This window comes from Zalophus californianus, chromosome 1, assembly GCF_009762305.2.
Source record: "Zalophus californianus isolate mZalCal1 chromosome 1, mZalCal1.pri.v2, whole genome shotgun sequence".
Lineage (NCBI taxonomy): Eukaryota > Metazoa > Chordata > Mammalia > Carnivora > Otariidae > Zalophus > Zalophus californianus.
Genome location: NC_045595.1, coordinates 145,746,914 through 145,819,002, shown reverse-complemented (window position 1 = coordinate 145,819,002; position 72,089 = coordinate 145,746,914). Strand labels below are relative to the sequence as shown.

General features: G+C 40.5%; 1 protein-coding gene across 3 annotated transcripts; it reads right to left on the bottom strand.

The window, feature by feature from the left end:
* Positions 1 to 27,426: 27,426 nt before the first annotated feature.
* RNF168 (ring finger protein 168) lies at positions 27,427 to 65,815 on the bottom strand. Of its 3 annotated transcripts, none has more exons than XM_027585517.2 (7): positions 65,420 to 65,804; positions 64,866 to 65,202; positions 48,186 to 48,262; positions 43,011 to 43,190; positions 40,714 to 40,835; positions 32,911 to 32,992; positions 27,427 to 30,369 (listed from the first exon to the last, which is right to left on the bottom strand). In XM_027585517.2, the coding sequence occupies exons 2-7, from the start codon at positions 65,164 to 65,166 to the stop codon at positions 29,419 to 29,421; spliced, it is 1,713 nt and encodes a 570-aa protein (XP_027441318.1). In that variant the 5' UTR covers positions 65,167 to 65,202; positions 65,420 to 65,804; the 3' UTR covers positions 27,427 to 29,418. The 3 variants fall into 3 exon arrangements, with proteins under 3 accessions (XP_027441318.1, XP_027441319.1, XP_027441320.1); XM_027585518.2 differs by having other exon boundaries at positions 65,544 to 65,803; XM_027585519.2 differs by lacking the exon at positions 43,011 to 43,190 and having other exon boundaries at positions 64,866 to 65,815.
* Between the last annotated feature and the right edge of the window lie 6,274 nt (positions 65,816 to 72,089).

Genomic DNA, 72,089 nt, shown 5'->3' with positions numbered 1-72,089 from the left:
CTAAAAGAAAATGAGGCGGAAATTAATAATACAACTTTGAAAAGCCTTTTTGAATTATTAACAAATATGAAAGATCTTTAGAATCATAAGAAAATCTATTTATTTATTTTTAAAGATTTTATTTATTTGACAGAGCCACAGCAAGAGAGCAAACACACGTAGGGGGAGTGGGAGAGGGAGAAACAGGGAGCCCAAAGCGGGGCTTGATCCTGGGACTTCGGGATCATGACCTGAGCTGAAGGCAGACACTTAACGGCTGAGCCACCGAGGCCCCCAAGAAAATATATTTAAATACATTCTTCAAATCATGGAAAATATGTTTAAAAAAAAAAAACAAGGACTAGTCTCAAAAAAAACCTGCAAAAATATTACTATTGAATAATAAAAAATTTAAAAATTTTTTTAATTTTATTTATTTGAGAGAAAGAGATAGAGATAGCGAGAGAGAGCGTGAGCAGGGACGAGAGGGAGAAGCAGGCTCCCTGTTGAGCGGGGAACCCGGTGTCGAGCTTGATCCCAAGACCCCAGGACTATGACCCCAGGCAGACAATCAACCGATTGAGCCACCCAGGCACCCCGAAAAATTAAAATTTTTAATAACAAAGAGCAAATGTCCCAAAGCTCAACATCAGTTACTATTTGAATTATTTCACCAAATTACACTAGGATTTTGTTTTTAATTTTAGGTCTGGTTTTAAGACTCCCTGTCTCAAAACAATCTGTAGCATGTTACTGTAATTTAATGGAATGACAGAGTAATTGAGCTAGGAGGCATACTCAAGATAATCTGATTCAGGGCGCCTGGGTGGCTCAGTTGGTTAAGTGACAGCCTTCGGCTCAGGTCATGATCCTGGGATCCCGGGATCGAGTCCCGCATCGGGCTCCCTACTCGGTGGTGAGTCTGCTTCTCCCTCTGACCCTCCCCCCTCTTATGCTCTCTCTCTCTCATTCTCTCTCTCTCAAATAAATAAATAAAATCTTTAAAAAAAAAGATAATCTGATTCAACACTAACATTTTATCATGACTCTCCTGAGACTCAGAATTTGAGAGAGTTGTTCAAGGTTACAAAATGGTAGGGTAGAGCCTAGAATCCAAATCCCTTAAGTCCTAGACAAATGTACTATACTTTGATTGTAAATGACAATATTTCTTTTGTCTAAAAAATGGAGAACTATATTAGATAGCTTTTAAAAATCCAACTGTTGACACAAGACATAGCTAAAACATAAGGATAAAGGTTGAAGGGAAAAGTAAAAAAGATATACAGAGGTAGTTTTAAGGAAACGAAAAGCTGGAGTAGCTATATTAATTTCAGACAAGATAGATTTTTTCTTTTTTTATTTTTTATTTCAGACAAGATAGATTTTAAAGCAAAATGTATGATTAGAGATAAAGAGGATCACTATATAATGACTAAAAGAACAAATAACCAGAAAGATAAATTAGTTCTAAACCTGTATGCACCCACTAATATGGTCTCAAGAGTATATAAAGAAAAATTAATGTTTAAAGAAGAAATTTGACATATGCAATTATAGAACACCCTTCTCTCAGGCAAAAGTAGTAAAGATACAGAAAATACTTATTCTATTCAAGCGTATGTGGAACAAAATAAAAATTGACAGCAAGCAAGTCTCAACAAATGTCAAAGAATCATTATAATATAGAACATGTTCTCGTAATACATATCCGTAAATTAGAACTTACTTTAAAAGAATAACTTAAAAAGAAACTCATATACCTGGAAAGTTAAAAACAAACTTCTAAATAACTCTTGGACCAAAGACAAAATAAAAATGGTGTATTGTCCAGAGTACCAACAGATAATAGATGTCATTCAAATGATTTATAAAGGAACACATTTTAAAGGTGTAGGTGGTATATGTGGGAATCAAGGGACAGTGGAGGATCTGGGACCTGCAACAGCAGAATAGTAATAATCTGTAGGTCCAAAGGGATGAGAGAGGTCTTACCAGAATCCCAAAGGACAGAGAATCATATTTGTAGAGCAGGCCACATTTTATCAAGCATGACCTCTCAAGGGATTGCCTGAGGCAATCTCAGAGAAGAGACCAAAGAAACAAAAATTCTGACCTTGCTCGCCTCCTCTTTCATCTCCTGCCAGGAATCCCCACTGGCAGAACCCAGCCAGAAGACAGAGGGCATAGCAGCCCACTGATGTCTATATAGGCAATCTGTGGGCCAGAGAGCAGGGTAAAGAAGGGAGGAAGTGAGTAGATGCGGAGGGGCAAAGGGAAGTTGATAGGCATTAATGGAAAATGGAAAATATTTAAAACTGAATGACCATGGCAAAATTTGTGGGATACAGTTTTCACAGTACCTAAAGGAAAAATATGTAAACATAAAAGTTTATATTAGAGAAGATTAGAAAATGAGTAGCTCAACATCCAATGAAGTAGTTAATAAAGGATGGAGCACCTGTGTAGCTCTAGTTGGTTAGGGTCCAACTCTTGATTCTGGCTCAGGTCACATTCTCAGGGTTGTGGGATTGAGCCCTACCTCCGGCTCCGCACTCAGGGTGGAGTGAGCTTGTCCTCCCTTTGCTCCTCCCCCCACTCACATTCTCGCTCTCTCTCAAATAAATAAATGAATAAAATCTTTAAAAGAAAAAGAAGCTAATAAGGAAACAACAGAGTAAACCTAGGGAAATTTGAAGGGAAAAATGCAAGAATCAATAAAGAAAAGAAAAAACAAGAGGATCCACACACCAAAATCTGGTTCTCTGAAGTTACAAGTAAAATTTAAATCCTTTGGCAAATTATATTAAGAAAAAAAGAAAAAGACAAACAATATTAAGAATGAAAAAAAGGGACATAGCAGATATAGCAGTAATTTTAAAAATAAAGGAATATTATGAACAATTTTATGCCAATGAATTAGGAAATGAATAAATGGCAGCTTCCTAGAAAAATATAATTTATCAAAACTGACTCAACTATGAGTAGACTTATGACAATGAATAAAGTTGAATCTACCATACAAATAAACAGCCAGACCCAGATGATTTTACAGGTGATTTCTATCAAAAAAATTAAGAGACAGATAATCCCAATATGCAATTATTATGCATAAATAATATGCAAATTATTTCAGAGAGAGAAACAAAGGGGATAAATAGTTCCTTCTATGAGGCTATGATAACTGTAATATCAAAACCAAACAAAGCAGCAATTGAAAACCTCACTTAAGGTTACCAAAACAAAAATATTAAACAAAAATTTAGAAAGCCAGTTACACACACACACACACACACACACACACACACACATGCATGTATATATTTATTTTTTAACTGGATTTATCTCAGGAATGCAAGCATAACTTTATAGTAAAGAGATCTTTCAATGTAATTCATGATGGTAGAATAAATAAAAGAAGCTATTTGATCCATTTGATCAGATACAGAAAAATCAATGATATAAATCAACATACCTTCACAAAACAACAACAAAAAATAATCTAGGTAGAGAAGAAACTTCTTCAACCCAATAAAGTATATTTACCAAAAGCACAGAGTAAATAGCATCATACTTAATAATAAAACATTTAAAGTATGCACTCTATCACTATTTCTAGTCAACCAATATACTGGAAATTCTAGCCTTAGCAGTAAGACAAGAAAGAATATGGGGTGCCTGGGTGGCCCAGTCGGTTAAGTGTCTGTCTTTGGCTCAGGTCATGATCCCATGTTGGGCTCCCTGCTCAGCAGGAAGTCTGCTTCTCCCTCTCCGTCTGCCCCACCCCCCTGCTTGTGCTCTCTCTCGCCCCCCCAAATAAATAAATAAATAAGATCTTTAAAAAGAGAAAAAGAGGGTGCCTGGGTGGCTCAGATAGTTGAGTGTCTGCCTTCGGCTCAGGTCATGATCCCAGGGTCCTGGGATCAAGTCCCACATCAGGATCCCTGCTCCTTGGGGAGGCTGATTCACTCTCTGCCTCTCTCGCTCTCTGTCTGTCTCTCATGAATAAATAAATAAAATCTTCTAAAAAAAGAGAGAGAAAGAATATGTAAAAGAATTTTAAAAGAAATTAAAAAGTATTATTATAGATTATATGGTTACATAGAAAATCTAAGAGAACCAACAGACAAGTTTTAGGATGAATAAAAGAGTTCAGGTGTATTTCTGGATATATAACCAATATACATATTTTATTTTATTTTATTTTATTTTATTTTATCTTATCTTATTTTATTTTATTTTTAAGTAGGCTCCATGACCAATGTGGGGCTTGAAATCACGACCCTGAAATCAAGAGTCACATGCTCCACTGACTGAGCCAGCCAGGCACCTTCCTCCCCAGTATACATATTTTAAAACTGTATTCCTAAACATGAGCAGCAAATAGTTTGAAGCTATAATTTTTTTTAAAAACCCATCCATAGTAGCAACTAAGAATGTTTACCTGAAGCATGTACCTAAGCATAGATTTAAAAAAAATGTACTGTTTTATGAAGAAAATTATAAAATTTTATTGATAAACATTAAATGAAGAAATCTATATTCATGTATGGGAAGACTCAATATTATAAAGATGTCAATTTTGTATATATCAATCAATAAATTCAATGTAATTCCAATTAAAATACCACAGAGTTTCTCAAGTATTTTAATAAGGTGATTTTAAAAGTCAAGAACAAAAGATCGACAATGGTCAAGACACTTTTGAAGTAGAAGAACAAGAGGGAGATTTACCCTACTAGATCCCAAGAATTATTACAAAGGTATAGTAACTGAATATGTGAGGGATTGGTGGGAGACAGACGAATAGAACACAGAGTCTGGACATAGACACAAACATCTGTGACAGAAGTGACCACAGATCAGTGAAGGAAAGGATAGACTAACAGATCTATGACCCCGGGACCAAATAAAATTGGCTCACCACTCCATATAAGATACAAGAATAAAAAGATTTAAGTGAGAAGAGCGAAACTCTACAACCTGCAGAAGAGAATATAGGGGCATATGGGAAAGACTTGAAGTAGAACTGCTTCGCACAACTTAAGGAGATGATGCCATGCACAATTGGTGCTCCAGGGGGCGCCATTCTCGTGGAACAGAAAGTGATTGCAGGAAAGCCGTCAAGTGGATCACAGAAATACCAATTAAGGAAGGGAAAGATTTTTTCAAAAAGATAAAAAATCACAAATTATAAAGGGAAAAAGTGATCAATTTGACGACATTAAAATTATAAATGTCTGTAATGTAAGCGGTGAGGCTGGAATTTAAACCCAAACAAAAAGGAGCTGACGAAAAGGCTGAGAAGTGGTGTGCACAGTAACTATAAAAAGAAAATCCAAAGAATAAAAATATTTTGGTTATTTTTTTCAGTGTCTTTCAGGTGGACCCAATATTACTGCTATCAAAAAGGTGTATTATCGTGAGACAGGCATTAAGTCATGTAGGGTACTATGTATTCTATCAGGAAACCCCAACTCAGCTGGCTTAAATAATAAGAAAAGTTAGGGCAGGGTCTCTGTCCAGTACCACAGGGCCCCAGCTCTGCTTCTGTCTTGACTTCCCCTCATCTGGCTGAGCTTTGTCCTATGCTGGAAGCAAGATAGCAACAGGAGTTCCAAGCATCACATTTAGAGGCAATAACATCCAGAGAAGGAACTACTTACTTAATCTCTTCTTTTTTTTTCTCAAAGATTTTATTTATTTATTTGAGAGAGAGAGAATGAGAGATAGAGAGCACGAGAGGGAAGAGGGTCCGAGGGAGAAGCAGACTCCCTGCTGAGCAAGGAGCCCGATGCGGGACTCGATCCCAGGACTCCAGGATCATGACCTGAGCCGAAGGCAGTCGCTTAACCAACTGAGCCACCCAGGCGCCCTTACTTAATCTCTTCTAACAGGTTTTTTTTTTTTTTTTTAATTGAGAAACATTTTCTAGAAGTCCCTTGGGAGACTTTCCTTCAAAATGTATCAGTCTGAATTGAGTCACAATTTTGTTCCTAAAGCCATCCCTGCCAAGGGATGTGAGAGAAACATAACTGGTTTAGTAAAGCATATGGCATTGTGGAGGAAGGTGGATGCCTCCTTAAAGTCTGATGCTTTTAGGAAGGAAGAAGGAAGGGAATGGATGTTAATGAGGCAATCAGAATCTGTCCCATTCATAAAGCTTCACTCTGAGCACAATGAAATATTCCTCTACTTCCCCCTTGTTCTGATTCTACCTCTACTCAGAACCATCTGAGTGATAATTGACCTGTCTCCAGGCTTCTTGATACCAGGAAAGTGGTGTCAGAGTATGTTGGTCACTGGAAACTTCTACTTCTAATATGAAACTTAAAAACTGGTATTTTGGTGTAGGGTTGGGAATTTTCCGTTCCTGTGATTTTTACTATTTCCAGAATGTTCTATAAATGAAATTATACAGGATATACCCTTTTGAGTCCGGCTTCTTGCCCTTAGCATAATGTATTTAAGAGTCAAGCATGTTGCTGCTATGTCAGTATTTCATTCCTTTTTATTGCTGAGTAAAATTTCATAGTGAGGATGTATCCAAGTCTGTTTATCCACCCATCAGTTGAAGGTCTTTGGGGTTGTTTCCAGTTAGGGGCAGTTATGAATAAAGCTGCTACAAACTCATGTGGAAGTTGTGTGAACATAAATTTTCACGTCTCTTGGGAAAATACCTAAGTATAGAATTGCTGGGTCATATGGTGAATGTATGTTTGACGTTACAAGCGTCTGATAAATTGTCCAGGGATTTTTAAATTTCAACTTGAGGATGGTCTGGCAATCATCACCTTAACCAAATGATCATACTTAATATGAACTAAGAATGAGACAACTTCATATTTTGTATTCCTATTGTAATGTGTTAGGAAATACACAGCATCCCCTATGACATATTCTTGGCAAAATTATTACCCTGAATCTAATCAAGTTTCTAGACCTACATGTCCTCACAGACAGCCCCCACTCTCCATTACCCATCTCCCAGGCAAGTTTCCCTGGAGCCCCATGGTGATGGGAGGCAGAAAGGGTATTTATTTCTGGTTCTCTCTCTCTTACCAGAGGGGGCCTAGTGTTATGGGGAATGTTTCATATTATGCTCCTTTTATGGACCAAATTATGTCCACCTCCCTGCCCAATTCACATGTTGAAGTTCTGACTCTTAGTACCTCAGAATGTGACTGCATTTGGAGACAGGGACTTTAAAGAGGCGATTAAATTAAATGAGACTGTTAGAGTGGGTCATAATCCAATCTGACTGGTTTTCTATATGAAGAGGAAATGTGGACACAGAAGGATACACCAGGGATGCCCATGCACAGAGGAAAGACCATGTGAGGGCACAGGGAAAAGGCAGCCCCATCTGCAAGCCAAGGAGAGAAGCCTCAGAATTAAACCAAACATGCCAACATCTTGACCTTTGATTTCCAGTCTCCGGGACTGTAAGACAATAAATTTCTGTTGTTTAAGCTCCCCAGTCTGGGGTACTTGGTTATGGTAGTCCTAGCAAACGAATGCAACTTCCCACCTTGCATGGCCCTGGCCTTTGACTTCTTTATTCCACACCCCAAGGGAATGTGAAAGTTGTAGCTCAAATGGGCCAGATTTGGCATATGCTCTCAAAGAAAGGACACTTCATTGTTCCTGTTCCTTTCTGAGATTCTACATTCTCTTTGACTTTAGCCCAACAATTCCTTACTATCTTTTGTCAGCTCTTCAGTGGTTTTAAGAAGTTTTGTTTCAAGGGCTCCTGGGTGGCTCAGTTGGTTGGGCGACTGCCTTCGGCTCAGGTCATGATCCTGGAGTCCTGGGATCGAGTCCCGCATCGGGCTCCCTGCTTGGCGGGGAGTCTGCTTCTCCCTCTGACCCTATTCCCTCTCATGTGCTCAATCTCTCTCTCTCAAATAAATAAATAAATTTTTTTAAAAAAAGAAGTTTTGTTTTAAAACAGTATCCAGGATTTATCCAAATACCTCTCTCCACAGACCAGCTTTGCGGGAACGGCAACTCCTTCGTCGTGGTGAGGAGTTAATGTAAAGACATCCACAGTCCCAGTACTGGAAGACTTCAAGAAGGAAGGAGGAAGGGAAGAGAGGGAGACAGGTGGAGAAAGAAGGAGGGGAGAGAGCAGAAAAGAGGGAGGAGGAGAGAGAGGGAGAGAGAGCTGGGCAGGTGGAGAGAAAGGAGAGAAGCCAAGACAGAGCAGATCAAACATGAGATATGAAGAACAGAGAAAAGCAAAGGACAACTTCCAAACTTCAAGCCCAGGAGAAGAAAGAATGGTGGTTTCCATCAAGAAGTCTAGAAGAAAAGTGAATTTTCAGAGAAAATGACCACGAGTCCTGTTTAGAGTGATAGTAAGACATCAAAGGGTAAGACAGGAATAACATTTTTAGTTAAATGAGAGCCACCATATAGTAAGTATAAATCTTAGTGCACAAACTTACAGAACAAAATATAGAATTTTATTTTCCCATAATTCCATTTAATTTTTATTATTTCCAGACCAGGGGATCTTTCTGTAGTCCAGAGGTGGAGTAGCCTGGTAACTAATCATCAGTCGATCTCCCAGATCTATAGTCCATGCCCTGAGAGTTTTCTTATTTTTTTTTAAAGATTTTATTTATTTATTTGAGAGAGAGAGCACAAGCAGGGGGAGTGGCAGGCAGAGGGAGAAGCAGGCTCCCCACTGAGCAGGGAGCCCCATGTGGGTCTCCATCTCAGACCCTGGGATCATGACCTGAGCTGAAGGCAGCCACTTAGCCGACTGAGCCACCGAAGCGCCCCTTATTTTTGCTTTTATTTACCACCCTGAGGCCTAGGTTTTATTTTATTTTATTTTTTTTTTTAAAGATTTTATTTATTTATTTGAGAGAGAGAGAATGGGAGATAGAGAGCATGAGAGGGAAGAGGGTCAGAGGGAGAAGCAGACTCCCTGCTGAGCAGGGAGTCCGATGTGGGACTCGATCCTGGGACTCCAGGATCATGACCTGAGCCGAAGGCAGTCGCTTAACCAACTGAGCCACCCAGGCGCCCTGAGGCCTAGGTTTTAAAATTCAGAAGCCAAGCATTGACTCCTTTTTTTTTCCTGCTTCCTACTTTGTCTCGGTGTTAATTAGGAATGGTTTTGGCTGTTCATAGCAGAAAACTTGAATACTGGTGGCTTGAGTACTAGGGAGTTGTTTCTCTTACACAACAAGATGTCCAGAAGCAGGCAGGCTGGTACTGGTTTGGTGGAGACAGGGCTGATAACCCTTGGCCTTTTTCGCATACTCGCAAGATACCTTTTGCTGCTCCAGACATCACATCTATGTTTGAGGCAGGAGGAAAGGGAAAGGCAAAGCAAAAACTTTCCCAGAAACCCCGAGCAGATGTTGGTGTTTTTCTCATTGGCCATGATTATGTTATAGGGCACAATTGCAGAAAATGACTTCTCATCAAAAGTCCCTGACCTTCATGATGATGGGACCTGAGTATTTGTCCCAAATTAGATTCCACAACGTAAGAACTCCCTCTTTTAGGGACGCCTGAATGGCTCAGTTGGTTAAGTGTCTGCCCTTGCCCCCTGCTCATGTGTGTGCGTGCTCTCTCTCTCTCTCAAGTAAATAAAATCTTTAAAAAAAAAATAGAACGCCTTTAAAAAAAGAAAGGAACTCCCTCTTATAAAGCAGCTCGGTGCTGTGTTCATGATACTACTTGTGGTGGTTTAAGAAAATATCTAAAAATTCTTTGACATGCCTCCCTTCAAAAAATGGCGACTAATTACTCTCCTCTTTAGTGTGGGCCAGATCTAATGACTCGCTTCTAATGAAAAGAACATGACAGAAGCGGCAGCATGAGACTTCTGAGCCAAAGTCATGAAAGGCACTGCACCTTGCTCCACCTTGCTCCCTCTTGGATCACTTGCTTGGTGAAAACCAGCTGCCATGTCATGAGAACACCCAAGCAGCTCTGTGGAGAGACTTACTTGGCAAAGAACTGAGGCCTCCTGCCAATAGCCAGCACTGACTGACCTGCAAGCCGCAGTCAAGGCTTTATTATTTCAGTCGAGCCATTATTATTACTTTTTAAGATTTTATTTATTTATTTGAGAGAGAGAGAGAGACAAAGATAGCGAGAGAGAGCGCGAGCTGGGAGGAGAGGGAGAAGCAGGCTCCCTGCACTGAGCAGGAATCCCGCTGCGGGGCTCCATCCCAGGCCCCTGGGATCATGACCTGAGCCGAAGGCAGATGCTTAACCAACTGAACCACCCAGGTGCCCCTCAGTCAAATCTTTAGATGACTGAAGCCCCGACAGCCATCTTGATGAGAGCCCTAGACGGAACCACCCAGCTAAGCCACTCCAGAATTTCTGACCCACAGAAACTATGTGAGATAATAAATGTTTACTGTCATTTTAAGTCACTAAGTTTCAGGTAGTTTGTTACACAGCAATCGATAACGAATATATTGCTTCTGGGCTCCTCAGAATTCTTAGGTAAGCCTGGATCCAAGGAGATTTACTCCCCTGCAACCATTTGAATGATACCTCTTTGTTATCCCCTAAATAGCCTTCCCACTGGAATTTTGGTTCCATTCCTTGCACTCCCCAAAGATGTGGACTTCCTCCGAGCTGGGTGAGTCCGCTGATGGGCCTCGTACCCCTAGAAGGAAGAGTGGGGCCATTGATCCCATTCAATGGCCACAGAAGCCTGATGTTTCAGCCATGCCATTTGCCTTCTTCCTTCTCACACTGCATAGGCCAGTCTCAGGGCCTAGGCTATCTACCTAAGAGTGAAGATGTGTACCAACCAAACTGGGAGACTCTCTGGTTATTTTCTGGCTTCTGAGACAGTGTCTTCTCCAAGGCCTGACTTAGTTTCTGCATTAATAGTTGTTTGGGAATTTAGGAATTGTCCATTTTAACCACTAAGTAGTAGAGAGGCAGAAAGAGAGAGAGAGAGAGAGAGGTGTTTGCACTTCCCTAAACTTATAGCAGCAATCCTAAGGTCCTAAATAATTCCTCATAATTCCACCCCTGGGTTCTGGGAGCTAGACAGTGCTGTAGAGACTAGCCTCATCCTCCAAAACTCAGTTCTCCCCACACATCCAGGCCACCATTTTTATAGCAGATTAAGAGGTGTGCCAGTTTGGGAAAGGTTTTTTTGGGCTTCTCTATTCTGGCAGCTGGGGTAGGTGCCATTGAAATTTCCCTTCTTTTCCTAAAAAGAGGCTCAATATTTTAGAAATTCACCCTGACGCAAGGGTATTATGGTGGCTGTATTAGATTCCTAGAGCTGCTGTAACAAAATGCCACAAGCCGGGTGGCTTTAAAGAACAGAAATTTATTTTCTTACAGTTCTGGAGGCTTAGAAGTCCAAAATCAGGGTGTCAGCAAGATCACACTTTCTTGAAGGTTCTAGGGAAGAATGTATTCCATGCCTTATTTTAGCTTTTAGTGTTAGTCATGTCAATGCCAGTCATTGGCATTTCTTGGCTTACAGCTCTATAACTCCAATCTCTACCTCTGTCGTTACATGGCATTCTTCCTGTGTGTCTTTGTGTATTCACATGGCCTTCTTCTTATAAGGACATCCATCATATTAGATTAGGGGTCCACCATAATCCAATCTGACTTCATATTAACTAATTACATATGCAATGACCCTAGTTCCACCTAAGGTCACATTCTGAGGGACTGGGGGTTAGGACTTGAATATATCCTTTTTTTAGGGGAGACACAGTTCAACCCATAACAATGACCTTACTTATCTTTGATTTAGGATATTTATTTATTTATTTATTTATTTATTTATTTATTTAAGATTGTATTTATTTTTTGACTGAGAGAGACACATGAGAGAGGGAACACAAGCAGGGGGAGTGGGAGAGGGAGAAGCAGGCTTCCCGCTGAGCAGGGAGCCCGATGCGGGGCTCGATCCCAGGACACTGGGATCATGACCTGAGTAGAAGGCAGTGGCTTAACGACTGAGCCACCCAGGCGCCCTTGATTTAGGAAATTTAATCATGAAGGCGAATTCTAACATGGGAGCCTTCACCCTCCCTTATCGATCATTCTGTGTCTGTCTAGGGAATCTCATCATTCTCTAGGACTCTTTCATGCTCCTTCTCATCACTCTCCACTGGTATTTCTGAATCGGCAAAGGCTGCTGAGGGGTTGCCTCAGCTCTACACACCAAATTTCCAAACAGATCACAGCCTTTGTCTCAGGATGACTTGGCTCTAATCCTGGTCTAGGGTTAATATTCAGTCTTCGAGCAGATATAGGCTACCCCAGAATTCTAAGACTTCCTGGATGAGCCCCACAAATAGCCAATACCGATCATGAACCAGAAAGGTTGTACACTAGCATTACTCCTCTATAATTCAATTCAGTTTCTACCAGGAGTTCCTGTCTTCTGGGGTGGCACAATTCAGTTTCACTTAAGTTATTAAGTTGATTTCCTCATGCTTTACCTAAATTGTGTCTAAGTTCTACGGGGTCTTGCATTGAGCCCCTGGGGGGATGCATGTGGTCCTTGCTTGTCATCTCTTCACACCAGCATCTCTGAGATATTGGCACAGCCTTGTTTAGTGTTCCCCCAGACACCATGGGGTTCTCCCTTGTTCCCATCTGCAGGATGTCTTTGGGTCCAAAGACCATCTGGGCTACATGTCTGCATCACCTTTGAGCACCCGGGAAGTGTTTTCCTGCTCCCATCCCGCAAATGGAGCAAGGGAAGCTCTAAGGTTGTCTCTTCTATTTCCATGTTTTTTGAAACATGTTTCTGAGACATGTAGGGGTCTGGGGCAAAGGGTCTCTCTCTCTAAGGACACATATTACCTGCACTTGTAATACTTCTCCTTATCCCCCTCTACCAGCCCAGAGATTCCTTATTTAGTCCTAGAACAGGGAATCCTATCTTATTCATGTTGGGGGGGGGATTTATTCCCCTCTATCCTCTTAGTTCTTGTACTAGGACCATGTAAATTAAACAGACAAAAAAACAGATTAATGAGAGGGGAAAAATAGTTTATTTACATATGCAACACACATACATGCTAGAGAACTTAGTGATGAGTAACTCATATGAGGGGTTAGAATTTACGGCTTATATACCGTCTTAATAGGTAAAGAAGAGTGGGAAGAGAGGCACTTAAAGGAAGTTAAATGACTTTTTAGAAAGATTAAAAAATGGGGCACCTGAGTGGCTCAGTCGGTTAAATGTCTGCCTTCAGCTCAGGTCATGATCCCGGGGTCTTGGGATTGAGCCTCGCATCAGGCTCCCTTCTTAGCAGGGAGTCTGCTTCTCCCTCTCCCACTGCCCCTCTCTTTTTTCTCTTTCTCTCTCTCAAATAAATAAATAAATAATCTTTTAAAAAATAAGTAATTAAAAAAAGAAAGATAAAAAATGAACAATGTTTGGGTTTGGGGCACCTGGGTGACTTAGTTGGTTAAGCATCTGCCTTCAGCTCAGGTCATGATCTCAGGGTCCTGGGATTGAGCCCCACATCGGGCTCCCTGCTCAGTGGGGAGTCTGCTTCTCTCTCTGCCGCTTCCCCTGCTTGTGCTCTGTTTCCCTCTCTCTCTCAAATAAATAAAATCTTTAAAAAAAATGTTTGGGTTTCCAGGGGAACAAATAGGAGATAAGAAAGTTGTAATAATGCTTGTCTATAGCATTATGAGTGGTCTTTCTGTTTCTTTCAGGGCCATAAAATTTCCCTGAAAAGGAATTTGGGGTAGGTTTTGTTCTTATTCTCCCTTTTGGGAGTAAATCTTCCCTGAAGAGGTATTTATGGTGGCCTTAGTTCCCAGATGTTGTTGCTTTTAGTCACATAAGAAGCTCTGAGAAGGCTATTTTTCTGCAGTTGTTGAATCTCAAATGTCTTCAGCTTAAAATAATATTTATATTAAGTGGCATATTTTGGGGTGGCATATCCTGATCTCCCTCACTCAGCATTAGGTATTCTTACAAATTTATTGTTCTCGTGTTGAGTTCTCTCTGGGGGCTAGATTTTTAGACTTGAAAGCCTAAAACTAACTTCTTTTTCCTCTATTATTTCCTAGGTGAACTTTTCCTGAAGAAATGAATGTCAAGGGGCGCCTAGGTGGCTCAGTCGTCAAGCATCTGCCTTCAACTCGGGTCATGATCTCAGGGTCTTGGGATCGAGCCCTGCGTTGGGCTCCCTGCTCCGCGGGAAGCCTGCTTCTCCCTCTCCCGCTCTCCCTGCTTGTGTTCCCTCTCTCGCTGTGTCTCTCTGTCAAATAAATAAAATCTTAAAAAAAAAAAGAAATGAATGTCAAATAGCCTCGATGACTCCATGTGACCAAATAATTCAAGGACAAAATAAAATATTGGTTCCTACCTCAAAAACTGATCCTGCCATACATACGCTGTATCACTGCACCTTCTCAGCAATTCTGTGAGGAAGGGTTTATTGTCTGTTTCACAGCTGAGGAAACACTCCAAGAAGTTAGGGCTTCACAGCTAGAAAGTAAATTTGAATCCACATCTATCTGATTCTAGAACTCTATTCTTGTCACTTCACCATAAACTATGTATCGGCATTCGGAAGTGTAACCTGAAGGCTCCAGGCCTTATCAGCCGGGAGGTGCAAATGGGGTTACATTAGCACTTACCCAGGTCAGTTGCTCACACAGGATCTCAGCCCCTTCCAAATGTCTCCCGAGGAGATTCTAGTAGGTGTACAAGAACAAGTTTACGAAGTATGGCTGCTATCTTGGCTCCTCTCCGTGGCCCGGAGAACTAACACAGAACTGATGCTCCTGCTGCCTGCTGTACCAGGAATAACGACCCAGCAGTCTCGGGGCTTCTGCCAGCATCCGTGAGACCAGTAATAGGCTCACTTTTGAGCTTGTAAGTAGGGTCAAATCACATCACAGACCGGACCCCAGGCACAGGCTGGTGGCCAGGTGCGACGTGGTCGCAGCCACATGGAGCAGCTGGGAGCCCAGGTTGAACCAGTTGCAGCAGTGGCTGGAATAAGAGGCAGGTAAAGCCAAGGGAATCCAGAGATGATGACATGTCCCTACTACGTTTCTCTCTCCCCAGATCTTGGGCAGCCGCCCTCCCTGCTCACTCTCAACTGAGAACGTGAAAACTGGAGCCATTAGGCAAGAACTCCATTGACCTGGAGCCACTCCACGCACAGATATGGCTGTGTCACTTGACTCATCCTGTCTCCTCGCATGACAGAAAAGCCAGCTCTCCTCCTGCTCAAGATCTGTCCCTTCTTTTGCCTATGCGTGTAGAGCACAACGTTCCTTCTCAACGGGACCCTCTCCACTGGCACTTAAATGTGCCCAGGCGCCCACCCTTCCCACCATAGCTACACACTAATCACTCCCCACCTCCTTTCAGAACAAAACTTCCCTACGTTGTTGTCCATACAACCACCTCCGTTTTTCTACCCTCCTACTCCCTTCAGAACCACTCCGCTTGGAATTCTGCTCACATTGCACCCAGTCTGCTGTTACTAGGGTCACCCAAGACCTCAAAGTTGCTAATTCCTATAGATGTTTATCAGTTTTTGTCTCAACTGAATTTTCGGTAGAATTTAGCATTTGTTTACTCCTCCTTCTTAGAACAGTCTCACTCTTAGCCTCCGAGGTACCACGCCTGCTGATTTTCCTCCTATCTCTCTGGCCCTCCTGCCCTCTCTCTCCTCTGGGTGTGTTCTTCCCTGGTAGCCATTCACTGTGTCCTCAGGCCTGCCCAGGCCCATCCCCGTTTTCCTTTGTACCACAGGAAATCTTACCATCGCCGGAGCTTTAAGCACCAGAAATAAATGTGACTTACACATTTCAGGTGTTATATAAATATATTAAATCCTTTTATTTATTTTATATAATTTATATTTAGCAAGGCAGCACATTTTGCGCCTCCTGGGTGGCTTGGGTGGCTAAGTCTGTTGAGCATCTGACTCTTGATCTCAGCTCAGGTCCTGATGTCAGGTTGTGAGTTCAAGCCCCACATTGTGCTCTGTGCTGAGCGTGGAGCCTACTTAAAACACACACACACACACACACACACACACACACACACACACACACACACACACACACACCAAAAAAACAAGGCAGCACATTTTACTTGAAAGAACTGGGCTTTAGACTCTGATCTGGATATAAGTTCTGACTTTTTCCACTTACTGTCAGAATCCCCTTGGGAAGTGTCAACCGCCTGGGTCTCAGGTTCTTCCTCTATAAAATGGGGCATACCATCCCCCTTACCAGGTGTCTAGAACAGCACACAATCCTTTCCTTTTTTTTCCTTCGAAACTGAATCTTCACTTACTCCCTTTCTGAACAGAAGAGAGTCAAAAGTCCAATCTGTAGATTCAAGCAGTCCTCCGTTCAAATCTTTACTCTGCCTCATTCTTTCTGACTTTGGGCAAATTACTCAATCTCTGTAACTTTCCTTCATCTGTAAAATAGGCACAATAATAGTATCTACCTCACAGAATTGTTGAAAGGATTAGATGAGATGTTAGGCACGTAGCACAGTACCTAGCCCTTGGCTAGTTTTCAATAAATGTTAACTCTTAGAGATATTATCTCATACGTTTAGGCAGTCATATTTCAGTTTTGAGTGCCTGAAACTCTAGAATTGTCCCCAAACAAGATGTAATTTAGAAGTGATGAATGAATGATTAACTTGAGGAAGTTGGCACATGTTTTACCAAGGATAATAATAGAATAAGTTAGACTCCTGGGTATGACTCATAGGAGTATCATAATCCAAAACTCAAACATTTGAGGCCTGTAATTGGGGCTTTTTTTTTTACATATGAAAATTTAATTTTTTAATTTTATTTATTTATTTTAAGTAAGCTCTATGCCCAGTGTGAGGCTCAAACCCATGGCCCCTAGATCAAGAGTCAAATGCTCTACCAACTGAGCCAGGAAGCCACCCCAATAAGCTATTTTTTTATAGTGAGGGTGGAGGAAGCTAATAGCTTCTGAATTTAACATTTTTACCTTTATAACCCAAAGTATGTGCTATTAGTAGTGCTGTCCTTGACTAATGTCCAAGTTATAATAAAGACCAATACACCCAAAAAGATCACATGATGTCTCTCTTCCTTGATACTGCTCCTGCATCCCTCCTCACCCAGAGCCCCAATACCATAAGGGGCATAAATGGGAAAGGTGTTTTGAAAAGCAAAGACAATTCTGGAGAGAGTGACTTGAGGGGGAGAATGGATGCTGGCATCATCCCAGGCAAAGTCTCTCTTCAACAGCATTTCCAGAAAAGCTCTGAATTTTTTTTTCTTTAAGTAGGCTCCGTGCCCAGCATGGAGGCCAAGGTGGGGCTTGAACTCACACCCCTGATATCAAAATCTGCGTTGAGAGCAAGAGTAGGACGCTTAACCGACTGAGCCACCCAGGCACCCTTATTCTGAATTTTAATTTGCCTTTAAATACCTGAAAATTTGTCATTGAAATGAACAAAAAATATTTTGGACACAATAAGTCGTCACATAATTGTACAGGTGACTAGGGGTGCCTGGGTGGCTCAGTCAGTTAAGCATCCAACTCTTGGTATGGCACAAGTTGTGATCTCAGGGTCGTGAGATGGGCTCCTAGTAGGGCTCCGAGGGGGTCAGCTTGAGATTCTCTCCCTTTGCCCCTCCCCCACTCACGGGCACGCGCTCTCTTTTTCTCTCTCCCCATCTCTAAAATAAACAAATCTTAAAAAAAAAAACAATAGTACATGTGAATAGGTGCCCTCTCCTCCTCACTACTGGTTAAAAATAGCTAAAATGAGGGATGGCAGAGAGAGCAGAAGAAATAGATGACAGTCTCCAAATGTAAAATGAAACTGTCATTTACTAAGATCTGCAGACAGGATGGAGAAACAGGTGAGGTTCAGTTCTCTTAATTATTACCTTAAAATTACAAGCTTTAAAAAAATGTCCTTTATTAAGAACAAATATGTGGAATGAGTATAATAACTTCAGGAAGTCATAAAGATTTTATTTTCCTGGGATACCTGCGTGGCTCAGTCAGTTAAGCACTTGCCTTCGGCTCAGGTCATATAATCCAAGGGTCCTGGGATAGAGTCCTGCATTGGGCTCCCTGCTCAGCGGGTAGCCTGCTTCTCCCTCTCCCTCTGCCTGCCACTCCCCCTGCTTGTGCTCTCCCTCTCTCTCTCTCTCTCTCTGACAAATAAATAAATAAAATCTTTCCAAAAAAAAAGATTTTTTTTTTCCTCCCTGTTAACTATTTTCCTCTGTGGTTCAGGGATCTCTTGAGACACAGGGGAGCATATGGGAACTATGCTAAGGGTCGAGTGACCCATAGGAACCAATGGGCATGGGTTACAGATTTCATGGACTAATTTTTTTTAAATTGGGATATTAATTAATTAATTAAAATTGAGATATAGGAACGCCTGGGTGGCTCAGTTAGGCATCTGCCTTCAGCTCAGGTCATGGTCTGGGGTCCTGGGATGGAGTCCCACATCTGGCTCCTTGCTCAACGGGGAGCCTGCTTCTCCCTCTCCCTCTGCCCCTCCCCCTTGCTCAGGCTGTCTTTCTCTCTCTCTCAAATAAATGAATTTTAAAAAATAAAAATAGGGGCACACGGGTGGCTCAGTCGGTTGAGCATCTTTCTTCAGCTCAGGTCATGAACTCAGGGTCCTGGGATGGAGTCCCATGTCGGGCTCTCTGCTCAGTAGGGAGTCTGCCTCTCCCTCTCTCTCTGATCCTCCTCTGCTTGTGCTCTCCATCTCTGTCTCAATAAACAAAATCTTAAAAAATATGAAAATAAAAATAATAAAATAAAGATATAATTTACATGCAGTAAAATACATACATTTTAAGGGCACTGTTCAATGAGTTTGCAAGATATGGAACATTTCCATGATTTTCAGTAGCTGGTGTGCTTCCTAGTCTAGTTAACAGTACCACTCAGGGACCTGGCAAGAGATAGATGGCTCAGTTAAAACTAGATAATTTGAGAAGAGGGATTATTTATAAAGGCGTGGGCATGGTGTGGGGAAAGCACAAGATGGTTCCTTGTAGCAATGCCAGAGAGCTGTTACCACTCCTAGATCAGAAGGGTGGAGAGGAGGAAGCAGTTACCAGACTCAGGAAAGAGAGGCTGTGTAGTGAGCACTTCCTTACAGGAGCTATGACTCAGGGGAGGGGTGCAGCCAGCCAGACCAGCGTGATCCTGCAAAGGGGTGAGGGAGATAACTACTCCAATCATGCCCTCCTCTCCCTCTTATTTTCTGCTAAATACAATTCAACTAGAAGTCAGAGGGTAAGCAAGGCCCCTTACAGGTGATGATCTTCTTGGGGCATTCCTAGGACAAGAGTGAAAACAGGAATCTGGAAGGGTCATCAGAAAATGTGTTACAATGATAAGTGAGTTTAAGGAAAAAGGAGCAAGACCTCTTGAGGGAAAGTTTTTTTGGGGAGTGGCAAATGGGAAGGAAAGGCCATTTCAAACTCCGCAGTTTCTCGGGTCATATGATCCATGTGGGTTAACTACTGACGCATAACAATGTAATCACAGTGTCTTCAAACAACAGCACATAGATTATTACACAGTCAGAAGCTGGGCACTGCTTAGTTACATTTTCTGCCTGGGGTCTCACAAGCTGCAATCGAGGTGTTGGTGGGGGCTGGGTTCTCATCTGGAGGCTCCACTGGGGGCAGGATCTGCTTCCCTGCTTGTGTGGTTGTTGGCAGCATACTTCTCTGTAGTACAGAGAACTTCAGTCTTTGCGGGCTGTTGGTTTGAGACTGTCCTCAGCACCTAGAGGCCACTCACACTTCCTTGCTATGTGAGCTTCCCCAGTATGGTTTCAAACCCTCTTTGCTACGACAGCCAACCTGGGGAGCTAAACAGGTGTAGTGGATCTGGAGAGTGTCATTGGGCAAGAAGGGGAAACGCCAAGGGGTCCTAGAGGTGGCAGATCTCAGAGAAACATCAGCAAGCATTCATTTTTAGGTGAGGGCCCCTGTGGGCCGAGGAACTCCTGTGTGCAGGTCTGGGAACAAACAGGGCCAGGCATAAGCATTGTAGGGGGAGGCAGGGGGAGGCAGGGAGAGGTAGGGGGAGGCAAGTAGAGAGGAAAGTTGAGAAAATTAGTCTAGTGGTGGCGAATTTGAGAGGGAATCCCTTTAGAAAGCAGAGGCAGTATCCTTGGTAGCAGCTACTGTGATTGCAGGAAAGGAAGCAGTCAGAGACAAGAGACTGCCAGAAACAGACTGGGATTCTAGTTTGTATGGGAAAATAACAAGAATAGCCAGGATATTGTGAGAAAAAAAGAGCAATGAGGGGTGACTTGCTGTATCATAAAACTTCAGTAGTTAAAACAGTGTGCTATCAACACACGGATGGATAGCATGACAATGAAACAGAATAGGAAATCCAGATATAGACCCTAATATGTTTAGCATATGGTAAGTAGGCATCTCAGATTAGTGGCAATAATAGGCTTTTTAAAAAAACGTGATGGGAGGGTGCCTGGCGGCTCAGTCAGAAGAGCCTGCAACTCTTGATCTCAGGGTCATGTGTTTTAGCCCCACACTGGGTGTAGAGATTAATAAACAAACAAACATTAAAAAATAGTGATGGGAAAACTGAATAAACAATGGGGGGGGGGAGTTGGACCATACTTACTCCCTACACCAGGTTAAACATCCAATGAGTCAAAAATTGAAATGTAAAACACACACACACACACACTTAATTGGGCGGGGGGGGGGAGGAAGGGTAACACCTTTATAGGTGTGGAGAAATCCTTTTTACAGGAGAAAATCCTTTTAACAAAAAGGAGAACATCCTTTTAACAAAAAAAAAAATCAGTATTTGTTTTTATAAATGATTTTATAAATGACTGAAAAATCAAATTATATAAAGATAAATTTCAGCATGGCAAAAAGAAAGCTTACTAAACTCAAATGACAAATTGGTGTCAAAATATAAGATTAACACTCAATAACTAAGACCTCAAGTCTGAGTTTGTTACTTTAGAAATGGACAGGTATGTTGGTGGTCAGGTGATCAGCATTTCACAAAGCAAAGTGTCAATCACATACAGGGGAGTGTGATAGTATTGATTATGTTAGAAAGTGTTTACTGGCAGGAGACCACCGATGATTAGTTGACTCTCAAAGCGTAAGGCTGTCATTGATTGGTTGGTTTTCAGAGGTGTGTTCAATGACCAAGTTGTCATGGATTGATTAGACAGGCTTATAACCTGTTCTGGTAAGGTTACTTGTTACCACGGCTATAGAACAATCCATCTTTCTCTCAGAGAGTGGGGACTCTTTTATTCCCATTGGGAAATTTTTTTGTAACTTATTACAAAGAAAGGGCCAATCTTCCCAATACATAAAAAGCCCCTAGAAATCGAGAAGCCCAATAACGCAATAGAAAAATAAGAGTGCAAACAGAAAAAATAAATACTATTCTCAGGGCATTTTAAGTGCCTAAAATAAAAAAACTCACTTCAACCTCATTCAAAATAAGTGTTTTCTATAGTAACTGCTCTTAAGACTCTGGAGAAAAACACAAACCACATTCCATAAAATTAAGGTAAAATGACAAAATAATTGTTTTTCTCTTCCCCCACCAAAATAACTTTTTGACATTTAAAAACAATTTAATGGGGTGCCTGGGTGGCTCAGTTAAGCATCTGCCTTTGGCTCAGGTCATGATCCCAGCGTCCTGGGATCAAGCCCCACATCTGGTTCCCGGCTCAGTGGGGAGTCTGCTTCTCCCTCTACCTACGTCCCTCTGCCCCCCTCTCGTGCTCTCTCTCTCTCAAATAAATAAAATCTTTTAAAAAGATAAAAAAAAAGGGGGGGCGCCTGGGTGGCTCAGTCGTTAAGCATCTGCCTTCGGCTCGGGTCATGATCCCAGGGTCCTGGGATCGAGCCCCGCATCGGGTTCCCTGCTCTGCGGGAAGCCTGCTTCTCCCTCTCCCACTCCCCCTGCTTGTGTTCCCTCTCTCACTGTCTCTCTCTGTCAAATAAATAAATAAAATTTTTTAAAAAAAGATAAAAAAATAAACAATTTAATGCAAAAGCCACCAAACTTAGAATCAAGGTTTCAGAAAAATACATGATACTCAAAGATTTTTTTAAGCCAAAGAAAAGTTGGGTTCAGTTTTTTTTTTTTGTATCTTTTGCTATTATGCAGCATTAAAATTGCTACTTCTCCCCCTCCCCTAAAGACTTAGGTAATTAGGCCACTTACCTCTTTTTTGGTTTGTGACCTGTTCTTATCAGCAACCCCCCAAAATCTCTTTTTCTAAAAGAGATTAAAGTTAAAGAGTTAGAGTTAATATAATTTTTAGCTTTATGCACATAAAAGTTTAGGCAGTTTGCTAGGCATTTGCCATATAGAAGGAATCAAGTAAATTTTTGTTTTCAAGATGCATTTGCAAATGGGCAATCATTCTTGAAATGCTGAGGTTTTGAACAGTTTTTAATTCAGTAAATTTAGAATACGGTTGTATAAATTACAGCACTTCTAGCTCTTTCGAACAATTCTCTCACACGTTAAAACCAAATTGATCTAGTATTCTCTTAGTGCCTCTTGCTAAAATTATACAATTTCTCTGCCATCTGATTTTTTTTGTAATCTAGGTTTACTCTGGAGAATTACTTCATTATGATCTACTTCAATTGCTCTAATGCCCTCCTTTAAATTTTATCCAGGTGTTTTAACTCTAGTATCTCGGAGATGTACCTAGAAATACACTCCTAGGAGCTCTGGGAATTTAGTGATCATGCTGGAGGCCTTAATTTTTGAAAAAGAAATTTTAAGAGAGGGGTTCTTGGTGTCCCCGTAGGTAAGGAACTGGGAAGCTGGTAGGGAGTCAGGACAACGGTGGCTTTAGGTGATGGTAGTCTGTGTGGTATGACGCACACAAAACTTACTCTGAATGATCAACTCTAATCGAGATGGGGACACTTAGATATGATGAAGGCAATAGAAACTGACCAGTTGGGAAGGTTCTCCAGTTTACTTCCATAGATCCTTAACAAAGTTTTACTTCTGCACGTTTGTGTTTAAGCATTTTCCCACACATATCATTCCATTTTGTCAGGGTAAGAGCTTTCTGTGGTTTTGCCTTAGAAATTTCAAGACACCTTAGTCCCAGAATCCACTGAAGGAAATCAATGTGAGGGGAACCACACTCTTTTCTCTCTCAGTTCGGAGCCTGCCATCCCAAACTCTGTAGTGCTATGAAAGACACTTTCCCAGACTCTCCCAGCCTCCTCCATCAGCAAGCTTCCTGCTCAGTTCTATTATAAGTAGTATGAGGAGGGGAGACTTGTTTTTTACTGTTCCTACCAGTGTTACCCCAGCAGTGGCACTTGACTCCAATTTCCAAATTCAACTTTTCTAGAACTAGACTCACTGGACCCTTTCAGAGTACCAGTAGCACTTAAGAGGTTTCTTTCTCAAAGGTCTGAACGCCAACTCCGCAGTCCCCCTCCCCCACCTCCTAAGTGCCTCATTCTAGTAACCCAAACTCTTGTTTTCCCAGCTTTGAAGGCAGTAGACACTTCCTGCAGTTATCATCTTTGGGGTATCTCAGCGTTCCCTCCTTTTTGTTCTAACACCTGTCTAACCAATTCCCCCACACTCCATATCCTCTGTTGAAATACTGTGGTTTTTGTTTTCTTAACTGGACCTTGATCAATACACATTTGTCTAGTATAAACCTGAGCAAGGAGTGTGATTCTCCTCCTCGTCCTGGTACTCAGGAAAATCTGTGGTCAGTGTAACCTGGAGTAAAAGGCGGACACCCAAACTTCTTATGGGACTTAACAGATGGAGAGGACTGATACAAAAATGGAGACTCAGTGTATGATCCTCTGCTGACAGAAAGCATTCTGAATTGAACTAGTTCCAGGTACAGAGCCTGATGGTGGCAAGTTGAAGAGAAATGTAAAGTAAGTAAAATGTAGAGTCCCCTCAGCTGAACTCAAGGTTGCAACAAGTCCTGCCAAGACAAGGCAAAATATTCTAGGGGGGGAAAAAATCAGACTCAAAATTTGAAGTCATAATTGTTTATTAATTAAGATCTTCATGCAGGAATAAGAAATGGGTATACAGTAGTGGCTCAACTCCCATCTTTTTAATCTCAAAAGTTTTTAGTGTTTCACACACCTTTATGCATGCCAACTGTGTACTACTACAGGAATTTGCAGAAGCCACTTAGGATTTCTGAGAATTCGTTTCCTTTGGGGCCAAGGACTCTTATGACCTGGGGGACTTATAGGCAGCGGTCTCTTGCGATGCAGGGAGCTGCAGACACGCCTGACAGAGGTGAGTGGAGTCTTCATCAGTAGACAGAAGGTAACTGCAGCTTATTGGATGCCACATTTGGGGATTTATGGGAGCACGAAGTCACTGGATGAAGTGAGACTCTTTCAAAAGTGGGACTGGTGGAGCAGTGAGGTCAGAAAGAGCCAGGGGGAAGGAACCATCACTTACTCTGGTTCTTTTTTTGAATCAAGGCCTGTGCCAGGTGCTTACCTCTTGATAGCAACTAGGTAGGTTACATTAGGATTCCCATTTACAAATTAAGAAAGTGAGGTAATGAAAGGTAAGCAGTTCACCTAAGCAGCTAATACAGGTAGAGACCAAATTAAGAAGGGAATTCTAGGGGCACCTGGGTGGTTTGGTCCATTAAGTGTCCAACTCTTGATCTCAGCTCAGGTTCGGGGTCGTGAGTTCAAGCCCCGCGCTGGGCTCCACACTGGGTGTGGAGCCTACTTAAGAACCAAACAAAAACCATTCTTAGTCCAGGAGCCCTAAAACAGGCAACATGCAAATTTGGCCCCTGGGATGTACTTTACAGACCCCTGTGCTGGGCTTCCACTTGAGGTCCTGGTGTGCTCAACACGCTCCCTTCCCTCAGTAGGTCATGAATGCTTTTGTCTCATCAGCAGCGTGAGCCTGATGACAACTCTCTGCTTTTCAGAGGTTTTCAGTCTTTGAGCCTCTGCCCTGAGCAATTTCAAAACTCTGCAATTACCTTGATGGGAAAATTGGCCTTGTGTCTGATGACCCTCAAGTCTCCAGTATTGTTATTCCAGCTTCATCAGAAGGCCAAGAGCTCTGCCAGTTTCTGTTCACTAGCAGCAGCCCTGATTCTTGTCCTGCATTCACAACAGGCACATGCTACAGCAAAACCACTTTTTGGTTGCAAATATCAGTTCACGTCTTATTAAGTCTCCCTTCTCTCGAATCTTAACCCTGAATTCAGTCCTCATTGTTTCAGTAGCTCTCTGATGCTTTTCAGTAGGCAATTTTACATTTCTTTTTTTTTTTTTTTAAGATTTTATGTATTTATTTAATCAACAGAGAGACAGCGAGAGAGGTAACACAGGCAGGGGGAGTGGGAGAGGGAGAAGCAGGCTTCCCGCCGAGCCTGGAGCCGGATGCGGGGCTCGATCCCAGGACCTTGGGATCATGACCCCAGCTGAAGGCAGTCGCTTAACCAACTGAGCCAAAGCAAGAGAGATCACAGAGAGAGAGAGAGAAGCAGACTCGATGCTGAGCAGAAAGCCTGATGTGGGACTCAATCCCAGGACCCTGAGATCATGACCTGAACCCAAGGCAGAAGCTTAACGGTCTGAGCCACCCAGGTGCCCTGGCAATTTTACATTTCTATCTGGCTCTTCTCATTGCCCTCAGCAGGAATGTAGGCCTGCTGCAAGGCTACCTGGAAAGCATAAGTCTTGCTTTTCAAATAAGTTAAAAATAGTACCTTAAAGCTAAATACATTCAAATCAACTCACAATGCTCTATTTTTTTCCACTGAAAAAATCTTCCTGAATTATTTTTAAAATGTAAAGGCCAAAAATACCCTTCAGAGTGGTGCAGGCTAAGATTAATAACCTCCCTTTATCTTGCAATATATATTTTTAAGTTAATTTTTTTAGTAATCCCTAATATTCAACACGGTGCTCAAACTCAAGACCCTGAGATCGAGTCCCAGATACTCTTCCAACTGAGCCAGCCAGGTGCTCCTATCTTGCAACATTTTTTTTTTTTTAAAGATTTTATTCATCCATTTGACAGAGAGAGACAGTGAGAGCAGGAACACAAGCAGGGGGAGTGGGAGAGGGAGAAGCAGGCCTCCTGCCGAGCAGGGAGCCCGATGCGGGACTCGATCCCAGGACTCCAGGATCATGACCTGAGCTGAAGGCAGTCGCTTAACCGACTGAGCCACCCAGGCGCCCTTGCAACATTTTTTAAAAAAGATTTATTGATTGATTTGAGAGAGAGAGAGTACGCACACATGCAAGCGGGAAAGGGGCAGAGGGAGAGCCCCAAGCAGACTCCCTGCTGAGCACAGAGCTGGATGCGGGGCTCAATTCCAGGACCCTGAGATCATGACCCCAGCCGAAATCAAGAGTCCGTCACTCAACCAACTGAGCCACCCAGGCACTCCTACCTTGCAACACTTAAAAAACATTTAAATTTTGACTAGATGATATACTCAGTATGACTGAAAATTCAAAAAGTAGAAAAGAACACAGACTGAAAAGTCATTCTTCCCCTCATCTCCCAGCCCCAAGGTTTCTCTCCCTGATGGCAACGTTTATTGCTTCTCTTTCTAGACATTTTATGCAAATATATGTATATATCTTTTCGTATCAGTAAAGTGGTTTTGCTGTTGTTAACTGCTACATAGTATTTCATTGTACCACCATTTATTATCTACTGATGTGACATTAAGGTTGTTACTAAGCTTATTATTATAAACAGTGCCATACAAAAATATTTTATACATGTCATTCTACACACATGTAAAAACAGCTTTAGGAAATTCCTAGAGATAGAACTGCCAAATTCAGAATTGGGATTTTAAATTTTCTACTGATACCAACCAACAGATAACAGTGCCTATTTCCCCACCCTCTTGCCAAGATTTAAACACACATACATACACAAAAGCAAAACAAAAAAACACCATTATCTTAATTAATGTGAAGGGTAGAAAAATGTATAAACATTAGTATAAGAGACATTATGCATCTTTTCACATATTTAAGAGACATTTGTATTTCCTTTCCTGGGAACTATGTTTCTTGGGAACATTTCTAATTTTCCTCTCGAGTTATTAGTCGTTTTCATAATGTATCAGTAGATACTTTGCATAAAGGAAATGAGCTCTTTGTGATGAACTGCATCTGCTCCCCACCAACCCTCCTGTCATTTGCCATGTCTTCCAATTTTCCATTACGGTAGTAGTTTTTGTTATGCAGAACTTTTTATTTTTATTATTTTTTATTTTTTAATTTTTTTTAAAGATTTATTTATTTGAGAGAACGAGAATGAGAGAGAGAGAGAGAGAGAGAGCACATGAGAGGGGGGAGGGTCAGAGGGAGAAGCAGGCTCCTCGCTGAGCAGGGAGCCCGATGCGGGAACTCGATCCCCAGACTCCAGGATCATGACCTGAGCCGAAGGCAGTCACTTAACGAACTGAGCCACCCAGGCGCCCAGTAATTTTTATTGTTTAATTGTGGTAAAACACATGTAATAGACCATTTTAATTTTTATTATTTTAATTTTCAGATTCTCAACCTCTGCACTGTTCTAGTGCTCCCTGAGAAGTTAAACACTCTCCTATCCCTTCACAAAAATGAGAGGAAAAAGCTGCAATACACTCTAATGACTGACACAAAACATTTATTAGTTTCTAACGAAAAGGCATATAAGGTAGGGCTATCAGAAAAACTAAGAGTAATTAAAATTTAAGGTCAGGAAGACTTCTTCACAGACAAGTAAGTGGTTAAATGTATAAATCCTATATATGTCACACTATTTTTTCCCCTTTTTGGTCATGGACTATTCCAGGAAAATTTAATTATACAACTTTTGAGGAGTTCTAACAGTGTCCACCCTAAAATGTTAAGTGAAATTGCTCCTAGAAAAATACTGGTTTGATGAGAAGACAGATTTTAGTGTATTTTGGAGAAATTTGGTTAGTTTCTGACTAGACTTCATTCCAGCACAATCATTACTCAGAGGGCAATCACTTTTTTCTTTTTTGAGAAAGGGCAAACTAAATTTTAAATTAGCATCAGAATTCTACCCATAATTACCCAATCAATATCGAAATAGATGCCATTAAGTATGCAAAGATTAACAGAATTTCAGTTACAAAATTTGGAGGAAAAAAAATCTTAATAATGTACAAAAATATTGACAAATTTAAGCTAGAATTAGCTCTAGAACATTTTATTTTTACTTTAAAAGGATGGACAACTAGAGATCAGCAGAAATGCTGTTAAAACTGCTATTTGCTTAAAGTTGTTTATATTAATGAAAAAAAGATTAATAGTCTCCAAGTTAAATTTCACAAAATGAAATCACTGCCTTCTGATTTAACTTTCAGAGTAAGACGGCAAAACCCAAGCATCAGACTCTCTTTTTCTGTCCATAAACACATATAAAAGTCAGCATCAATACAAATGATAATATAAGGAAATAAACACATGGTTATGTCTCAGGTCCCACAACAAAAGATATTATGATATTTAACTCTCCTACAGTAAAGTCCCATTTTTTTTTCCTGGAATAGCAGATTAATAGAAATGTGAAATCCCTAAATTTCAGGCAATTTAGTAATTGATTTTGATTTTGACACCAGATACTATGGTGTGAAAAGCTATATAAAACCCAAATGTTTTCCATGTCATTTAGCAAAGAAAGGAGGAGGGAGAACCTTCTACCAAACTTCACCAGCTACTCCATCCCAGGCCCAGTTTCTGATCACTCACTCAGTTCTAACGCTTCCAAATGGTCAACCTGCCCCACAGAGCTGCACCCCAACTCTTAACTCCTTTCGCATCAAGAGCCTAGTTTCCTTTCTGTCAACTGATTCCTAATTTTCCAGGAAACTCTGATTTTTCTGATTTCACATTGATCATAAACCATTTTAAATGGAAGAAAATGCTATAATGATTAAAATAATTAAAGTGGAGATGAAAACTAGATTACTTTAGTGTTATGGAACATGCATTTCAAGTGCTCTGCAAATATATGGGAAAGTAGCAAGAACACTCACCCTGCCTGGGTTCCTAACTACTCGGTATAGTACCATCTTGCTTTGATTACTAGTTAGGACAAGAAGGGAAGCAAAGGCTGTAAAACACGCATTTTGGGGAAACAGAATGGCACTTGAAGATTTCTTGGGAGTTCACCAAGGCGTTTTTATATCCATAAGGATTGTCAAACTTAGTACATCACAGTTATTAAAAAAGCAAAGGATTGGGACTCCTGCTTACCACGGAGTTTGGCAGAAACACATTTATATAGTCCTCCCTTGTAATCACACAGTCCTTTATAGACGATGAGTGTAACTATTATAAAGAGTCTATGACAGAAAAAAGAGCTTCATAATCCAGTTTTACTAGATTATAAAACACTCCTTCTCCCGATGCATTACTTTGTATATCTCTGAAACATCTGAAAAATACTTTTCTGTGACTTACTAGGCTGTAGGGAACTTTTAGATACATTACAATTATCTCTAGAAGAATTTGGCATCTTTCTCCCATTAACATTAACTGAATGTTTCACCTGGATCTTAAAGGACGGCTGCCAATTTTCATTTTTTGAGCCTCTCCGAGATTTTGAATGCTCTCTATCAGTCTGTTTTTTGAAGTTCCTATCTTTGGAATTCTTTCTCTGTCCATTTAACAATTTGTCTGGAGGTGAAGATGTAGGACGTAAATGATACTCATCTGGGGATCCTTTTTGCCGGTTTGGCTTCTTTTGTTCCTTATCTACTTCTTTCTGAAGCTGTAACGCTAGTAACCTATCCTGTTCTTCTTGTTTATGTCTCTCAAAAAGTAAGCGTTCCAAATCTATCAGTTTTTGGGTAAAGTTGATTTCTGTTTCCTCTTGGTCTGAGGAAGCTTCAGGGAACATTTTCCTTCTTTTTGCAGAAACGCATGGATCCCTGACCACTTCAGACAGAGATTCCGGATTTTTTCTTTTGGAAATATCTTTACTGATCGATAGACAAGACTCTTCATTTTCTGTCTCAACTGTATTACTTCCAATTATCTGTGTCATACCTGATATAGTGCACCCACTCTCTGTTTTGCCATAAGGCTTAACTGCAGCTTCCCCAGAGCAGGGAACTCTGCCTTCAGGTCCCTCATGATTTAGGACACTTAACTCTTTATCATGATTCGTTGGTCTCACTCTGACTTTCCCTTCAAGGCACCATTCACTACCATTGGCACATAACTGAGGCATAGGTGACTCTAAAGACTTTTCACCCTGTTCTTGAATTTCCATGCATATTTGCTGAGAAAGTGTTGGCATGTCTTCCTCAATTTCTGTATCTTGCCATGTAGGGCTCTTTACAACACTACTGTCAGTTTCCTGTAGAAAACAGAAAAAGACTGAGTGAACCACAGGAAAAACATCAAGTCATAATACAGAAGTCTAATATCGTGATACTCTAGCTGAGTTTTCACTACAGGATAGCATCACTACTAATAATGCATATTAATTCGTAATAGTATTTTTATTCTGGGTGCCAATTTAGATTAAGGCATTCCTTCATTTTCATTCCCATGAAAACCTACAAATTAAAACCCACAAACTAGATTCTGTGTATGGTCAATAAGCTTTCACCGGGACCTGACCTCTCTTTCACCTTATAAACTTCCTTTAGCCCAGAGGTTTTTAGTCCCTTTTTGTGCCACGGACTCTCCACCTTTCAGCATTTTGGTGAAACTTAAGAGACCTCTTCTGAATACTTTAAAATATAAAAATAAATACATGGGATTATAAAAGTAATAATTTATATTGTAACACAATTATATCATTCCTAATGTAATGTGCATCTATTAATACATTAAATACTAAGATCTATTGGGGCAAGTCTAATAACTTGTAATGCTGAAGTAGAATGAGTAACAATGGTATTTCAAGAAACCTGCCACAAACATAACATGATAAAAACCTGTGCTTTCCACTGATGACCAAAGGCACAGCTTTTGCTAACAGTATTATGGTTTGATGTCTACATTCGTAATTAAAGAACGAGAGGTTAGGTGAAAGTAAAGATAAACCTTTTCCTCCATTTAAGTTCATATGTACTCTCTGGATTCTAACCATAGTCCAGACCGTAGGTTAAGAACACTTTCTTTAAAAAAAAAGAGAAAGAAAGAAGAAAGAAAAAAAGAAAGAAAGAAGGAAAGGAAAAGGAAAGGAAAATGAAAAAAAAAAAAAAAAAGCCTTGCTTTTGCCAGTATGTTTTTCTTTTCACTTATAGGTCTTAGGTAAGTAAAGACCTAGGATTCGTTCTGACCATAGAAAAAAGCGTTAAGGCTTTGGTGAAAATCTGACTCAGAACAAAAATTACTCCTTGTTGTTAGAGACCTTAAATCTGTTTTGTGTGTGTTTTTTTTTAAGATTTTATTTATTTGTGAGAGAGAGAATGAGAGACAGAGAGCATGAGAGGGAGGAGGGTCAGAAGGAGAAGCAGACTCCCCGCCAAGCAGGGAGCCTGATGTGGGACTTGATCCCGGGACTCCAGGATCATGACCTGAGCCGAAGGCAGTCGCTTAACCAACTGAGCCACCCAGGCGCCCTTAAATCTGTTCTTTTACCTACTTTGCTTTGTCTTTATCATTCCTTATAGCATTTCTTATGAACCAGTCCAGTTTGGACTGGATCAATTCCAGGTTGCTTATGGAGTTTTGCTGTGAATATGAACACGAGGGTAGGACAAATACCCCCACCCTACAAAGCCTCTTCCATCCTCAGTTCTAGTATGAGCCAGACCATCTGGACTTGAATCCTCCTTCCAGCATTTCTACTTAAGGGACTCTGCACAAGTCTCTTATCTGCATGTGCCTTAGTTAATTCTTAACTGTAAAATGGGCACAAGAATGAATACCTTACCTTACAGAGTTGGTGCTTGGAGACTGAAGAAAATCATACATACATTATCTGGCACATGGTAAATGCCAATTAAATGATAGGTTTTAAACTACCTAGCTGAGTTTCTAAAAAATTTAGGAACCTCTTCGTAAAGGGTTAACAAAACTTCTCTGTAGGAAATCAACCTTGGTGTCAGCTCACATTTCCTAGTTCTATTCTCCTGGAAACCTGATAAAAAACCTCGTAACCTGTGTTACTAAGCCACATAGCTTATGGTAAAAATGATCTTACCGGTGAATTGCATCTATACTAGGAGAACTATGAGTGATCTATAAGTACCCAATGGGAAACCAAATCTTCGGGCTTCTGTGACTTATAACTCTTCTGACCTGCTGTGTTCCTTCCCAGGACCCCTGGAAACTACACCCAGGGGCTGTTACAATAAATAACTGACTCTTATGGAGCACAGGGCTTCTAAGCCAGGGTGCTTACCACATTCTCTGCATTGTCTCATTTCCAGGCTGTCACTTAGGAGCTCTACAGTGAAGACTGGCTGCACAGATATGCCTGATGCTACCCTACTAGCATGCTTTGTTTCTCATCCTCTAATTTTCCCTTAAACTGAAGTTGGTACCAGGGGTAGCCTATTTGGTTTTGTGAGTTTGATTGTCTAAGCCAGGGATCCACAAACCATGGCCCATGAACCAAATTTAGCCTGCTGCTTTGCTTTTATAAATAGTTTTACTTGATCAAAGAGAAGTCTATTAGTTTATGTATTGTCTACAGATGCTTTCAGACGAAAACAGCAGAGTTGAATAGTTGTGACAGAGACCACAGGGCCACAAAATATTTAATATCTGGCCCTTTAGAGAAGAAGTTTGTTGACTCCTAGTCTAGGTGAGCCTAAGATGACTAAGAAAGGGTATTCCATATACTAGAGTGACCAAAAAAAAAAAAAAGAAACTACAAGTATTAGCAATCTATAGCATTAGTAAACTTGCCAAACTAAGAACATCTTTAGCATCCACATACCTTAGACGTGGAGTCCTTCCTCCTTTCTTGTACAACTTCATACTGTGATGCTGACCCAAACTGAGATTTAGGTGACAAATACCTTACCCCAAAAAAAAAAAAAAAAAAAAGGTTTGCCAAAGTTTGAATGGTTTGACAGACAAGTGGCATGTAACCAACATAATAAGCCAGATTACCTATTTATGTAAAGGTTGTCTGGTCTGCTGTTTGGCTGATTGATCAGAAAGAGTGTATTTTATCTCGTCTCAGGTATTTTGGCCTAATTCCCAAGCAAAACTTAAAAGGCTGAGTACTATATTTTAGTGAAAAACAGCAGAAAAGGAAGTAAAAGTCAAATCTAAATATTTCTTAATTCTCAAAAAAAAAAATGCAAAAGGTAGATTAGCATCGAAACAACGCAAGACTATAAAGTCTGTCCAAAAGTAATGGAAATGACATTTTAAATCAGGAGAAAGGAGATGTTTCTTTTTAATGCCAGGAATTCTGGCTGTTTACTACATTTTTAATGTCTACCATTGGGAAAGCACTCATAATTAGATTCTCTACCACTCTGGTATATAGATTTTCTTAGATATATATTTTATATCAACTATTTGCCTAGAGAAATACAGATACATCAATACATCAGTGTAAGGGCATCTCTAAACTTCTAAGCATCTCTAATAGGCTGTTTGCCACTGAAAACATGGAAGTTTGTAATATGATGAAAAATGCTGTAAAAAAATGGGAATAAAGGACAGGTTATGAGATGGTAGTAGGTATATTTAAAAAACTGTAAAAAATCTAAACACATATATAACTATGCTTAAAAATGGCAGAAATGTCCTAAAATATTGGATGTCTTCAAGTGGTGGTAACTTTGGGTGATTTTCAAGGAGTATCTAGCTGTTGTTTTTATAATTAAAGAGAACAACAGAAAAATGTCTGATTGCAAATAATATGTAAAACTGTAAGTTCCACTGTGTCCAAAGTACCAACGAGTAGTATGTGGAAAAATAAAAATCTAGACAAAGATATCATATAAAGAGCAAAGAACAATATTCCTTATAGATTAGAGTATCTAAACCACATATTTAGTTGATTCAATCTTAAATACTTACTCTGCAAACTTGTAAGTACATGAACTACCTTTTCAATTGATAACAGAAAACAGGAGCCCAGGGTTAGTCTCTTTTATTTATTTGTTTTTGAGCACGCACGCACGCACATGTGTACACATGAGGGGAAGGGCAGAGACGGAGGGAGAGAGAAAATCTTAAGCAGGCTCCATGCCCAACACAGAGCCCAACCTGTGGGACATGTGGCTCGATTCCACGACTCTGAGACCATGACCTGAGTCAAATCAAGAGCTGGATGCTTAACCGACTGAGCCACCTAGGCGCACCTAGTCTCATTTTAATTTTGTTTCCCAAAGCTGAAGAATCCCTTCTGCCAAAGTTGGATATTAGTTACCAAAAAAGAATTACTATAGCATAATAGTTTTTTTTGAAATCCATAAGCAGAGAAAACGTGACTAGATACTTATTCAACATAATCAGGAAAGATTTATGAACTATCCTGAATATTCTTTATAACTGGGTAATGTATGAATACATGCTCATCCTAAAAAAGGAAACAGAAATATAGGACATATATACCATCATCCCTTTCCATTCCAATTTGCTTCCTCATACGTAACCAATTTTTTAAAAAATATGATTTCTATATAGTACACACTATCTCTTTTTTAAAACAATCATATTCTGTGACTTCCTTTTTTCACTTAAGTCTTAAAGATCTAAGAGAGTATATATCGGTCTACATCATGAAAACAAATAGTTTACAAGAGAAGAGTTACAAAACATATTTAAGAATCACAATACATTGTGGTTCAGGGAGAGGGATACTGACTGGGAAAGGGCACCAGTGAACCTTTTGAAAATATTCTGTAGCTTAATCTGGAGGATAGTTTATACATAGGTAAAAATTCACCAAAACTACACTTAAGATTAGTGCACTTTAATATAGGTATGTTACCATTTTTAAAAGTTTTAAATCTTTATATTACCATAAAAACCCAAAACTTATCAATGGTTTAAGTGGGGGGGATCACTGATTTTAAAATCCTTTATGGGGCCTCCTCTTTGTCCCCCACCTCAGAGACAATGACTATCCTGAGTTTTTTCTTACTTTTAAAATAGTTTTACCACACATTTGAATCTCTAAACATGAATTGCTTAGTCCTGCATGATTTTGACCTTTACATACACAGAATCATACATGTATTCTACCAACTTTTTTCATCACCCATTTTCATGATTCATGCATGTTGTCCTCAGCTAGATTCATTTTGACTGTTGGAGAGTATTCGATTCTACTTGATAGAGGACATCTGGGTGCTTTGGTTCTTTGCTATTATGAATAGCACTGCTGGGAACATTCCTGTCCATACCTTCTAGGGTTTCTTTGGCATCTACACCCTAGAGTCCTAGAGTATCAACCTTTTACATTTCCAACAAATTTGTAAGTGCTCCTTATCGTCTATGACACTTAATATTGCCAGAAAGCTTAATTTTTCCAATAGGATGATTTTGAAATGCTACCTCACTGTGATTTTAATTTGTGTTTCCTTAATTACTAATAAGGTTCAATATCTTTTCAAATATATATTAACTTTCAGGTTTCGTTTTCTATGAAGTCAAAATTTTTTACCTATTTTTCTACTGATTTTTTTCTTACTCAGAGGTGGGCATTTCTTTAATAGTACATTACCTTTTTTCAGTTAAATACGTTAAAATTTCTTTTTCTTCTTCTTTTTTTTTTTTTTTTTGTAAGTAGGTTCCATACCCATCGTGGAGCCCAACATGGGCCTGAACTCACTCATGAGATCAAGACCTGAGCTGAAATCAAGAGTCAGATGCTTAACCTAGTGAATCACCAAGGCGCCCCAAGTTAAAGTATCTTCTTATACATCATTTTATCCTCTAAAGGTATTTTGATAAAAACATTCTTAACCTTATAATCTAATTATTTTTTTTGCTCTTTAAAATATCCTTCCCCAGGACACCTGGGTGGCTCAGTCGGTTAAGTGTCTGCCTTCGGCTCAGGTCATGAGCCCAGGGTCCTGGGATCCAGCCCCGCATCGGGCTCCCTGCTCCGCGGGAAGCCTGCTTCTCCCTCTGCCTGCCACTCCCCCTGCCTGTGCACGCGCTCGTGCTCTGGCAAATAAATAAAATCTTCCAAAAACAAAATATCCTTCCCCAAAGATAATTTCCTTCATTAACTTTCTAAAGTTTTATAGTTTGTCTTTTTAGTAAGATCTTTCATTCGCCGTAATTGTTATACATAGTACGAGTGGAGACCCGAGCGCATTCTTTCGGCATACAGTCCACCGTCGCAGCATTTGACAAACTCATCCTTTCCCCATCGCTCCCAACATGAGCACTGACAACTACTGTACTGGTTACTCAAAGTACCCCAAAACTTAGCGGCTTAAAACAACAAACATTATCTCACTGCTACTGAGGGTCAGGAATCCAAGAGCAGCTTAGCTGGGTGGTTCTAGCTCAGGATCTCTCATTAGGGCCTAGTGAAAATGTTGGTCAGTCACCTAAAGGCTTGACTGGGGCTAGAGGATCACCTTCCAAGAAAGCACACTCACAAAGGTTATTCTGGAGGTCCCACGTCTTTCCTGGCTGTTGGCAGAAGGCCCCAGTTCCTTACCATGCGGGCCTCTCCCCAGAGCTGCTCACAACACAGGGCAGCTAAAATTCTCCACAGCAAGTAATCCAAAGAGGAAAGTCACAGTGCCTTTTAGAACTTAGTCCCCAACGTACAATGTCTCTTTGGGTAATTCTATTTGTATACTTAAGTCCAGCCCACGTTCAAGGGGTGGAGAATTGGACTCTGTCTTTTTAAGGGAGGAGTAGCAAAGAATTTGTGGACATATTTTATGAACACCAAAGCCCTCACGGAGGCTGCATAAATTGCTGTATTTCTAAACTATTACATTGCCTCAATTATTTTGTTTATCCATCCCTGTGCAAATACCACATATATTTACTTGTACATTTTAAAACATCCAACTCTCCACCGCACATTTTCTCTCTCTTTGGCAGTATCTGAAAGCCCTTTCTCTTCCATATAAATTTTTAATTCAGTATGTTAAGTTTGAAAAAAGGTTAGGATTGTGGTTTCAATTGCACAGAATCTGTTGCTCAGTTTTGGGAGCTCTGACATTTAGCATTACTGTAATATTAGATTATCTTCCAATCCACGAATCCTGCATATTTCTTTAATATAAAATTTTTTAATTTTATATAATTTTATATATTAAATTATATTTAATATAATCTATAAGACCTTATAGATTTTGCAGTAAATTTATTTCTAAGCACTTTTTATTTTCTAATGCTATATATAAACTGAATCTTGTTAATTTCCAACAGACTTTTTGTAGATTTTGCATCCACTAAACTTGCTAAACTCTTAATGGATTTTAAAAATGTATCTCTGACCTCTCAGATTTTCAATGTATTTGCTATATTCCACCTCTAATAACAATGGTTTCTTTTCCAAGCTCATTATCTCATTTCCTTTTATCGTCTTACTGTGCAGACTGAAATCTCTAGTACAACACTGAACAGAAGTGGTAAATAGCAGGCCACCTTTGTCTTTTCCTTAACAGGAATGATTTCAATTTACTACCGTAAAGTATGATATCTGATATAAATTTCCTAGTAGATATCCTTTAACAGGTAAGTTTCTTCCTATTCCCACTTTATTAAGAATTCTCATTCTCATGCTTTTGATATTTAAATGGTTAATAGTTAATAGGTTAACATTAAATCATCATCTAATATTAAGCCAGCAATGTATTCCTGGAATTGTCATTTTAAATATATTCTTTTTTTTTAATGTTTTATTTATTTATTCATGAGAGCCAGAGACAGAGAGAGAGAGGCAGAGGCAGAGGGAGAAGCCTCGATCCCAGGACCCCGGGATCATGACCCAAGCCGAAGGCAGACGCTCAACTACCTGAGCCACCCAGGCACCCCATTTTAAATATATTCTTGGGGCACCTGAATGGCTTAGTCAGTTAAGTGTCTGACTCTTGGTTTAGGCTCAGGTCATGATCTCAGGGTCATGAGACAGAGCCTTGCACTGGGCTTTGCACTCAGCTCAGAGTCAGCTTGAGATTCTTTCCCCTCCCTCTCCCTCCCCCTCTGGTTCCTCCCTCTGCTTGTGCACTTGCGCTGTCTCCGTCTGTCTCTAAAATAAATAAATAAATAAAGGAAGGAAGAAATAAATAATTTATTTTCAGCCTTTCTCCCTTTTTCTTTTTTTTTTTTTTTAAATATTTTATTTATTGTCAGAGAGAGAGAGTACAAGCAGGGGGAGCGTCAGGCAGAGGGAGAAGCAGGCCCCCCCGCCGCTGAGCAAGGAGCCTGATGCGGGACTGGATCCCAAGACCCTGGGATCATGACCCAAACCGAAGGCAGACACTTAACTGACTGAGCCACCCAGGTGTCCTGTTTCTCCCTTTTTCTGATATGTCATTTAAGGTTTTCTAAATACCACTTCAGCTACCTTCCAAAAGTTTTGATGTATAATACTTTCAGTTCTATTATTTCCATCAAGATTTCTTTAACCAATGAGTTACTTAGCAGTTTTTCTTAATTTTCAAACACTTGAGTGGTCTTTTTGTTAATCATTTTAAATTTGAGATGAAATCCTATGACACAAAATTAACCATTTTAAAATGTACAATTCAGGGGCGCCTGGGTGGCTCAGTTGTTAAGTGTCTGCCTTCGGCTCAGGTCGTGATCCTAGGTGGGATCGAGCCCCATGTCGGGCTCCCTGCTCAGCGGGAAGCCTGCTTCTCCCTCTCCCACTCCCCCTGCTTGTGTTCCCTCTCTCGCTGTGTCTCTGTCAAATAAATAAATAAAATCTTTAAAAAAAAAAAATGTACAATTCAGTGGCATCTTAGTATGTTTATGAAGTTGTAAAACCCCATCACCTCTACTCAGTTCCAAAATGTTTTTATCATCCCCAAAGGAAACCATGCATATGTTAAGCAGTAACTCCCCATTCCCACCACTCCCCAGCCACTGGCAACTACAAACCTGCTTTCTGTCTTTATACATGTACCTACTTTTAAATTCATCTGTCCATTTTTGTATTTCTAGTAAATTTTTATCTTTATATATTTCAAAGTATATATTTAGGTACGTGAAGATTCATGACAGTTACATCCTTTAAGCAGAACAATATTACATCAATATGAAATATCTCTCCTTTTCTCTTAATGGTTTTTGATTTCTACTTTGCATAACATCAGCATTAACAATACTGATACTGAGACATCTATTTTTCTCTTTTAATAGCAATCTCCTCATTTAACTGCCCCAACAAATCTCCATCTCCCTGCTCCAAAATGAAAATTTCTATGAGTTTTGGAAGGAGGCAAATTACCTGCACATATTTATTCAACGGAGCCAAAACCCCTTACATATTTTTATTAATTCATTTTTAAAATAGGCTCCACACCCAATGTGGGACTTGAACTCATGACCCTGAGATTAAGAGTTGCATGACCTACCAACTGAGCCAGCCAGCTGCCCCTATTTTTAAACTCTAGATTGTGGTTCTTAAACTTTTCCAACTGTTAATTACTATGGGAAAGCATATAACCTAATAAAATCATCAACTCTACCTGCTCCTGGAGGGGCGTTGTGAGGAGACTAAATTCAAACCACTACTAAATCACTACTGACTACCTGACTCATGTTTTTTGTATAGTAGAGAAGAAATATAGTGCATAAACTGAGAAAAAAAGGGTGGGGGAATGACCTAGATGCCAAGTTATAAACTCTTTCAGTGAGGATGACCTTGTATGGGACTAGCTTTTCTCATGTGAATCTAAACCAAGAGAAAAAGGAATCCAAATGGTTAATTCTGAGAAAATGGGAACGTGAAAATCCTGAGGCATCAAGATAAAAAAAGACTTCAGGGACACCTAGGTGGTTCAGTTGGCTAAGCATCTGATTCCTGATTTTGGCTCAGGTCACGATCTCAGGGTTGTGAGACTGAGCCCTGCGTGAGGCTCCACGCTGGGCACTGGTGCCTGCTTGGGATTCTCTCCCTCTCCCCCTGCCTCCCCTTCCCCACTCTTTCCCCCCCCTCTTTTTTTTTTTTTTAAGATTTTATTTATTTATTTGAGAGACAGAGAGAATGAGAGAGAAAGCACATGAGATAGGGGGAGGGTCAGAGGGAGCAGCAGACTCCCTGCTGAGCAGGGAGCCCGATGCGGGACTCGATCCCGGGACTCCAGGATCATGACCTGAGCCGAAAGGCAGTCGCTTAACCAACTGAGCCACCCAGGCGCCCTCCCCCTCTCTCTTAAAACAAGACTTCATATCTCTCTTCAGGATAACCAAGCATCTAAGCTAGCATCCTTATTTTCACTTTACATCAATCTGAGACCATCTTAGACCATCTGGAGAGTTTTCATGCAAAGTTCATGGACCAAATTTTAACAATCAGTGGACTAGATAAGCAAAAACACCAGCATACAGTAAGTGATCAATAAATAACCTAGGTGGCTCAGTCAGTTAAGCATCTGACTCTTGATTTTGGCTCAGGTCATGATCTCAGGGTTGTGAGATCAAGCCGCACATTGGGCTGCATTCTGGGCATGGAGTCTGCTTAAGATTCTTTCTCTCCCTCTCCCACTGGCCCCCTCCCCAACCCCCTATCTGTGCACACGCTCGTTCTCTCTCTCCCTCTAAATACATACATACCTAAATATTCATGTTCACTTACTTATGAATATCTCCAGTGTTTGTTTGTTTGTTCTTACTTTTCTTCTGAGACTTGGTTGTGACTGTATCAGATTTTCTGGAATTCAAGGGAGAAGCCAAGACACTTCCATCACAGAAATTGTTCTTCAACAGAAAAAGCATAACAGACATTTAAAAAAATTATAATAAAATAGGTTATTATTTTGACTAATTCAGAATCCACAACGGAATTTTTCAGGAATTATGCTCACAATGAAATTCTACACATCCTTTGAATAACACTGACCATGCAAAAATTAGTATAAATAGGATTATGTCCATCCAAGTTGGTCTACATTAATATATTTTTACTTTGCATTATAAAGCACAAAGGGCATGATGATACTAATAATTTTTCTAATGAATGGCTTCATAAAATTATAACTACCTTAATCTATAGGGGAAAATTCAAAGAGTGGTGGATATACCTGGAATAAAAGGTAATTTTCTGTAAAAATAATTTAATTTAGGGATTTAAGAGCATACCAATATCATAAATATTTACTTGCTATCCCAGTCTCACAAGCTTCTCACTACACTACTGGAAAAATTAATATACTTAGTGATGGTAGACATTTGGCCCTGGACCACCAAACTTTCAAGTAAACCCAGAATTCTTCTAAAATATCAATAGATCTACTCTTTTAATCCCTGTTAAAAACAAGAAGGTTTGGAACAAGACTCTTGACAGGTAAAGATGACCCCAAATTCTCCTCTTTGATGTCTTTTCTTACCTATGTCATTTGTTCTTCTATTGATCAATGTCTTTTATTTGATTTCCTGATTGTGTACCTTTTCAAAACTATTCTACTAAAATTTTAAAAAGATATATATATATATATTTAAGAGGGCAGGGGTGCCTGGGTGGCTCAGTTGGTTAAGCTTCTGACTTGACTTTGGCTGAGGTCATGATCTCCAGGCCCATGTTAGGCTCTGTGCTGGGCATGGAGCCTGCCTGGGATTCTCTCTCTCTTTCCCTCTCCCTCTGACCAACCTCTCCCTCTAAAAAAAAGGGGGGGCATATAATCTAAAACTTAGGTATACTATTATGAATAGTAGGCCTCTCAAAAAAAAAAAAAATCCCAATTCTGGATATACTTTGTTTGGGTAAGTATATTTTAAGGTATTTGTTGTTTAAAAGCAGAGGAATTGTTTTTAGAGGCTCTCAAACCTCAATGTACACCAGGCTTCCCTAGATGCCTCTGGGAATGGTATTCCCTAAATCCCATCCCCGAGAATCTGATGCAGATTTAGAACAGGTATGGGGATTTGTATTTTAAAAGAACCCCAGGTGATTCTGCCAGGTTCTTCCAAATCACTGGGTCCCATTGTACTCTCAAGTCTTAAAGTATGGTTTTATCATCCTTTCTTCTATTCATGTAGTAATTTAACTACAGCAAGATAACAAAATCCAAGTCTAGTGTATTACTTAAAAATTTAATGTGCTTCACTTCCAAAAAGTGATTTGCATCCATACAATGGAATATTATGCCATTCTTCAAAAGAATTAGATAAGACTATATGTATTTACAGGAACAATCTCTAAGATATATCAAGTTTAAAAAGGCAAGGAAAAAACAGTGTGATTGATACATTCCTTTTAGGTGAGTAAGAAAATATAAAATTAGCACTGTTAATAGTGCCAACTTTTGGGGAAAGAGACTAATGTAATGGAACAGGAATGAGAATACAGAAGTGGAAGGGGAGAGAGGAAGCTTTCACTTTGAATAGCTTTCCTACATACTCTGAATTTACTAACATAGAGCAAATATGTAACATGCAAAAATTTTAACAATATGCAAAAAAAAATTTGTTTTAAGTAGAGCAAATATGTCAGAAATTGCTTCTAGTCATGGTGAACACTTCCTCAGATCTTTGAAAACCACAGAGTCGGGAAGCGCAGCTGGGTTAAGTGGCTGACTTGGTTTCAAGCTCAGGTTGTGATCTCCGTGCTCGGGGTGGGGTCTGTTTGAGATTCTCTCTCCCTCTCCCTCTGCCCCTCCCTCTCATGCTCTCTCTTTAAAATAAGTAAATCCAGAAAGAAAAGAAAGAAAAGAAAGAAAAGAAAGAAAAGAAAGAAAAGAAAGAAAGAAGGAAGGAAGGAAGGAAGGAAGGAAGGAAGGAAGGAAGGAAGGAAGGAAGGAAAGAAAGAAAGAAAGAAAGAAAGAAAGAAAGAAAGAAAGAAAGAAAGAAAGAAAGAAAGAAAGAAAGAAAGAAAGAAAACCACATAGTCTAAAGCAATAGAACATTAATACTTCAAAGTTCTCTCCTAAAACTTACAATATTAATGCTTAGCTTCCTTGCTATTTCTTCATCACTTTTCAGTTGTTCTTCCATCTCTCTTCGCCTTTTTTCTGCCTGTTGTTTTTCCTCCTCTTCCTCCTCTGCTAATAATCTCTGTATGTATTCTTCACTGGCTTTGTTTTCTTCTTCCTCACTGGCTCGTCGCTCTGCCTCCACCTTAAAAATGATTAATAAAGAACACTTCTCTGAACTTTTTTAATATACTTGTAATATATATATATATTTTTTTAAAGTAGGCCCTATGTCCAGTGTGGATCCCAACACAGGGCTTAAACTCATGACCCTGACGCCAAGGCCTGAGCTGAGATCAAGAGTCAGACACTTACCCAACTGAGCCTCCCAGGTGACCCTATCTTGCAATATTTTTTTTTTAAGTTTATTTACTTATTTGAGAGAGAGAACAAGCAGTAGGGAGAGGCAAAGGGAGAGAGAGAGAGAGAGAAGCAGATGCTCTGCTGATCAGGACCCCGAGACAGGGCTCGATCCCAGGATGTGGAGATCATGACCTGAGCCGAAGGCAGACGCTTCACCGACTGAGCCACCCAGGCACCCCTACTTGCAATATTTCTCAAGAAGAATGGTAAAAGTAATAAAAAAGAACAAATTGGCAAGAATTAAAATGTTTCAAATGGAGTACAAATCTGAAGGCAAATTCCTGCCAAACAGTTCAAGATGTCTCTTCAAGGAAGCCTTCCCTAATCAGCCCAATGAAATCTTGATCAAACCACCATCCCTCTTCACCGCAGTCCTACCACACTTTCAACTACACTGTTACAACATTTGTGGAAATGTCTCTAGGTAATATTTTTCCCTGGTTAACTCAATGCTACGTGCTTACTAACTTAGGCCCAGATTTCTGAACCAAACGCTAACAAAGGGGATGGAATGATAAAAACTGAGACTAATCAGGGTTTAACCCTGCAGTTAGGAAGAATCCCTCACACCTAGTTGGCAGGAGTGGAGTGGCTGCTGAAGCAGCAACCACGATGGTGATTACGTGATTTACAGATGAGGAAACAGACGCAGAAAAGCAAGTAACTTTCTTAGATCATTAAGTGGCAGAGTGGAGACTCAAACTCAAATTCTAAGACTTGAGGCCATGCTCGTGGTCATTTAAACTATACTTCCTGAAAGAAATAATACAAGAACTATTTCAGAAATCCAAAGGATTTGACTCAAGAATTAAGTCCTTGATCCAGTTCAAGTGTAGGAGACATAAGGGAAAGTTTGTTAAAGACAAAGTTTTCTTGCTCATAAAAGAAAGTCATAGGAAAAGACTGCTGTTCCCTCCTCTGCCTGTTGTATATGCACCTGAGGTTCAAAACTATGCAGCCATTTTGCTATTAGCCTGAACTTAAAGTACCTGATAGAAGTTAGCAAAGAAATGGAGCTAGAGCTCTGAATGAACCCAACCCTGAAGCCCCTACTACCTTTGGAATTCCAGTTAATTACAATGTTCTTATTTAAGGTAGTTTAAGTTGGGTTTTCTTTTACTTCTAGCCAAAAGCATCTTTATAGAACCTGTTCTCACTACACTGTTTTAAGGACTAGATCATTCCTTCAAAACCCTTACTTAAGGGACGCCCTGGGTGGCTCAGTCGGTTGGGCGTCTGCCTTCGACTCAGGTCATGATCCCAGGGTCCTGGGATGGAGTCCTGCATGGCTCCTTGCTAGACAAAGGAGCCCGCTTCTCCCTCTGCCTGCAGCTCCCCCTGCTTGTGCTCTCTCACTCTCTCTGACAAATAATTAATCTTAAAAAAAACCCTTACTTAAGGGGGCACCTGGGTGGTGCAGTCAGTTAAGCATCCAACTCTTGGTTTCAGCTCAGGTTGTGATCTCAGGGTTGTGAGCTTGAGCCCCATGTCAGGCTCCAAGCTCAGTGTGGACTCTGCTTGAGATTCTTTCTCCCTCTCCCTCTGCTCCTCCTGCCCATGCTCTCTCTCTCTCAAATAAATAAATCTTTAAAAAAATAAAATAAAACCCTTACTTAAGGACACTGCTTAGACCATATGTTGACAATTAAGTTAACCATCATAACTATTTTTTAAGATTTTATTTATTAGAGAGAGAGAGAGAGAGAGCACAGCGGGGCGAAGAGTAGAGGGAGAGGGAGAAGCAGACTCCCCACTGATCAGGGAGCCCGATGCGGGACTTGATCCCAATACTCCGGGATCATGACCTGAACCAAAGGCAGACGCTTAACCAACTGAGCCACCAGGTGCCCCAGCCATCAGAATTATTATTTTAGGTCTTCTGGAACTTGCATGGTCCAATACAGTAGCCATTAGTAGCTACACTAGCAACAGGTAGCTATTGAGTAGTTGAAATGTGACTAGTCCAAATTTATGTAGTGTAAGTACAAGATACACAAAAGGTTTTAAAAACCAAGTAAGAAAAAATAATGTAAAACCTTTAGATGTTTATACTTTAGACGCTCTTCTGTAAACATCACTCCTCTCTTTTCCCATTAGGTCCTTCACAATTAGCCCTTCATGCTCTCCTCATCTACACTCATTATTTGTGTCCCCCAAAATTCATATGCTGGAGCCCTAATCCCCGATGTGACAGTATGTGGAGGTAAGGGCCTTTGGGAGGTAATTATAAGGGTGAAGCCCCTATGAAAGGGGCTCCTTATAAAGAAGAAACAGAGAAATAATCTTTCTCGGCCTTATGTGAGGACATAACGAATAGGCAGCTGTCTACAAGCCAGGAAGCAGGCCATCATCCAACAGCAGATCTGCCTGTGCCTCAATCTTGTACTTTCCAGATCCAGAACTGTGAGAAACAAATGGTTTTTGTTTAAGCCAACCAGTTTATGGTATTTTTGTTATAGCAGCCCCAATGGAATAAAACACCCATAATCTACCACCCTTTTTCCATCCTTTAAGCTCAAAGCTTCAGGGAAATGAAAAAAATCTTTCATAATTAAATGCTTAAGAATCACTATCAAAACTAACTCAATAAAAAATTCACAAGCTAGCAAGATATAAAATTAATAAGCAAAACTCAATTACATCCATATATAGAAATAACCAGTTAGTAGTTTTAACAGTTGAGAAGACAAAAATGGTGTAGAAAAATTGGCAAAAGACATGGACAATTCACAGTGCAAAAATTATAAAAATGTCCCTTAATTATATGAAAATATAATTTTCCTCATAATAAGAAAAATACCAAGTAAATCTACACAGAGATAGGACTTCCAGCTTCTAGTAATGCTGGAGTAAAACACTGGTGGAAGACATCTTCCAACAGAATACAATTTTAAAACCTGGACATTATATAATAAGCAACTACCAAAGGAATTGGAGAGTGAACATAATCAGACAAACTGCTCCTCCTGGTTTTAAGCCTGGAGCTAACATAACCTAACACCCATGGAGGAAACTGACCCAGACTTAGGGTCACTTGATATTCTAAAAGGTTCACAAACAATTTACTGGGGAAAAGATGCTCGTTACAATACATGGGGGTAGAATAAGGGAATATTTGTATGAGGAAAAAAAAAATCAATCTCAACTCCTACCTCATGTCATACTCAAAAACTAACTGAATGGATTATAGATCTAAACATAAGAACTAAAACAAATTTTGGAAGAAACTTTTGTGACCTTGGGTTAAACAAAGTTATCAAACTGTATACCAGGCGCCTGGGTGGCTCAGCTGGTTGGGCCACTGCCTTCGGTTCAGGTCATGAACCTGGAGTCCTGGGATCGGGTCCCACATCGGGCTCCTGGCTCAGCGAGGAGCCTGCTTCTCCCTCTGACCCTCTCCCCTCTCATGCTGTTTCTCTCTCTCTCTCTCAAATAAATAAATAAAATCGTTAACAAAATTTTTCTTTAAAAACACTGTGTATCTAAAATTAGTAAATTTTCCTATATTGAAATTTACTATAGATAAATTCTACCTCAACAAAGTATTTTTTTAAAAGAAAAACTATGCCAATACCACTTCTCACCCATCAGATTAGCAAAAATTTAAAAGCCTGACAGTACTCTGTTGGCAAGGGTATTTTGAAACAGGCATTCTCATTGAAAATGCAAAACGGTACCCCTATAAGGGAGAATTTGGCAGTTCTAACAAATCTACATGTCATTTACCCGAAACTTGGCAATCTCACGTCTAGAAATTTACCCTGAAGATCTATATGCATAGTATTGCAGTATTATCTGTAATTAGAAAATACTATCTTACTCCCTCTTGAATAATATGGAGTGATTTCCAGGGGATATTACCAAGTAAAAAAAACAAAGTTCAAAAGAATATATAGTATGCGATATTCAATAAACAAGAGCAGTTATATATCTATTTATCTTTACAAAAAACACCAAAGGAAGGATAAACTACACAGTGATAAAATTAGTTATCTACAGTGTGGTGGACACAGGGTGGATAAGATACAGGACGGAGTATCCACTCTGAGAATAACTTTTCATGTTATTTTTACTTTGGGGTGCATGTTAATATTCTATACATTTAAAAATATACAAATAAATTAATAAAGATGGGAAGGGAATATGAAAAAAAATCTATCACATAAGAGCACAAATTATATATAAATAAATCTAGTAACTACTGTGAACACATGTAAAAAACAGAGCCTTTGTAAAGTACATTAAAATTTATATTTCAATATATATTATTTACACAGGCATATATGGGGCACCTGGGTTCTCAGTCAGTTAAACGATTTTGGCTCAGGTCATGATCTAAGGGTTATGGGATCAAGCCCCTCAGGGGCACCACACTGAGTGCTGAGCATGGAGCCTGTTTAAGAGTCTCTCTCTTTCCCTCTGCCCCTTCCCCCACTGTGGCACATGCATACACTCTGTCTCCAAAAATGAGTAAGATATATTTTTTTAATTTTATTTATTTTTGACAGAGAGAGAGCACAAGCAAAGGAAGCAGCAGGCAGAGGCAGAGGCAGAGGGAGAAGCAGGCTCTCCGCTGAGCAGGGAGCCCGATGCGGGGCTCGATCCCAGGACCCTGAGATCATGACCTGAGCCGAAGGCAGATGCTTAACCGTCTGAGCCACCCAGGTGCCCCAAATGAATAAGATTTTTTTTTAAGCAAACACAAAACTGTATGTAAAATCTGAACCTGAAAACACAAGAGAATTCTTCCAAAAAAGAATAACTACTTAGTACCTACCTTGCTTATCTCCTCCTCATATTCTCTTCTCAATTCCCCGGGTCTACTTAATAAGCGAACTGGCTGATAGTCATCAACTGTTTCAGATCAAGAAAGAAAATAATATTATAGGCAACACAGAAGTTTATGGCTAGCTTTGATTTTTCATTAAACCTGTATTAATATGAAAACGTGAAATCAGAATAAATGTACAATTATTAAGAGCTATAGCAATACCTTCTCTGTGGAGTGCCATTTTATTTTTTTCTAAAGGTTTTATTTTTAAAATAATTTTAAGTAATTCTACACCCAACCTATAGCTCAAACTTACAACCCCGAGATCAAGAGTCGCATGTTCAATTGACTGTGCCAGCCATGAGCCCCTATGAAATTCCACTTTATTTTTTAAAAGATTTATTTATTTGAGAGAGTGAGCACGCACACTAGTGGGAGAGGGGCAGAGGGAGAAGATGACTCTCCCCTCAGCAGGGAGCCCAACAAGGGGCTCGATCCCAGGACCCCGGGATCATGACCTGAGCCGAAGGCAGACACTTAACCAACTGAGCCAGCCAGGCACCCCTGGACTTTCATTTTAAAAGAAAGTCCAGGGGTGCCTGGCTAGCTCAGTCAGTCGAGTGTGTAACTCTTGATGTTGGGGTCGTTTTTTTTTTTTTTTTTTAAGGTTTTATTTATCTATTCATGAGAGAGAGAGAGAGAGAGATGCAGAGGGAGAAACAGGCTCCCTGCTCTGCAGGACCCTGCCCCAGGACCCTGGGATTACGACCTGAGCTGAAGCCAGTCACTCAACCAACTGAGCCACCCAGGCGCCTTGGAGTCCTGAGTTTGAGCCCCATGTTGGGTGTAGAGATTATAAACTTTAAAAAAAAAGAAAGTCCAGAGTTTTTCTGGTTCACAATGGCACATGAATACATATACTTAACTCTTGTTCTAGAATCTATTAAAATAACAGTATTAAAGGCATTTTTAAAAAGTAATCTTACAACAGCAAAGAGATTAGGGAAGGGTCAATCAGTAAACAGAAAACTTTAACAAATTTCTAGAAAATGGGACGGTGATGTAAAAGAGACGACTTATACATCAGAATGAAGAAAAATGCATCCTTTGGAAAGGAAGGTGAGTCAGGAGGAGATCTGCCCCATATACTGGAGGAGCAGCTCAGACTCAAAAACACAAGGCACAACAGAGACCACAGTGAATAAGTGTGGGACAGGGAATTAAAGTTCATGATCTGTTAAATCAGAATACTTAGCTGGTAGGCGTTTCTTCCTAGATGTGTGTATAAGTGTATATATGCACACTCAAAAGTTATTTTTAAAGTTTTGTTTATGTATTTATTTGAGAGAGAGCATGAGCACTTGCGTGAGCAGGGGACGGGGAAAGGGAGAGAAGCAGATTCCCCGCTGAGTGTGGAGCCTGACCAGGGGCTGAATCCCACAACCTGAGATCATGACCTGAGGAGAAATCAAGAATCAGATGTTCAACCCACTGAGTCACCCAGGAGCCCCTCAAAAGTTATTTTTTAAAGAAACTGAATTACCTGGACAGAGCCAACAGAGCTAATATGAGAGGTGGTGACCCAGAGCAAAGCCCTCTAAAATGTGGCACTTATGGTGGCAAAGCATAATGGCCAAGCATAACCTCAAACAATGTCTGCCAGTCACCACTGCCAATATACATACAAGGAGCGTTATTCTAGGCCCTCATTTTTATTTATTTTTTTGAAGGGCCTCATTTTTAAATGTGAAAGTAAAACCAAGGATCATGGGACATTTCAAACGAATCTACAGGATTAAAGAAACACTAAGCCACAAAGAGGGGAAAAAAATCATCTCGAGTTAAATCTAGAAAAAGAGAACACAACTGCTCTTTTACCGGGGCAGCTGCTACTCAACTCCAGCTGACTACTGCCACGGGGAAACTGGGGTCATCCTTGCCATATTTTCTGATTTTTTCAAAACAATCCGGAAATCCATATTTTAAAGTGAAATCTCCCAATTTTAAATGTTGGCACTGAATGGGTCACATAACACATGTCTGCAGGCTTTACATGGCTTGCAGACCAGCAGTTTGCAAATTTGTAGAACTAAAAACAGTAATGTAACTGCGTAACAGGTAGCAATGAAGTATGCCAAATTCTTATTTTAGCTGTCAAGAAGGATTCATTTGAGGCAATACAGTGGGAAATACAGGAGAGAAAAGTGTAAGTCTCCTGAAAAAAACAGTAGGGGCTAGAAATGAAGCCCAGGAAGACAGGGAGGGACAGCGGCACTTCACTGATAGCACTTCAAAAAAAGGAGGCTAGGATATGTGTAGAGGTAGTGTAATATCGCATGTGAGAGCTCAGGGGGCGGCAAATTTTTCCCATAAAGGGCAAGATAATAAATATTTTATGCTTTGTGGGCAATGTAGTCTTTGTTGCAGTGACTCAACTCCTGCCACTGTAAGCACAAAACCAGCCATTGGTATAGATGAGTGCCTCTGTTCCAGTAACACTTCCTTTACAAAAAAATATGCAGGCCAAACTTGGCCTGACTCTTGATTTCGGCTCAGGTCATGATCTCAGTGTCATGAGGCTGAACCCTGCCTGGGGCTCCACGCTCAGTGGAGAGTCAGCTTGAGAGCTCTCTCCCACTCCCTCTGCTTCTCTCCCAACTCGCTTTCTCTCTAAAATAAATAAATAAATAAATAAAATCTTTAAAAAAGAGATCAGAATGGTAAATTTTCTGTTATATGCATTTTACCACCATAAAAACAACAATAATCAAAACTTCTGTTAAAAAGAAAACTACAGGAGGATGGCTTGTTTCCTCCCCTTAGAGAGTAGCATACTCTTTGTGGTCATTTTGTAGAACAAAAGCCACCTTGGATAATCACCCATAGTTAATGTTTTGGGTGGCAACACTGGGTTTTTACTTAAAGATTTAAAATGGCTTTGGAATAAACATTAAAAAAGAAAAGAAAAAAGAAAACCACAGGGCTATAATGGAGACAGTTAAGGTCCCATAACAGTAAACCAAGATTTAATATCTAACCTAACTTCAGCTTCAACCCCCTCAAATGTAACCTTTAACCACCCAAACTGATATTTCCTGTAGGCAATCCTGAGAGGCCCCTTAGGAGGGCGACCTTGCCTAAACACTGCATTCCTTGCTAATAAATTATTATTTGTTTTTATGCTTTAAATATTTTTAAATATTTGTTTTTAATTTATTTTAAATATTTATTTGTTTTTATTTAAGAGTGAGAGAGAGTGGGTGTGGGGGAGAGGTTCAGAGGGAATCTCAAGCAGAATCTCAAGCCGACTCAACGCTGAGTGCCAAGCCTGATGTGGGGCTCGATCCCACAACCCTAAGATCGTGACCAGATTCAAAATCATGAGCCAGACACTCAACCAACTGAGCCACCCAGGCACCCCATTATTTTTTAAATGGCTCTTCTCTGCCTTTCCTTCCCTGCAGCTCAGAGGAGCCCTCTACTGCTTGCTGGGTGAGATGCTGCCCAATTCATGAATCGTTCAATGAAGTCAATTACGTCTTCAAATTTACTTGGTTAAATTTTGTTTATTTTCTTTACAGATTTGTTTCCAAGTTTCTTTTTATTATTTATTTATTTGTTAGCGAGAAGGAGAAGCAGGCAGAGGGAGAAGCAGGCTCCCCGCTAAGCAGGGAGCCCTATGTGGGACTAGATCCCAGGACCCCGGGATCATGACCTGGGCCGAAGGCAGACGCTTAACTGACTGAGCCACCCAGGCGTCCCTAAATTTTGTTTTTTAATACTCCTATATGATATCAAACATCACAAAATTAAAAACAAACAACAAACTGGGAGGAGTTATTTGCAAATACATAAATCAATAGAGAATTAAATTAAATTTTCCCACTGTACTTAATATTGCTGTCTTATAGTGAGTGTTCTTCCTGAGCAGCCAAGATTCATTAAAGGAATTTTATCCTCATACTCTTTTATTCTGAAAGAAAAATCCAAGTTAATCAAAGAACTGAATGTTCAAAACTGGACCAAAACCAAAAATCACAATAAACCTAACTTGAACAATTAAGTCGTTTATAAAATTACTTTTATCATTCAATTTGACTCTGCTTGCATCATCATGGAAATAAAGTTTTCTTCTCCCAATTAAATTTGTTCATCTAATCTTCCCCTAAAACCTGTAGGGTTCCTTGATTCTTCTTAGTTTCTGGTGATTTACCAGCAATCTTTGGTATTCATTGGCTTATAGATGAATCACTCAAACCCTCTGTCTTCACACAGTGTTCCCACTGTGGGTTTTCATATCATCCTCCTTCTGTGTGTGTCTGTCTCTGTTCATATGCCCCCTCCTTTTTTTTAAAGATTTTATTTATTTGACAGAGAGAGAGAGACAGTGGGAGCGGGAACACAAGCAAGGGAAGTGGGAGAGGGAGAAGCAGGGTTCCCGCTGAGCAGGGAGCCCAACGCGGGGCCTGATCCCAGGACCCCAGGGCCACGACCCGAGCTGAAGGTAGACGCCCAATAACTGAGCCACCCAGGCGCCCCTCAAATTTCCCCTTTTAATGAGGACACCAGTCGTAATGGATTAGGGCCCACAATGCTAATGACCTAAACTTGACTACCTCTGTAAAGATCCTATTTCCAAATATGGTCTGAAGCATTAGAGGCTAGACTTCAACATATCTTTTTAAGAAAGCACAATTCAACATTTAACAACGTGTAACTGGTCCTTACCAAAAAACTATAAAATATTACTGAGAGAAATTGAAGACCTAAATGAATGGAGAGAGAGCCTATTTTCACAGGTACAAAGGTTCTATGTTGTTACAATGTCAATTTTCCCCAAATTGATCTAAAGATTCAACACAACCCAAATCAACCCCTACTATGCTTTTGCTAGAAAATGACAGGTTGATGAAAAAAATCTACATGAAAATAGAAAGGACCTAGAATACCCAAAACAAACATGAAAAATAATAATAAAGTTGGAGAGCTATTACTATGTGACTTCAAGGCTTTCTATAAAGCCACAGCAATCAACAGTGTGATTTTAACATTAAAATCAACAAATCAATGGAATAGAATAGACCCACACTGTATAAGAAAAGCCATTTCAATAAAGGTACAGGAATAAGTGATATTCATATAGGAAAAAATTAACCTCAACCCCTATCTCATACAATATTCAAAAAATTTGAAGTGGACCATAAACGTAAACGAAAGCTAAAACTTTATAAAGCTTTTAGAAAAAAACGTAGAAATACTTTTTTCAAAGATTTATTTACTCGAAAGAGAGAGAGTGCAGGTGTGTGCAGGGCGGGGGGGTAGGGGATGGGAAGAGGGAGAAAGAATCCCAAGCAGACTCCCTGCTGAGCCCAGAGCCTGATGTGGGGCCCAATCCTATGACCCATGAGATCATGACCTGAGCCAAAACCAAGAGCTGGATGCTTAACTGACTGAGCCCCCAGGTGCCCCAGAAATATTTTAATATTATTACAGAAGATAAAGTTTTTTAGGACACAGAAAGTAATAACCATAAAAGGAAAAGTTTATTAATTAGACTTCATGAAATTAATTATTAATTAGACTTCATGAAAATTAAAAATTTTAGCTCAGGGCGCCTGGGTGGCTCAGTCGTTAAGCATCTGCCTGGGATAGAGCCCCACATCGGGCTCCCTGCTTTGGCGGGAAGCCTGCTTCTCCCTCTCCCACCCCCCTACTTGTGTTCCCTCTCTCGCTGTGTCTCTCTCTGCCAAATAAATAAATAAAATCTTTAAAAATAAATAAATAAAACAAAAAATAAAAATATCAGCTCAAGAGACTACCTGGCTGGCTCAGTCAGTGGAGCATGAGACTCTTGATCCTGAGGCTGTGAGTTTGAGCCCCATGTTGGGTGTAGAGATTACTTAAAGAAAAAAAAAAGATCTTGAAAAATATTTTCAGCTCATCAAGACACCATTAAGAAAATAAGCACAATAAATAAATAAAATCTTTAAAAAATAATAACACACAGAGATAACTCAAAAAGCAAAAGATTCAGACACTTCATAATGGAAGATATATAAATGATTCAACATCATCAGTCACCAGGAAATGCAAATTAAAAGTACAATGAGATTGGACTACAAATCAATCAGAACAGTTAAAATTAAATAGGTAACACAAATGTTGGTGAGCATGTTGTAAATGAACTGAAGGTGTCCCCCTGACAAATTCTATGTTGAAACCCTAATCTAACCCTATAGTATTTGGAGGTGAAGCTTTGGGAGATAATTAGGTCAGAAGGGTAGAGAGCCCTCCTGACCTAAGTTTTAGTGCCTTTACAAGAGGCCAGAGAGTGAGCCAGCTTTCCACCAGGTGAAGACATAACCAGGAAGAGGGCATCCACAAAGAATAAGTCAGACAGCATCTTGATCTTAGACTTCCCAGCCGCCAGAACTATGAAAAAATAAATTTCTATGTTAAAGCCACCCAGTCTATATACTTTGTTACAGCAGCCCAAACTAAGACAGATGTGCAGAAACCAGAATTTGCAAACATTGTTGCTGGGATTAGAATATAATACAACTATTTGGGAAAATGATAGTACATAGTTTCTTATACAACCAAGCATATATCTACTCCGAGCAATTCTACTCCTAAGTATTTGCCCAAGAGAAAAATGAAAACACATGACCACAAAAAAACAAAACAAAAACAAAAAACTATTACAAGAATCTTCACAGCAACTTTATTCCTGTTAGCCCAAACCTGGAAACAGCTGAGACACCATGAAGTGGAGAACTGCCAACAAAGTATAATATAGTCAACCAGTAAGATGATACTTAAAAATAAAAAGAAATAAAATACTAATACCCACAAGATGAATCTCAAAACACTATACTAAGTAAAAGAATCTTACACTAAAGATATACACTGCATGATTACTATTATAGATTGAATTGTGTCCCCCAAAAAGATACATTGAAGTCCTAATACCTGTACTAAAAATGGGACCTTACTGGGAAATGGTTGTTGTGGACATAACGGACTTCACATTGGAGTAGGGTAGGCCCTTAAATGCAGTATTAATGGTGTCCTTATAAAAAAGGAGAGAGATACAGAGTTGAGACAGTCACATAGAGACAAACACAGAGGGAGAATGCCGTGTGACTACGGAGGCAGAGATTGGAGTTATGCAGCTGCAAGCCAAGGAATACCATGAACTATCAGCAACACCCATGAGCTAAGAGAAAGTCATGAAAGAAGAGAAGAGAAGAGAAGAAGGAAGGAAGGAAGGAAGAAATGAAGGAAGCAAGGAAGGAAGGAAGGAAGGAAGCATGGAACAGATTCTCCTCTACAGCCTTTAAGAGAACACGTCCCTGCTAACACGTTGATTTTGGGCTTCTAGCCTCCAGAATTGTGGGAAAATAAATTTCTGTTAAGCCACCTAGTTTGTGGTACTTTGTTATGTCAACCCTAGTAAACTAATAGAATTCCATGTATATGAAATTCTGGAAAAGGCAAAATGAATCTATGGTGGGAAAAAATAGAAACACTGGTCAACTTATGGAGGGTAGGGGTAGAGATTAACTGGAAAGGATTGAGGGTACCTTCAAGGGTGATGGTAATATTCTTTATTTTTATAAGGGTTCATGTTACAAAAGGTTAAAGAAATGTGAACACTCAGTGAAGGTACAATTAAGATTTGTGCATTTCACTGTATGTAAATTTACATTAAAACAAGAGTTATAAGCTAACATTGATCCCTCATAATATGTGTACTTACATTATTTAAGGGAAAGTGAAATAAATGAAAAAATAAGATAGACTGACAGATGGACAGATGAAAGATCTGTGACACAGCAAATATAAAATACTGTCACGGGGCGGGGTGCCTGGGTGGCTCAGTCGTTAAGCGACTGCCTTCGGCTCAGGTCATGATCCCAGGGTCCTGAGATCGAGCCCCACATTGGGCTCTCTGCTCCGTGGGAAGCCTGCTTCTCCCTCTCCCACTCCCCCTGCTTGTGTTCCCTCTCTCGTTGTGTCTCTCTGTGTCAAATAAATAAATAAAATCTTTAAAAAAAAAAATACCGTCAACGGGATGCCTGGGTGGCTCACTCAGTTAAGTGTCTGCCTTTGGCTCATGCCATGATCCCAGGACTCTGGGACTGAACCCCACATCAGGCTCACTGCTCAGCGGGGAGCCTGCTTCTCCCTCTCCCTCTGCTTGGGCTCCCTCTCTCTCTCTTTCAAATAAATAAGTAAATAAATAAAATTTTAAAAATAAAATAAGGAAAAGAAGATAAGAGAGGAGGGGAGAGGAGGGGAGAGAAGATAAAAGGAAAGAAAAGAAAAGAAAAAAGAAAAAAGGAAAACACTGTCAGGATACCTGGGTGGCTCGGTCAGCTAAGCATCTGCCTTCAGCTCAGGTCAAGATCCCAGGGTCCTGCTTCTCCCTCTGCCTGCTCTGCCTGCTGCTTCCCCTGCTTGTGCTCTCTCTCACTCTCTCTCTGACAAATAACTAAATAAAATCTTTAAAAATAAATAAATAAAAATAAAAATAAAATACTGTCACATCTGGTTATGGGCATATGAGAGTTCACTATAAAATTCTTTCAACTTGGGCGCCTGGGTGGCTCAGATGGTTAAGCGTCTGCCTTCGGCTCAGGTCATGATCCCAGGGTCCTGGGATCGAGTCCCGCATCGGGCTCCCTGCTCCTTGGGAGCCTGCTTCTCCCTCTGCTTCTCTCTCTCTCTCTCTCTCTCTCTCTCCACCTCTGTCGCTCATGAATAAATAAAATCATTAAAAAAAAAAAAAGACTGCAACATCCTTTTAAAAAAAATTCTTTCAACTTTTCTGTATGTTTAACATTTTTCAAAAATTTTTTTCATAATAAAATGCTGAAAAAAATATACTACCAAAATTTCTTAAAAAAAAAAAAAGAAAGAAAGTAAAACCAAGTGTTGGCAGAATATGGTTCAGCTACAACTCTCATACACTAGTGGTATGAGTATAAATTGGTAAAACCACTTTGGAAAACTGTTTGGCAAGATCTCCTAAGGCTTACCCTACCTGTAACACCCACCATGGGGTAGTCTTAGGCTATACTAAACATTTAAACTCAGAAAATGACCACAGGACCACATTTGGCATTAATCTAACAGCATGAGAGCAAGGAAGCCAGATAATTCTTGCTCCACAACAACCAACATTTCTTACAGCAACAATAAAGGCACAGGTTCCCCACAAGGAACATGCTCAGTTACAATGGTCACTATGCTCAGAGGAGCATAAAGCACAATATCCCAATCAGTATTTATAATTCCTTCCAATAGAGGGGCAATTTGTCAGTTGGGGATCATATTTCCCATTGAACAATGTTGCCTAGTAATATCATTAACATTCTTACCCTCAGGTTTTGGGGGAAATAAAACTAGAGATTTAATCAAAGGATGGACTCTCATCTAGCACAGGAAAGGATTTAACTTTTTTTTTTAAAGATTTTATTTATTTGTCAGAGAGAGAGAGCACACACAAGCAGGGGGAGTGGCAGGCAGAGGGAGAAGCAGGCTTCCCGCAGAGCAGGGAGCCTGACGTGGGACTCGAAACCAGGACCCTGGGATCATGACCTGAGCCGAAGGCAGACACTTAACGTATTGAGCCACCCAGGAGTCCCAGGATTTAACTTTTTATTCATACTGTGACCCCCAAATTCCACACTTAGATATATGAATATATCCAACAGAAATGAAGACATATGTTCACCAAAATACAAGTATAAAAATGCTACAGCACTATCCATAACAGCCCAAAATGCCCAATAACAACGGACATAAAATTTTTCATTGCTTTCACTATTTAATATCCACACAACATAGTACTATACAGCAATGAAAACAAACTGCATCATATATATCATGGATCAATCTCCCAATATAATGGTGAGCTAAAGAAGCCAGACACAAGATACAAGATTCCATTTTTTAAAAGGTTCAGAACAGGTAAAAGCAATCTCTGGTGTTACAAGTCAGAACAGTAGTTACCGGTGTGACTAGAAACCGGACCACAAGGAGAACTTAGGCATTGTGGTAAAGTTCTGGGTCTTGACCTGAATGCTGGTTATAGGGGCGCCTGGGTGGCTCAGTTGGTTAAGTGACTGCCTTCGGCTCAGGTCATGATCCCAGGGTCCTGGGATCGAGCCCCACATCGGGCTCCCTGCTCAGCAGGAAGCCTGCTTCTCCCTCTCCCACTTCCCCTGCTTGTGTTACCTCTCTCGCTGTCTGTCTCTCTCTGCCAAGTAAATAAATAAAGTCTTAAAAAAAAAAATGCTGGTTATATAGACACTTTCACTTCAAAAATTCACTGAACTACAGATTTATGATTTGTATACTTTTTTTTTTTAAAAGAGGGAGAGGAGGTGGGGAGAAAGAGCGTGCTCGAGCATGTGCACATGCACTTGGGCAGGGGAGGGAGGGGCAGAGGGAGAATCCCAAGGCTCCATCTCACAACCCTGAGATCATCATCTGAGCCGAAATCAAGAGCTGGACACTTAACTGACTGAGCCACCCAGGAGTCCCTGATTTGTACACTGCTGTATGTATGTTATACTTAAATACAATTTATATGAAAAACAAAGCAAGGAGAACTAACATCCAAAACACTAAAGTGAGGAGACCTGTAGACCAGTTCTTCAACAAAACAACTACAACTGGAGAAAGGTATAAATAACTGGTCATATAAAAATCCCTGGAAACTGTCCTAGGAACATACAGCAAATGAAGAAATATTTCCCCCAAAATTTACTAAATCTCGTAAGAAAAATAAGAATCCTTGGCACTTGAGCCACAACCTTCCCCCCCCACTACCAAGCTAAACAAGACGGAGGCTCCACTCCAAGTGGGGTGGCCAAGCCAGGGCTCCATGTCTCCCCAGCTCCTGGTATAGGGCTATGGCATCCCTCTGGGAGGAACAAACTGCCAGCATGTCTTATCCCTTCCAGCTCACTGTTGCAGAGGCTGAATTCCAGGTAAGTGGACCTGAGAGACTGTGGGCTCCCTTCCTCCATCCACTTCATATGCACAGAAAGGAAGCGTTACCCTAGGCATAGCAGGTAGAGAATACTAGGGCCCCATTGCCCTCATCACAGCTCATTCATAGGGCAAAGTTTCTAGGGCAGGCAAGCCAAGAAGCCTGGAGGCTACTATGCCAGGCTACTGTCCTGTTCATAAAGAGAGAAGCCAGCCATTGTCTTTGCCTCTAGGTCTAGAGCACTGACTCAGATTTTGCCCAGGGAAAGAGGCAGACCGTAAGAACTGAGAGCTCCAAAGATCTCCCGCAAAGAAAATAGGTTTATTTAGAACAGAATGTGGAGAAGTCCAAGCATAACACCAGTTTGGGCACCTGGGTGGCTCAGTTGATTAAGTGTCTGCCTTTACTCAGGTCATAATCTCAGGATCCTGGGATGGAGCCCGCTTCTTCCTCTCCTTCTGCCCTTCCCCTACTCTCATGGTTTTTTTTCCCCTCTCTCTCTCAAATAAATAAATTAAATCTTTACTTAAAAAAAGAGAAAATAACACAAATTTTAGTGATAAGCACTTAAGAGAAGGCTGATGGAGTGCTGTCAGCAAAATGGCAGGGCAGGCAGCTCCAAGCTCTCATCCCTCCATAGAAATAAGAAAAACCAGGTAGAAACTATCAGAGCCAACATCGTCAGAACTCTGGAAAAGAAAGGTTTACAGCAACCCAGAAAATAGTGAATCAAGAAAAAGGCAACTTCAAAATAGTAGGAAAGTTCTGTGGCATTTTTCTTCTTGCCCTACCTCCTCCTCAGTGTAGTGGCAGTCTTGAAGGATATCTACATTCTGAGAATGGGACATTGGTTCTGGACGGGGTGGAGCATACCCAGGGCAAGACACATGCTCCAAAAACACACAAGACCCTTAAACTTTCACCTTGGGCTGATTCCCTAGGCTCAGTGCAAGTCTGGCTAAGGACTGAAGGACTGCCTCCGCACTGAACCAATGTTCCAAGACAAAAAGGTGCTTTATTGTTTCTTTTTGTTGTTTTTTTTTTTTAGCTCCTGACATGCAAGGAAATCTGTCAAAACGCTAACTGAAAACAAGCTAAGGCACAGAGACACAGATGACCACATACAACAAGGCAATAGTCTTTGCAAAAACAGTTTGGGAGTTAGTAAACAAATGGACAATTACAGCCTTCAACAATCAAAAAAAAAAAGGTAAACTGGGATGCCTGGGTGGCTCAGTTGCTTAAGTGTCTGCCTTCGGCTCAGGTCACGATCCCAGGATCCTGGGATGGAGCCCCACATTGGGCTCCTTGCTCAGTGGGGAGCCTGCTTCTCCCTCTGCCTGCCGTTCCCCCCGCTTGTGTGTGCTCTCTCTCTGACAAATAAATAAATTAAATCTTTAAGAAAAAAAAAGGTAAATTCAGGGGAAAGGGAAGACTGACTTAACAGTATCACCACACTGTAACAGTCAAATGTCCAATTTTCTCAAAAAAAAAAAATCACAAAGCATACAAAGAAAAAGTATGGACAATTCAAAGGAACAAAATAAATTAATAGAAACCATTTTTGAGGAGGTCCAGACATCAGATTTACTACCTAAAAACTTTAAAACAGCCATTTTATCAACAAATGGCACTGGGAAAACTGGCTATCTACATGTAAAAAAATGAAGTTGGACACTTACCCCATACCATATTTAAAAAATTAACTCAAAATGAATTGAAGACCTAAATATAAGACATATAAAGTTCCTAGAAGAAAACAGGAAAAAAGCTTCATGACATTGAAATTTAGCAAAGATTTGCATATGACACCAAAACCACAAGCAACAAAAGCAAAAATAGACAAATAGGACTACATCAAACTTAAAAACTACTGTGCATCAAAGGACACAATCAGCAGAGGAATTGTCTACCTATGGTATGGGAGAAAATATTTGCAAATCATATCTGATAAGGAGTTAACATCTAGAATATATAAAGAACACCAACAACTCAACAGTAACAAAAAACCAAATAACCCAATTAAAAAATAAGCAAAAAAAGACTTGAATAAACATTTCTCCAAAGAAAATATACATATGGCAAAAAAACACATGCAAAGATGTTCAACATCATTAGTCATTAGAGAAATACAAATCAAAACCACAATGAGATAGCATCTCATACCTATTAGGATGGCTCCATTTAAAAAAAACAAAATAAAGCAAAACCCAGAAAGTAAGAAAGTAACAAGTGCTGACAAGGATATGGAAGAATGGAGTCCTTGCACATTGCTGGTGGTAATGTAAGAGTACACCTGCTATGGAAAAAGAGTAAGGCAGTCCCTCAAAAAAATCCCCATAGAATTAGCATATGATCCAGCAATTCCCTTCTGGGTACATACTCAAAGAAGTTGAAAACAGGAACTCAAAAAAAGGCTTGTACACCACTGTTCACAGCAGCATTATTCACAACAGCCAGAAGGTAAAGTAACCCAAGTGTCCACTGATAAATAAACAAAATGTGGTAAATACATTCAATGGAATATTATTCTGCAATAGAAAAGAACGAAAAAAAATTTTAAGTAGGCACCATGCTGGGCATGGAGCCCAACGAGGGGCTTGAACTCATGAGCCTGATATCAAGACCTAAGCTGAGATCAAGGGCTGGATGTTTAACCAACTGAGCCACCCAGGCGCCCCAGAAAGGAATGAAATTCTAACACATGCTACAATATGGATGAACCTTAAAGTCATCTAAGTGAAATAAGCCAGATACAAAAGGACAAATACTATGATTCTACTTATATGAGATACCTAAAGTGGTCAAATTCATAGAAACTGGAAGTAAAACGGTGGTTAAAAGGGCTGGAGGGAGAAGGAACTGGAGAGTTACTATTTAATGGGTATGGAGTTTCAGTTTGGGAAAATGAAGAGTTCTGGTGAAGGATGGTGGTCATGATTGTACACCTGTGTGACTGTACTTAATGCCACTGAACTGTACACTTAAAAACAGTGGAAATGGCAAATTTTGTGTTGCATACTCTACCACAATTAAAAAGACCGAGACAGTAAAAAAATAAATAAAAAATAATAAATAAATAAATAAAAAAGACACAGATACTAAGATACCACTTCATACCTACTAGGATGGCTATTTCAAAAAAATAAAAATAAAAACACCAAAAAAACAGAACATAAGTGTTGGTGAGGATGTGGAGAAACTGGAACCATTATACATTGCAGGTGGGAATGCAGAATGGCACAGCCCCATGGAAAAGTCTGGCAGTTCCTCGAAAAGTTAAACATAGAATTACCATATGAGGAATGCCTAGGTAGCTCAGTCGGTTAAGCATCTGCCTTCAGCTCAGGTCATGATCCCAGACTCCTGGGATTGAGTCCTGCACTGGGCTCCTTGCTCAGCTGCTTCTCCCTCTGCCTGCTCTGCCTGCAGCTCTCCCTGCTTATGCTCTGACAAATAAATAAAATCTTTTAAAGTATCCTTTCTACCTTTATTAAAAAAAAAAAAAAAGAATTACCATATGATCCAGCACTTCCACTCCTAGGTAATACACAAAAGAACAGGAAATGTTCAAATACTTATTATACATGAATATTTATATCAGCACTATTCAAACAGCCAAAAGCTGTAAACAACTCAAATGTCCGTCAATGAAGATAAAAACAAAATATAATACAATCCATAAAATAAAACATTATTCAGCTCTACAAGGGAATGAAGTACTAATACATGCTACAACTGTGTATAACCTTGGAAACATCAACTGAAAGAAGTCAGACACAACAGGTCACATAATGTATGAATACACTTGTATGAAATATCTGGAACAAGGAATTTCATAGACACAAAGTCGATAGACACTTGGGAAGAAAGGATGGGAAGGGAGAAAAATGGAGAGTCACTGCCTAATGGTTAAAGAATTCAGGGTGATGAAAAAGTTTTGGAGGGGCACCTGGGTGACTCAGTTGGTTAAGTGTCTGCCTTTGGCTCAGGTCATGATCCCAAGGTCCTGGGATGGAGTCCTGCACCAGGATCCCTGCTCAGCAAGGACCCTGCTTCCCCCCCCCGCCCCCCCCACGGGCCACCCCCCCCCACCCCCCCGTGCATGTTCTCTCAAGTAAATAAAAAAAAAAGTTTTGGAAACATAATGATGATGGTTGTACATTGTGAATATAATTACTGCCACTGAATTGTGCACTCAAAAGGTTAAAATGGGGGCGCCTGGGTGGCTCAGTTGGTTAAGCGACTGCCTTCGGCTCAGGTCAGGTCATGATCCTGGAATCCCAGGATCAAGTCCCACATCCGGCTCCCTGCTCAGCGAGGGCGGGGGGGGGGGGGGGGGGGGGGGGGCTCTGCTTTTCCCTCTGACTCTCTTCCCTCTCGCGCTGTCTCTCATTCTCTCTCTCAAATAAATAAAATCTTTAAAAAAAAAAAGGTTAAAATGGCAAATTTTATGCTATATAAGAGCGCCTGGATGGCTCAGTCATTGGGCATCTGCCTTCGGCTCGGGTCATGATCCCGGGGTCCTGGAATCGAGCCCCACACCGGGCTCCCTGCTCAGCTGGAAGCCTGCTTCTCATTCTCCCACTCCCCCTGCTTGTGTTCATGCTCTTGCTATTTCTGTCAAATAAATAAATCTTAAAAAAAAAATTTTATGCTATATATATTTTACAATTCTGAAAAACTAATCATGTGAAATACCAAAACCAGTGAACTATACACTTTAAATGTATCAATTCTATGTGCAGATATCAACAAAGCAGTTTTAATAAAGTGTAACTACTGCTGAAAACATCATTAAAATGGCAAATATGTTATATATATTTACCACATAAAAGTAATTCCCAAAAAAAGGCAAGTACACCAGAGCACAGGCACCATTTTCAAAGCCTAGACAAGAAACACTGCGTGGCTTATTGATCACATTAAGTGTGCTAGAGTCAAGTGTTCAGTATGGGGCACAGTGAAGAGCTGTTTAGTCTACAGGGTGGAGGGCTTTAAATAATAACTGAACTAGATGGAACTGGCTACTAAAAGCTAGTTGAGGTTCACTGCATGCTTAACGGAAGAATTAAATGAATGGAGATGTATTGCTGTAATCAAGTAAGTTAAGGAAATAACTGGGGCTTCTGGATGGCTCAGTTGGATAAGCAACTGCCTTCGGCTCGGGTCATGATCCCGGGGTCCTGGGATCAAGTCCCACATCAGGCTCCCCCTGCTCTGCGGGGAGCCTGCCTCTGCCTGTGCTCTGTGTGTGTGTGTGTGTGTAAATAAATAAATAAAATCTTAAAAAAAAAAACTGAAAGTAAAAGAAATAGTAATACAGGAATCCAGTACTTTTTGTACTTCTGCGGTTGCTCTACTGACTACTGCTCATCTGTGAATATTTATATAACTTTCACATGACTGAAGGCTCTATGTGGGCCATTCTTCTGGGTTTGTTTCTTTGTCGTCATTTTCAACCCAACAAACAACTGAACACAGTCTGGGCATTCTAACAATGAACAAAATGTTACCATAGACCTCAATCCACATTTTGGGGCCCATAAAACCCAAATCCCAGAGAAAAATTTAGACAAATATTAATCGGCTTTTTATCCTTTTCGAAAATGGATTAGTGGTGATTCACTTTTTGAAGGATTTTGATTTTTCAGACAACACGTACGCTGGGTTTTACTCACCGATTTCCTCTGATTCCTGCCCAGAAACTCTAAGCTTGCATTCCTTTGGATAGTGTTTTTGGATTAATTCCCACAGTTCCATGTTGACAAGAGAATTTCTTCGGGCATGGTATCGGGTCCACGAAGAGACCCGGCGGCGACAGAAGGGACAGCATAAACTCGCCTTTTCGACAGTCGATTGGAAGCATGGGTTACAGAGCGTGTGGTTACAAGGCAGTGTTATGGGCTCGATTAGGATTTCCACACAGATGCGGCACTGGCATTCCGACAAGGAGGGGATGGCGGTTTGGGGTACAGCCATTTTAATATGCTAAAAAGGTATACTCAACATCAATACCTGCAAGAGAAAGAATCTTATTTCCGGCCCAACTACGAAGAAAGGAAATTAACACCTTTGTGTTTAAATATTATGCCCAGCAGCGTATCAGAATTCAGAAACTGGGAGCATCACATAACGTCTTGAAGCAAAAAGGCGCTCTGCGATCCAGGGAAACAGGACTACCCTGGAAGGCGGCGTATTTATCCATGTTTAAATGTCGGGTAAGGAAACGAACCTTTCCGTCGGGAGACCTAGGCTGTTCCGAGGCATTAACACAACCGTTGCGGCAAGGCTGGCAGTGCGCTCCAGCTCTCCCGCCCGGCGGGAGGTACGCGCCAAGTTCCCCTCCTCCCTCTTACCAGCTGAGGGTGCTCCCTTAGCTCCCAGCAGCCAAGCCCGAGGCCGCCCAAGCCCGAAGCTTCGGGGCCTCAGCTCCGAGAAGAACGCTGTTTCCGCCCGGACGCCGAGCTGCGCGGGAGGACTTCCGTTTTACCGTTGTTGTGGCGGCAGCACGCGAGCCGCCACGTTCCAGCTTTCGTGCACCTGGAGTCGTTTCCCGGCGCTTTGAGCCCACACTCCCCTCTTTTCGGTCAGCCAAAAATACCTAATCTTAGCAGTGGTGCCGTAGCAACCCGACAAGGGGTAGTGACATCACAACTGCCCACCCAAACGGCCCCTCCCACCCAGAGAACCGCCCAAGGGCCGACACAGCTGAAGTTCCGCAGGGCGGGACTTCCGGGTCATGTGAGCGCCGTCCGCCCCGCCCCGGCCCGGCCCGCTCCCTCCCCGGCGGAGGGCCCTCCCCTTGCGTTGCAGTGTCGTTCGGTGCGGAAACCCGTGAGTGTCGTGAGGTTGGTCCCTGGCAGAAAAAGGGAAACCTTGAGACAAATTAAAGACCAAACAGAAATTTAAAAAATTTTCCCCTCTTCTTAAAATTCTACTCCTCAGGCTACTTTTCTGTTTCTGCTATCTTGTACCAAACCTCTTAGGTCGCTTTCTAGTGTTCTTAGGAAGCATCTTCTAGGTTGATCTCCTAGAAGGGATGTGGCCAGAGAATTGGCAAACTTGATACAGTTTAACATGCACTGCCGCTGCCCTCTCTAACACACCCGTTCTGAAGTCTGAGGCCCAGAGATAGGTTGTTTTAGGATTGCCTTCCCTTCTAAGTGTTGTCCAAAACCGACTTTTTGTGTTCTGGGGCCGAAATTTGTAAGGCGAAGACAGAGCTTGGGTATAAAGAAGGAAGATAGTTTATTGCTTCGCCAGGCGAAGGAGGCTGCAGCAGACTCATGCCTCCAAGACTTCAAGCTCGCCCAGAGCAAAAGGCTGAGGGGTTCCATAGGCATTACAGGATCTGGGCAGTTTCGGCAGGAATCTGGTACGTGCTGTCCCCACTTTTCTTATGTTTTCAAGGTGGTCTCAGGACTAGCGCTGCCATGGGCCATCCAAGTCTCATTACTAAGTATCTACATCACCCAGTTCTTGGAACAAAAGATTCTACAGAAAAACAAGTGAAAGGGAGGGGAGGCCTCAAGAATGAGGAAGAGAACAATCTGTGCAGGTTAAAGTCAAGATTTGCTGAAGCATTAGTGTGTCCCTCTTAATTTCCATCCATTCATTTCTTTATTTTTATTTTTTAAACCATGTTATTAATTTTTTTTACTATTTGTTTCAGGGTACAGGTCTGTGATTCATCAGTCTTATATAATACCCAGTCCTCATTACAACAAATACCATCCCCAGTGTCTATCACCCAGCCACCCCATTCCCCCACCCCCCTCCCCTACAGCAATCCACAGTTTGCTTCCTAAGATTTAGAGTCTCTTATGGTTTGTCTCCCTCTCTGGTTTCGTCTTTTTTCATTTTTTCCTCTCTTCCCGTATGATCCTGTGCCTTGTTTCTTAAATTCCACATATCAGTGAGATTATATGATAATTGTCTTTCTCTGATTGACTTATTTCGCTTAACATAATACCCTCTAGTTCCGTCCACGTCCTTGCAAATGACAAGATTTCATTTTTGATGGCTGTGTAACACTCCATTATATACATATTCCATTGTATATATACACCACATCTTCTTTACCCATTCATCTGTTGATGGACATCTAGGCTCTTTCCATAGTTTGGCTATTATGGACATTGTTGCTATAAACATTGGGGTGCAGGTGCCCCTTCAGATCACTACATTTGTATCTTTGGGGTAAATACCCAGTAGTGCAATTGCTGGGCGTAGGGTAGTTCTATTTTTAACCTTTTTGAGGAAACTCCATACTGTTTTCCAGAGTGGCTATACCAGCTTGCATTCCCACCAACAGTGTAGGAGGGTTCCCCTTTCTCCGCATCCTTGCCAACATCTGTCGTTTCCTGACTTGTTAAGGTTAGCTGTTCTGACCAGTGTGTGGTAGTTTCTCATTGAGGTTTTGATCTGTCTTTCCCTGATACCGAGTGATGTTGAGCACTTTTTCATGTGTCTGTTAGCCATCTGGATATCTTCTTTGCAGAAATGTCTGTTCATGGGGCACCTGGGTGGCTCAGATGGTTAAGCGTCTGCCTTCGGCTCAGGTCATGATCCCAGGGTCCTGCGATTGAGTCCTGCACTGGGCTCCTTGCTCAGCGGGGAGCCTGCTTCTCCCTCTCCTTCTGCCTCTCCCCCTGCTCATGCTCTCTCTCTCTCTGTATCTCTGTGTCTCAAATGAATAAATAAAATCTTAAAAAAAAGGAATGTCTGTTCATGTCCTCTACCCATTTCTTGATTGGATTATTTGTTCTTTGGGTGTTGAGTTTGATAAGTTCTTTATAGATTTTGGATACTAGCCCTTTATCTGATATGTCATTTGCAAATATCTTCCCCCATTCTGTTGGTTGTCTTTTGATTCTGTTGACTGTTTCCTTTGCTTGGCAAAAGCTTTTTATCTTGATGAAGTCCCAATCGTTCCTTTTTGCTTTTGTTTCCCTTGCCTTTGGCGATGTTTCTAGGAAGAAGTTGCTGCAGCTGTGGTTGAAGAGGTTGCTGCCTATGTTCATCTCAAGGATTTTGATGGATTCCTGTCTCTCACATTTGAGGTCTTTCATCCATTTTGAGTCTATTTTTGTGTATGGTGTAAGGAAATGGTCCAATTTCATTCTTCTGCATGTGGCTGTCCAGTTTTCCCAACACATTTGTTGAAGAGACTGTCTTTTTTCCATTGGATATTCTTTCCTGCTTTGTCGAAGATTAGTTGACCATAGAGTTGAGGGTCCATTTCTGGGCTCTCTATTCGGTTCCATTGATCTATGTGTCTGTTTTTGTGCCAGTACCATACTGTCTTGATGATGACAGCTTTGTAATAGAGCTGGAAGTCTGGGATTGTGATGCCGCCAGCTTTGGTTTTCTTTTTCAACATTCCTTTAGCTATTTGGGGTCTTTTCTGGTTCCATACAAATTTTAGGATTATTTGTTCCAGTTCTGTGAAAAAAGTTGATGGTATTTTGACAGGGATTGCATTAAATATATAGATTGCTCTAGGTAGCATAGACATTTTAACAATATTTGTCCTTCCAATCCATGATCATGGAATGCTTTTTTTTTTCATGGAATGTTTTTTCATTTCTTTGTCTTTCTCAATTTTTTTCATGAGTGTTCTATATTTTTCTGAGTACAGGTCCTTTGCCTCTTTGGTTAGGTTTATTCCTAGGTATCTTATGATTTTGGGTGCAATTGTAAATGGGAGAGAAACTCCTTAATTTCTCTTTCTTCTGTCTCATTTTTGGTGTATAGAAATGCAACTGATTTTTATATCCTGCCACTTTGCTGAATTCCTGTATGAGTTCTAGCAATTTTGGGGTGGAGTCTTTTGGGTTTTCCACATAGAGTATCATGTCATCTGCAGAGTGAGAGTTTGACTTCTTCTTTGCCAATTCAGATGCCTTTTATTTCTTTTTGTTGTCTGATTGCTAAGGATGGGACTTCTAATACTATGTTGAATAGCAGTGGTGATAGTGGACATCCCTGCCATGTTCCTGACCATAGGGGGAAAGCTCTTAGTTTTTCCCTATTGAGAATGATATTTACTGTGGGTTTTTCATAAATGGCTTTTATGTTATTGAGGTATGTACCCTCTATCCCTACACTGTGGAGAGTTTTGATCAAGAAAGGATGCTATACTTTGTCAAATGCTTTTTCTGCATCTATTGAGAGTATCATATGGTTCTTGTCCTTTCTTTTATTTATGTAGTATATCACATTGATTGATTTGCAGATGTTGAACCACCCTTGCCGCCCAGGAATAAATCCCACTTGGTCATGGTAAATAATCCTTTTAAACCATTCATTCATTTAAAAAAAAAATTTTTTTTTTATTTATTTGACAGAGAGAGATAGTGAGAGCAGGAACACAAGCAGGAGGAATGGGAGAGGGAGAAGCAGGCTTCCTGCCGAGCAGGGAGCCCTATGTAGGGCTTGATCCCAGGATCCTAGGATCATGACCTGAGCTGACGCTTAATGACTGAGCCACCCAGGCGCCCCCCTCCATTCATTTCTATAGCAGTTTTGTAGGGCTTGGAAAACAAACTACAGGGCTGCCTTGATCCTGGGGCTTAGCTGTCATGTGCATCATTTATGATGTACTACTGTATTATTAAATTTCAATCTAGAACAATCAAAATTACAAAGGAGGTAAAAAGTATTTTAACATTTTATACATTCTGAAATAAGTTTTCCACTTTGATACTAAGTTCTTGTGCTAACACCTGATCCTACCTTTTTTTTTTTTTTAAGATTTTATTTATTTGAGAGAGAGAATATGAGAGAGAGAGCACATGAGAGGGGGGAGGGTCAGAGGGAGAAGCAGACTCCCCGCCGAGCAGGGACCCTGATGCGGGACTCGATCCAGGGACTCCAGGATCATGACCTGAGCCGAAGGCAGTCACTTAACCGACTGAGCCACCCAGGCGCCCGTGATCCTACCATTTTGAATTCTATGAAAAAAGTAGGTTTTGGGACACCTGGCTGGCTCAATTGGTAGAGCATGCGACTCTTGATCTCATGTGATCTTGAGCCCCACAGTGGGTGTAAAGATTACTTAAAAATTAAAAAAAAGAAAAGAAAAGTAGGTTTTGGCTAGAAAAACCACAGGAACGAAATAGACTGATCCCTAGTACTGAAGAACCAAACCAAGAGGCAGAAAATAGAATGATGGTTCCCAGGGGCTGGGAAAGTTACTGTTAAATGGGTACAGAGTTTGTTTTCAGATGGATGGTAGTAATGGTTGCACAATATTATGAATGTATATAATACACTGAACTGTCCACTTAAAAATTGTTAGGGTCGTAAATTTTGTTATATGTATTTTACCACAGTAAGAAAAATGTTTTAAACAACAAAACCAAAAGAAAAGAAAAGGAAAAGAAAAGAAAAACAACCTGGAAAAAAACTCAGGCCTGAGTTTTTGAGGAAATATTACAAAAATGTGGAGAAAGAGAAGAAAATCACTGCATGAATACAGTCTTTAAGGTCTTTTGGGTTTGCTGAGGCCATTCAGGTTGGCCAGATGGTTTCAGATGGAGATAAACCAAGGATATGTGGGCCCTTGGTAGAGTTTTGGGAGCTTTCATTTTGTTTTAATGTAAATTCAGAAACCTGTGGTTGTCAATCCACTTGTCCATGATATCAACACCTTAGCCTAAAATTTCAGCTCCCTAATATGGTCCCAACCTTCTTTTCCCTGTGAAACCCCCCTTTATTCTTTCTTTCTTTTTTTTTTTAAGGTTTATTAGAGCATGAGCACAGTGGAGAGGGGCACAGAGAGAGGGAGAGAAACTCAAGCCGACTCTGTGCTGAATGTGGAGCTGGATTTGAGGCTGGATCCCATGACCCCTAGATCATGACCTGAGCTAAAACCAAGAGATGGACACCCAACAGACTGAGCCACCCAGAAGCCCCCTCCCATTATCCTTTTAAACATTCAACTATGATCTAGTCGCTGGTGTCCAAATCTTGTGCTTTCAGGCCATAGTTTGAAATCTTAACTCATGAGTTACTTTGGTGCTTTGCCTACTTGAAGGATCAATTCAATGTGCTTCCTCCAGGAAGTATTCCTCAGTCTTCAATCACACAGTGATAACTCTCCTCTGAACTCACCCAGTCATGTATTGCCTATTGATAGTGGTTTTTATTATTGTCTTATTATTTGACTCTTAACATTTTGATTTATATGTCCAGGTATTTATGTCTGTGTAATGGATACATTTTATGTGCTTCTTCAGATTTCCTTGGCCTTGTTTACTTTCTGGACCCACAGTCCCTTGCTCTGCCTGGGGCTGACCAGTTGCATTTCTAGAATCTCTGGCTCTTCCTATCACTTCTGGACTCCAGTGAAACATTGCACTGAGCAAGACAGGCACTGGCTTCCCACTGGCTGCTGGGAGGACTTAAATGATGCATCCTGGAAGTATGGTGGGGGGGGCAGTTACTCCCCATGGAACAAACTTCAGCCAACTGAAAACAGTAGACTAAGTGAGCATGACAGAGAAATTCCCTTTCCATCTTCCTTCCAAGACATGGTTTCTCCAAACAGTGTGTCTGGGGAGGACAAGAAAAAAAAGTGCATTCTTTTCCAAGATTTTATTTATTTTTTATTATTTATTTGTTTATTTGAGAGAGAGTGAGCGAGGTGAGGAGCAGAGGGAGAAGCAGGCTTCCCGTCGAGCAGGGACCCCGATGTGGGGCTCGATGCCAGGATCCTGGGATCATGACCTGAGCCGAAGGCAGATGCTTAACCGACTGAGCCACCCAGGCACCCCTCAAGATTTTATTTTTAAGTAATCTCTACACCTAACATGGGGCTTAAACTTACAATCTTGAGAGCAAGAGTCTAATGCTCTACCAACTGAGCCAGCCAGATGCTCCAAGACTGAGTGCATTTA

Excerpts from the sequence above, each read along its gene's own strand:
- RNF168 (XM_027585517.2), bottom strand. The coding sequence starts at position 65,166 with ATGGCTGTACCCCAAACCGCCATCCCCTCCTTGTCGGAATGCCAGTGC. Across the intron at positions 43,191-48,185 it reads ATGAGGAGGAGATAAGCAAG|GTGGAGGCAGAGCGACGAGC; the intron begins GTAGGTACTAAG and ends ATCATTTTTAAG. Across the intron at positions 32,993-40,713 it reads AACACTGGAGATATTCATAA|GTATTTGTCACCTAAATCTC; the intron begins GTAAGTGAACAT and ends TTTTGGGGTAAG.